Consider the following 72,089-nt stretch of genomic DNA (forward strand, 5'->3'; position numbering starts at 1 on the left):
GTTTTATTTGGCCCAGATCAGTCTTGATTTGGATATAGCTGCCATATAGGCCGATCTGTCGATTTGGGGTTTCAGGCCCATCTATTGTTCGAGTTCGCTGAAATTTGGGATAGCGAGTTGTGTTAGTCCTCTCGACATCCCAGTTCAATACGGCCTAGATCAGTCCAGATTGGAATATAGCTGCCATATAGACCGATCTCTACATTTAAGGTCTTGGGTCCATAGAAGACGCATTTATTGTCCGATTTCGCCAAAATTTGGGATAAAGAGTTATGTTAGGCCTTTCGACATTCTTATGTATTTTGGCCTAAATCGATCCAGATTTTAATATAGGTGCCGACCGATCTCTTCATTTAAGGTCTTGGGCCTATAATAATTTTCCGATTTCGCCGAAATTTAGGATAGTAAGTTGGGCACCTCGGCATTCTTATATATTTTGGGCTAGATCGGTCCGCCGTACAGACCGCAGACGTAGACGGGCCACCGTAGCGCAGAGGTTAGCATGTTCGTATATGACGCTGAACGCCTGGGTTCGAATCCTGGGAGACCATCACAAAAAAATTTTCACCGGTGGTTTTCCCCTCCTAATGCTGGCAACATTTGTGAGGTACTATGCCATGTAAAACTTCTCTCCAAAGAGGTGTCGCACTGCGGCACGCCGCTCAGACTGGGCTATAAAAACGAAGCTTCATATCCTTGAGCTTAAACTTGAATCGGACAGCATTCATTAATATGTGAGAAGTAAGCCCCTGTTCCTTAGTGGAATGTTCATGGGCAAAATTTGCATTGCCATAAGGACCGCTGGGCCCATAATATGGGCATTTATGGTCCGATTTCTCAGAAATTTATTAGGTTCTTCGTCATTTGTGTTCAATACGATTGAGATCGATCTATATTTAGATAAAACCATCACATGCATATACCGATCTCCCATTCCATTTCCGACCCTCTAAAGTATTGGGATGCCCAAAAAGTAATTGCGGATTTTTTAAAAGAAAGTAAATGCATTTTTAATAAAACTTAGAATGAACTTTAATCAAATATACCTTTTTTACACTATTTTTCTAAAGCAAGCTAAAAGTAACAGCTGATAACTGAAAGAAGAAAGAATGCAATTACAGAGTCACAAGCTGTGAAAAAATTTGTCAACGCCGACTATATGAAAAATTCGCAATTACTTTTTGGGCAACCCAAAATATATATTCTTGGTCAGCGTGAAAATCCAAAACGATCTTGCCATATCCGTCCATCTGTCTGTTGAAATCACGATACAGTCTTTAAAAATAAAAATATCGAGCTGAATCTTTGGATAGATTCTTTTTTCGTACATAAGCAGGTTAAGTTCGAAGATGGGCTATATGGGATTATATCTTTATATAACCCGATCCGCCGATTTAGGGACTTAGGTCAGTAAAAGCCACATTTATTATCCGATTTTGCTGAAATTTGGGACAGTGAGTTGTGTTAGCACCTTCGACAGTCTTCATCAAGTTGGCCCAGATCGGCTCAGATTTGGATATAGCTACCATATAGACCGATCCGCCGATTTAGGGTCTTAGGCCCATAAAAGATATATTTATAGGCCGATTTTGCTGAAATTTGGGACAGTGAGTTGTCTTAGGCCCTTCGACGTCCTGGCCCGGATCGGTTCAGATTTGATTATAGCTGCCATATAGACCGATCCTCCGATTTAGGGTCTTAGGCCCATAAAATTTGGGACAGTCAGTTATGTTGGGCCCTTCGATATCCTCCGTTAATTTTGCTCAGATCGGTCCAGATATGGACATTTATTATCCGATTTTGCTGAAATTGGGGACAGTGAGTTGTCTTAGGCCCTTCGACAACTTTCTTCAATTTCGCCCTGATCGGTCCAGATTTGGATATAGCTGCCATTAGACCGATATCTCGATTTAAGGTTTTGGGCCCATTGAAGGCGCATTTATTGTCCGATGTCGCCGAAATTTGGGACAGTGAGTTAAGTTAAGCCCCTTGACATACTTCTGCAATATGGCACAGCTCAGTCCAGATTTGGAGATAGCTGCCACATAGACCGATATCTCGGTTTAAGGTTTTGGGGCCATAAAAACTCATTAACTGTCCGATGTCGCTGAAATTTGAGACGGTGAATTGTGTTAGACCTTCCACATCCTTTTTCAATTTGGTCTAGATCGGACCAAATTTGAATATAGCTGTCATATAGACCGATCTCTCGATTTAAGGTTTTGGGCCCATAAAATGCGCATTTATTGCCCGCTGACGCCGAAATTTGTGACAGTGAACTGTGTTGGGCTCTTCGACATTTTTCTGTAACTTGGCCCAAATCGGTCCGGATTAGCTGCCATATAGGCCGATATCTTAATTTAAAGTTATGGTCCCATAAAAGGCGCCTTTATAATCCGATTTCACTAAAATTTGAAACAGTGACTTATTTTAGGCTTTTCGACATTCGTGTCGTATATAGTTCAGATCGGTTTATTTTTAGATATAGCTACTAAAAAGACCAATATTTTGTTTATACACAATTGAACAATGACTTGTACTTATTAGAATTTGGTACGAATCTGAACATATTTCGATATAGCAGCTTTCACCGGATTTTGACAAAAGGTGGCTAACATATATACCCGAGGTGGTGGGTATCCAAAGTTCGGCCCGGCCGGAACTTAACCCCTTTTTACTTGTTTTACCGATGAATTTGGTACAATGAGTTGAGTTAGACCCTAGCATATCCTTCCTGAATACAGTGGAGATCGGATTATATTAAGATATAGCTGCATTGGGATCATAAATGATGCAGTTTTCACCGTATTATGACGAAAGGTGGTGGGTATTCAAATTTCGGCCGCGCCCAACTTGCAAATGCAAATTTGCCCATGAACATTCCATTAAGGAATTGGGGCAAACTTCTCACATATCAATGAGTGCTGTCCGATTCAATTTTAAGCTCAATGATGAGGGACCTCCATTTGTATAGCAGAGTCCGAACGGCGTGCCGCAGAGCGATACCTCTTTGGGGAGAAGTTTTTACATGGCAGGACACCTCACAAATGTCGCCAGCATTAGGAGGGAATAACCACCGCTGAAAATTTTTCTCATGTTCCTTCCAGGATTCGAACCCAGGAGTTCGGCGTCATAGGCGGATATACTTACCTCTGCGCTACGGAGGTCTCCAGGCCCAACTAAGCGCGCTTTTACTAATTTTTTTTTATACTATTTTATTTTATTCTTGATACCCTACCCCACGACTGTGGTATAGGGTAATATAAGTTTGTGCATTTGTTTGCAACGCTAAGAAGGAGAAGTGCTAGACCCATTGATAAGAATCGACCGATCGACTAAGAATCACTTTCTGATTTTATTTAGCCATGTCCGTCTGTCCGTCTGTGAGTCCATGTATTCCAAACGTCGCGAAATTTTGCATATGTCAAATTTTTGCCCCATCGACGAACGCTATTGCTTTTGGTAAAAATCGGTCCAGATTTCGATATAGCTCCCGTATATATGTATCGTGTATAGGGTTGCCCAAAAAGTAAATGCGGACTTAGAATGAACTTTAATCAAATATACTTTTTTACACTTTTTTTCTAAAGCAAGCTAAAATTAACAGCTGATAACTGACAGAAGAAAGAATGCAATTACAGAGTCACAATCTGTGAAAAAATTTGTCAACGCCGACTATATGAAAAATCCGCAATTACTTTTTGGGCAACCCAATAGATGGTTCTGCTGGAATAGCAACAGCTACTAGCAGTTAGTAGACAGTCTCTTCTACTATCAACAGACTTTTTTCTATGAGTGTAGACGCAAAATGTTGCCAAACTTTAATTGAGTCATAAACCGTTAACAAAAGCGCTTTGTTGTCAAAATTACAATATGAATGACATACATGCACACCTAAATTTTGGTATTAAATCGCATGAAAATTGTCTCCTTTTTATTTTTCTAATGCTTCTTTACAACAACAAACAACAATTGACTATAGCGCGTACCTAATTGAGTTTTATTATTCTTTTTATTTCAGTTTTCTTCCTAAAAAAAGCAAACAAACAAAAAAATCAATCAATCGATATGCCAATGAAAACACAGACAAACTCTTTAAGCTCTAACTCTATGACTTTCCAACTCTAAATGTTTTTTTTTTATGTCAAGAATTCGTTGGGGGAGTATCGTAAAAATCCCATTAAATTAAGGACTTCTTCATGGCGCAAAGGTTATCAACATTTTCGATAGTCCTCACAGTAAAGTCATAAAACTGTTTTATGTTTCTTTGTAACAAAAAAAGCTTTGTAGTCATTGTTAAAATATACAAATTATAAACATGCCATGAAAGGTAGATTTGAATTTGTCAACATTAAACTAAAGTTGAAGATTTTAGCAGGGGGTGCTGTAAAATCAGCATATGATGTATGTATGTTAACATAAACATACAATCTCCTATTCGAGATTGTAAAGAGTAGCCGAACCGGGACCGCTCCGCTGCGCCTTGTTTAACTCTCTTATATCTGTTTAGGGTGGGTACACTTCGTCCTAAATGCGGATATCGAATACGTGCCATTGCAGCCTATGACGCTGAACGCGTTCGAATCCTGGCATCGGCAAAGCGGTGTTGATCTCCGACATTTGCGAGGTACAATGCCATGCATGGTCCTTTAAAATACTTTCCCCAAAGAGGTGTCGCACTGCGCCACGCCGTTCGGGACTCGGCTATAACAAAAAGGTCCCTTATCATTGAGTTATAACTTGAATCGGAAAGCTTTCATTGATGTGTGAGAATTTGTCCCCTTCTCTCTTCTTAATGGTAATGTTCTTCCTTAGGGTAATGTTCCCATTATGGGAGGGATGGCACCTCAGACATTTCGACTCAAATATGGTTATAAAATTCATGCTGCACTTCCAAATCCCTTTAATTTGAGCCCCATATTGCCATGGCTGGTAAATATGAACCGTTTGGAGGGTGTTTTAGGGCTGGGGTGGCCACCGGCACTTTGCATTATTATTCCCAACGGAAATGAAGTTCAGATTAGGGGGTGCTTTATGGCGTACCCCAAAACACTTGGCTCCAAAATTGGATATCAAATTCGTTTTCTATTCTCAAATACCCTTAATTTGAGTCCCATATTGTCATAATGGGTTCAATAAGCCATTTGATGTATCTTTAGGAGGAAAAGAACCACCTAGATTTGAACACAAATATTAATGTCATATTCTTAATCTAATACCTAATACCTTTCATTTGAGTCCCATATAGCCAGGGTCGGCTAATATGCCAATTTGGGGTGGGCGACCTCCCGTTAATTGGACCTAATTTTTTATGCCATATTTGTAATCTACTGCCTGACACTTTTCATTTGAGTCCCATATTGACATGATAGGCTAATATGCCCATATTGGGGTATTGGGGGGGTGGGACAACCTCCCGTTAATTGGACCTAATGTTTTATGCCATATTTGTAATCTACTGCCTAATACTTTTCATTCGAGTCCCATATTGACATGATAGGCTAATATGCCCATATTGGGGTATTTGGGGGTGGGACAACCTCCCCTTACTTGGACATAATTTTTTATCCCATATTTGTAATCTACTCCTGAATACTTTTCATTTGAGTCCCATATTGACATGAACTTCGAATATATGTATCTGTTTAGAGGAGTTTTGGTCTTGGGGGGGGATTGGCCCGCTGGGTACTTGGACCCAAATTTTAATACCATATTCGTTTTCTGGTCTCCAATACCTTTCATTTGAAACCCTTATTGTGCCCATCGCACCACTTTCGGATATGGGTGGCGTTTTTGGGGTAAGGGGGAGGGTCCGCCTCCAGCCGATATCTAAAAATTATATAGCCTATGTTTCCTTACAGACAAGCGTACACAATCTATGAAAATTGCAAGAAAATCGGTTCAGCCAAGTATCATATAGTCATAATGGGTCTAATGGCGTTATTGAGGGGTGGCGTGACACCCTATACTTCGAATTGATTTTGTCTACCAGATGCGAAATCTACTCCCGAATACCCTTCATTTGAGCCCCATATTGAAATGAACGTCCAATATGTCTGTTTGGGGGGGGGGGGTTTGGGGTTGGGACGGCCCTATGGGTACTTAGACTCAAATAATACCATATTCGTATTCTACTCTCCAATACCTTTCACTTGATACCTATATTGTCCCGATCGGTCCACTTTAGATTTTGGGTTGTGTTTTTGGTCTAAGGGGGAAGGTCCGTCCCCCTTCGATACCGAAAAATTATAAAGCCTATGTTTCCTTCCAGATCAACCTACATAATGCGCGAAAATTTCGAGAAAATCGGTTCTGCCGTTTTTCAGTCTATACGGAACAAACAAACCGAGTCCAATACATCCGTGATTGGCTAGTGTGCCAATTTTGGGCGTTTTTGTGGGGGTGGTGTGAACTTCTATACTTCGACATGAATTTGTATGCCAGATTCCTTATCTACTCCCGCATACTTTTCATTTCATACCCATATTGTCCTTATCGGTGCACTTTCGATTTTGGGTGGTGTTTTCAGGGTAACGGTGGAGGGTCCGCCCCCTTCTGTTGTCAATAAATTATAAAGCCTATTCCTGCTTCCTGACCATATTCGTTATCTACTCCCGTATGCCTTTCATTTGAGTCCCATATAGTCATGATCGTGATATAACCCTATTTCAAGGGGTTTTGGGGCTGGGGTATTTTGGGGAAGGGGTGGACCCCTAGAAACTTGGTCCCACATTTGGGTATCAAATTCGTATTCTACTCGTAAATGCCTTTCATTTAAGCCCCATATTGTCATGGTGGGTAAATATGTCCCATTTAGGGGTGTTTTGGGGCTTGGGATGGTCCCCCTAAAACTTGGTCCGACAATTGGATATCAGATACGTTTTCTTAACCTAAATACCTTTCATTTGAATCCCATATTGTCCCGATCGGTCCACTTTTATTTTTGAGTAGTACTTTTAGGGTAAAGGGAAGGGTCCGCCCCCCTCCCGATATCAAAGAATTATATAGCCTATGTTTCCTGCCAGACCAACCTACACAAACTGTGAAAATTTAAAGGTAATCGGTTCAGCTGTTTTTGAGTCTATAGCGAAATTTTGTATGCTCTCATATAGTACCCAAAAAATAAAAATTTGGTATCCAAATTTTGGATGGGGTACCTAGGGGCTCTGCCCCACCCTAAAACCCACCAAACATATATTTAGGCCAATCACGACAATATGGGACTCAAATGAAAGGTATTTAGGATAAGAAAACGTATATGATATCCAATTCTCGGACCAAGTGTTAGGGGGACCACCCCAAGCCCCAAAACAACCCTAAATCGGACATATTTACCCACTATGGCAATATGGGGTTTAAATGAAAGGTATTTACGAGTAGAATACGAATTTGATACCCAAATTTGGGACCAAGTTTCTGGGGGTCCACCCCTTCCCCAAAATACCCCCCAAACAGGACTTATTTATTGACCATAGCAATAAGGGGCTTAAATAAATGGTATTTTGGTATAGAATACGAATCTGATATCCAAAAGGGGGACCAAGTATTTGAGAGGCCGTCCCTCCCCAATAATATCCCCCACAGAAGACAAATTTACGACCATAGCAATATGGGGCTCCAATGAAAGGTCTTTTGGAGTAAAGCACGAATCTGATATCAATATTCAGAAAAAAGTGTCTATGCGGCCATCCCAGCACCATAACACCCCCCATATAGGAAGTATTTGCTGACCATTGCAATATGGGGCTCAAATAAGAGGTATTTTTAAAGTAGAACACGAATATGATATATACTCTCAAGCCTAAGTCAATGAGTGGCCGCCCCAACTCCCAAAACACCCCCAAACCAGTCATGTTTGCCGACTATGGAAAAATGGGGCTCAAATGAAAAGGCTTTTGAGAGTAAACCACGAATCTGACATCAATATTCGGGCATAACTGTCTAGGGGACATCCCGCCACCATAACAACTCCCAAATAAGACGTATTTGCTCACCAAGACATTTTGGGTCTTCAAAACAGGGGAGCTCGATATTGATAGTTTTTGGGGCCAAACCCCAAATTGCTGACTTTTGCAATAACGGGTTTAAATGAAAGGTATTTCGAGGTCAATGCCAATACTGGGTTCAAATAAATGATATATTCATGCATGCGAATAGAGCACGATGCTAATATTTTTCAGAGATTAGTGTTTGGGGGACCACCCCACTACTCAAAACACCCCTAAAACGGGCATATTTACCGACCAGTTCAATGTGAGGCTCATATGAAATTGATACCCACTTTTGGGACCATTTTTCTGGGGGTCTACCCCTTTCCCAAAATAGAACACAAACAGCAATTATTTACTGACCATCGCAATAGGGGCCTCAAATAAAGGTATTTGGGAGTTGAATAAGAATAGCCAACTGTGGGACCATGTATTTGGGGTACAGTTCTAAATATTCAAAGGATAATTTTGTTCCATAAAAAGTAAAAGAAGGCGCTGGGCAGTGGGCCCGGTTCAGGTAATTTTATATATAAGATAGTTCGATTCGGACCGCACTTGGTCAGTAGGTTAAAGACCATAATAGAAGTCATTGTGCGAAATTTCAGCCAAATCGGATAAAAATTGCTCCCAATTAATCTGATAGAGATTAAAAAAAGTTTATTGAAGGTCATCAGCGAAGTCGTTGTACAAAATTTCTGCCAAATCTGATGAGAATTGCGCGCTCTAGGGGCTCAAGAAGTAAAGACCCAAGATCGGTTTATAGGCAGCTATACCAGGATATGAACCGATTTGAACCATACTTAACACAGTTGTCGTAAGTGATATCAAACCACCACGTGCAAAATTGCAACCAAATTGGATAAGAATTGCGCCCTCTAGAGGCTCAAGAAGTCAAGATCCAAGATTGGTAAATATGGCAGCTATATCAAAACATGGACCGATTTTGCCCAAACTACCTACACTAAACGACCTAAAAAGTAGTTGTGCAAAACTTCGAGCTACTAGCTTTACTGCTTCGAATGATAGAGTGCCTTTGACAGGCGGACGGACGGACAAAATTTTGCAAATTTTGCCCATTAACATTCCACTAAGGAACAGCGGCAATCTTCTCACATATCAATGAGTGCAGTCCGATTCAAGTTTAAGCTCAAGCTATAAAACAGGAGGCCCCTCCTTTTTATAGCCGAGTCTAAACGGCATGCCACAGTGCGACACCTCTTTGGAGAGAAGTTTTACATGGCACAGTACCTCACAAATGTTGCCAGCATTAAGTGGGAAAAATCACCGCTGAAATTTTTTTTCTGATGGTTTCGCCAGGATTCGAACCCAGGCGTTCAGCGTCATAGGCGGACATGCTAACCTCTGCGCTACGGTGGCCTCCTCTAAAAAATTCCACATAATATAATATAATATAGGATAGGTATAGGGTATTATATATTGGGTTGCCCAAAAAGTAATTGCGGATTTTTTAAAAGAAAGTAAATGCATTTTTAATAAAACTTAGAATGAACTTTAATCAAATATACTTTTTTTACACTTTTTTTCTAAAGCAAGCTAAAAGTCACAGCTGATAACTGACAGAAGAAAGAATGCAATTACAGAGTCACAAGCTGTGAAAAAATTTGTCAACGCCGACTATATGAAAAATCCGCAATTAGTTTTTGGGCAACCCAATAGAAGGCACCGCCCGATTTTTTTTTACCTTACTTTTTACTTAATGATATATTCATTAAACATATTTCTTGAAAAGTTTCTTATTGACACAAGCTCTGTATTCCATCAAGAATTCTTATCGGCAAATTTTAATTACTGAAAGTGAAAAATGACAAGAGCATTTTCTATGCTTTTGCCTTTATTTATGGCGAGTCACAAGAGTAGTTTCAAGAAATGCTTTGAGTTTGTTAAAGACATTGCAATCACGATGAGTGTTCGAGGATGACTTTGTAATCATTATGAGTGTAAAAGAAAACTAAAGAGCTTTAAGGTACCAATTAATAAAGGAACTTTTGTGCAAGGACTTTGTTAAAGCATTGGAACAAGTGAAGTGGCTAGTAATCAGCGCATTTTGTCTTTGCCATAATGAATAGGGTGCACTATAACTATAATGAATGGGCAAAAGTCAAGCTAAGCCGACTAAATGACTGCCAATCGATATAAACCCTTAACGAAGTATGGGTAGAAAAATACATAAGAATAAACCTGTCTTAAAGAAAATCTAGCTCGAGTAAGGAAAAAGATATCCTAATATTTGGAGTGGCGTAAAGTGGTCAAATGAAACCATTTTAAAAAGAAGTTCCCTTCATATAGGTGACAAAATGGGACTCGGTGGATGGTTGCCGAACTGCAAAGGCACTCTGGCCTCCTATCGACTGTAAGAGTACGAGAGAATTGCTGGCGTTCGATAAGAGGTCGATGAGTATCTAACAGGGGTCATAATCGGGCACTACTGTGCCATAGGCCATGGCGGCGCGCATGGGTATACCGCACAATGACATCTGTAAGAGTTGCCTCGATGAGGAGGAGACTATCGAGCACTATCTGTGTTCATGTCCGGATGTGCAGGGATGTAGGCTCTCCTATCTGAAGAGCCGTTTCTTCTGCGATCTGGGTGAACTTGCAAACGTACTGCTGGTAGGTCTCCTGATATTTGTTGACGGAACAGGAAGGTTTCGACGGGGGGTGCCATAAGCTCCGGCATAGGTACATTGGTACTTGGGTGTTCTTCACCCCCACTCGGGTTCTCCATTCCTCCTGGTTTCTTTTTATTCGTGTATAACCTCTAGTCCGAGGCCTCACATCTTCTTTCTCTTCCCTTTCTTTCTAAGGGTACCACAATGGCTCAAACTGGCCTACGAGTGAACTCACCTATGGTGGGCAACCCGCTCAACCTAACCTTGGTCATGTTTTGGGGCAAAATTGGCTTGTCGAAAATCGGTATCTTTTTATGTCCACAAAATTGAAACAAAAAATCTTTTGTTTGTTTCTCTTTCGAGACAAGCCCAATGATCGCAGATGCAAATGGAAAAGGAAAGCCAACATTTTTAGGAGTGAGATGCCTGGATACCTTTTTAATGACTTTTAGCATTTGAGGGTTTCCATATTAAAAACAGTAAGTAAAGGCAAAAATCGGGCGGTGCCGACTGTATAATACCCCACACCAACCCTATAAATACAAAGTGGAAGCTATTGGGTTGCCCAAAAAGTAATTGCGGATTTTTCATAAAGTCGGCGTTGACAAATTTTTTCACAGCTTGTAACTATGTAATTGCATTCTTTCTTCTGTCAGTAATCAGCTGTTACTTTTAGCTTGCTTTAGAAAAAAAGTGTAAAAAAGTTATATTTGATTAAAGTTCACTCTAAGATTTATTAAAAATGCATTTACTTTCTTTTAAAAAATCCGCAATTACTTTTTGGGCAACCATATATGTAATTTTGAACCAATTTTGAATGACCTTTACGGATGTTTTCAGATGAGTTAGTAAACAATCCGTATTACATTTCGAGCAAATATGTTTCTTAGATCGCGATTTCGTTTCAAACCACCCAAACTCGTCGGTAGGATTTGTCAAAACTTCTCTAAAATTATGTAAATTTGAACCGATTTCTATGAAATTCACCAGCAATATTAAGACACAAGAAAATCCTTCCTGCCAAAGTTCACGATAATCGGTTAGGTTAGGTAGGGGTGGCAGTCCTTTACGGACTCACTTAGACAATTTTAGGTGCATTGTGTTACCACAGTAGCGACAGATCAAGGCGTCTGGAGGGAATCGAAGCCACGACCCCTGCACTGGCACGCTACCAACTTGGCTACCGGGGTGGTTAAAAAATGAGCACTTTATTGCAATATTTCTCAAAACCGGACGAACATATATATGGGAGCTATATCTCAATCTGAACCGATTTCGAGCAAACTCTATAAATATTGTGGTAGTCGTCGAGGAAAGTGTTATACAAAATTTTTGGAAGATTGGTGAATAAATGTGCTTGCACTGGCTCTAGGAATGAAAATCGGGCTATATATATATTGGGTTGCCCAAAAAGTAATTGCGGATTTTTTAAAAGAAAGTAAATGCATTTTTAATAAAACTTAGAAAGAACTTTAATCAAATATACTTTTTTTACACTTGTTTTCTAAAGCAAGCTAAAAGTAACAGCTGATAAATGACAGAAGAAAGAATACAATTACAGAGTCACAAACTGTGAAAAAATTTTTCAACGACGACTATATGAAAAATCCGCAATTACTTTTTGGGCAACTCAATATATATATACAAATTCACCAGTCCGTTTCGGACCATTATTGAATTGGATGTTGGAGACCATAGAAGAAGTCATTGTGTAAAATTTCAGCCAATTCGAATAAGAATTGCGCACTTTAGGGGCTCAAGAAGTAAAATAGGGAGATCTGTTTATATGGGAGCAGTATGAGGCTATAGAGCGATTCAAACCATATTTGACACGTATGTTAAAAGTCATGGGAGAAGCCGTTGCACAAAATTTCAGCCAAATCGGATAATAATTCCGCCCTCTAGAGGCTCAAGAAGTCAAGATCCCAAATCGGTTTATATGACAGCTTTATCAGGTTATGGACCGATTTCAACCATACTTAGCACAATTAATGGAAGTCATAACAAAACACGTTATGCCAAATCGGATAAGAATTGTGCCCTCTAGGGGCTCAAGAAGTCAAGATCCCAAATCGGTTTATATGGCAGCTATATCAGCTTACGCACCGATTTCAACCATACTCGTCACAGTTGTTGGAAGTCATAACAAAACATGTCATGTAAAATTTCAGCCAAATCGAATAGGAATTACGCCCTCTGGAGGCTCAAGAAGTCAAGACCCCAGATCGGTATATACAATATATCAGGTTATGGACCGATTTCAACCATATGTACCACAGTTAAAGGAAGTCATAACAAAACATGTCATGCAAAATTTCAGCCAAATCGGATAAGAATTGCGCCCTCTAGTGGCTCAAGAAGTCAAGATTCAAGATCGGTTAATATGGCAGCTATATCAGGTTATGAACCGATTTGAACAACACTTAGCACAGTTGTTCAAATTCATAACAAAGCACGCCATGCCAAATTTCAGCCAAATCGGATATGAATTGCGCCCTCTGGAGGCTCAAGAAGTAAAGATCCCATATCGGTTTATACAACATCTATATCAGGTTATGGACCGAGATCAATCATATTTAGCACAATTATTGGAAATCATAACAAAACATGTCACGCAAAATGTCAATTTGATCGCATAAGAATTGCGCCCTCTAGAGGCTCAAGAAGTCAAGATTCTAGATCGGTTTATATTGCAGCTATATCAGGTTATGGACTTATTGGGTTGCCCAAAAAGTAATTGCGGATTTTTCATATAATCGGCGTTGACAAATTTTTTCACAGCTTTCTTCTGTCAGTTATCAGCTGTTACTTTTAGCCTGCTTTAGAAAAAAATTGTAAAAAAGTATATCTGATCAAAGTTCATTCAAAGTTTTATTAAAAATGCATTTACTTTCTTTTAAAAAATTCGCAATTACTTTTTGGGCAACCCAATATTTAAACCATGACTGACGCAGTTGTTGAAAATCATAACAAAACACGTCATGCTAAATTTCAGCCATGTCCGTCCGTCTGATCGAAATCACCATAGCGGTCGAACGAGTAAATCTAGCCGCTTGATATTTTGCACAGATACTGAATATTGATGTAGGTCGTTGAGGATTGCAAACGGGTCATATCGGTTCGGATTTGGATATAGCGCCCATATAAACCGATCTCCCGATTTGACTTCATGAGCCCCTGGAAGCCGCAATTTTTATCCAATTTGGCTAAATTTCTGCACATAGTGTTCTGCTATGACTTCCAACAACTCTGCTAAGTATGGTCCAAATCGGTCTATAACCTGATATAGCTCCTATATAAACCGATCTCCTGATTTGACATCTATAGCCGCTGGGAAGCCGAAATTTTTGTCCGCTTTTACTTGTTTTTTTAAAAATTATATTAAATTTCATCAAAATCGGACAATGGAATCGAGGAGCTGGCATTAATGCGTTATAGTATAGATATGGGAGCTAAGAAGGCTATTTTAAAAGTAGCTTACCTGGCATATTGATGGCGGTAGTTGTAAGAAAAGAAATATATTCGCAACTTAAGTTCAAATTGTTTCAGCACGCACATTATTCTCCAGAATAAGGTCCCCCAGAATATTTTTTTTCCTCGGCTCGGCAGAAAAATACTTGCCTGTAATGAAGATATGGAAATTGCGGTTACTGACAATTTTTATGAGCTAAGCAGTTTTGACTACAAACAGTAATGGTAAAATAATCCACCCCTTAACGCTATGGACATACACCTAAACCAACAATCGGCTTATTGGAGCTCTCTAACCATAAAGAGAAACCTCGATAAAGACTATTTAATTCAGAAAATCGGTGCTACTAACACAATCACTAATGCTTTTTCCATATTACGACCCTAAGTCGATTCATGTCTGGTATTGTGTCCCAACTAAATGCCGGAGTCTGTTAGCCGCAAAAGCCAGGCAATGACATAGGAAATACTCCAATGTCTCATCATCTTCCCCCATGCTCTACACATGCTAACACATGCGGCACAGATTTTGCAAAGTGAGCTCATAGTCTTATTTGCCCCGTTATGGTACCAAAGATGATACTGATCTCCTACTTACTTCCTTTCAGTAATATCCCTAACTTTTCACGATCAGGATCTCCCCATAGGATTTTCGACGTTCTACCGGCGTTCGCCACCCAAGCCCTTAACTGCATTGATCCGAAAAGCTTCGGGTTAACCAAGGTTATGGACGACATTCCTCTGGCCTTCACTGACAAATCGTCTGCATTTTCATTCCCCCTTACTCCGCTATGGCCCGGCCCACCAATAATGTGCATCGTGCCTTCCTCAGAGAAGGCGGTAATCGCCATTTTACAGACTGTTCGTGACCTTCTAGTCCCGGTGGTTTGCGGTAAAATTGCCATCAGAGCAATGGTGTTACTCACGTTAACACCGAAGCACCACATGCATTGTGAGATCGCCGAACCTCAACCTGCAGACCCGTATTATGGTCAGGCAGTCGAAGACAGATCTCATTGCCTGGGTTCTCAATGTAGACCCCCATGCCCCCTCTATCCTCTAGCTTTGATCCCTCCGTGTAAAATGATCTTCCAGATGGCAATACCGGAGTTCCGTCAATTTAAGACTGTGTCGCTTGCAGCAGTGTCTCGCACTACCTCGAGTGTCGTCTCAGATATCTGATCGAAAACCGTTTCCATTCCTTCCAGGTTTCCTATCGTGGATTTAATCATGGTGTGACCTGTTTCTCTTCACTATCTATTCTACCATCGCCTCAAAACTCATAGTCGTAGTGGCTCCCTCACACTTAATCTGTATGTCAATGGGTCGGATATCTAGAAAAAACTCCAGTGGCCCAGTGGGCGTAATCCTCATCGCTCCGCCTATGCCAAGCCAACATGTTCTCTGAACCTCTTGTATGGTCCTTGTGTTGCACTTTTTCTCCATCGCAGTTCACCAAACTACTGAGGCGTAAGTAAGTATTGATCTAATCATGCATCTGTACAGCCAATATACTATCCTCGGCTTAAGGCCCCATTTAGAGCCCGTATACAAAGTAAGCAACATCTGGGTGCCTTCTCGTTACACTACCATATGACACTTCTAATTTAGTTTCCTGTCCAAGATCACCCTTAGTGTTTGACCTAATCAGATCCGTGAAATCCGTACTTAGGTACCCTGAAGCCTCCCCCAAGAAACAAATGGTACGACCAACAGTGTCGAAATGCTACTGAAGCCAAAAATGCAACATACAGAGCAACCAGATTACAGAGAGGTCTCGTGAGAAAAGAAAAGAGGAGAAACGGCTATTCCGCAGAAAGAAGAAGGAAATGGAAAGATGTGAGTGTGGGCGAATTGAGATGTACAAGAGTCAGAATGAAGTCCGGAAGTTCTACCAAAGATTCAAACATCAAACCGATGGCTTTGGTACAGGCATATCCTCCTACAGAGTCAAAATAGGAAATCTGGTAACTGATGCAGATAGTATGCTGAGGATATGGAAAGATAATTACACCAAGCTGCTAGTTGTTGTTATTGTAACCACATTTTCATGTGGAGGTGTCAATCCTCGTCAAGCTACTGTATGTGAGCAAGTTCGTTCCGGTCCGAAGGAACCATCGACGAGGCAACAGATTGGCCATTGGTAATTTAAAGGCGATGATAAACCGCCTTTTCATATCGAGCATCATAGGCACTCAGTATTTGTACAAGAGCCGGTGCCGCCCGGGCTCTCACTGAGACTCTCGGCTCAATACCGCTGGTTGTCCACCACTGCCGTTGCAGCAGCTCTGTACGAAACATTTCACTACCCGCAACCTGTGAAGGGGCCCGGTAGCTCGCAACTAAGCTTCTCGTGACAGCAACGAACACCACACAGAACGGACCTTAATGTTCCAGCCCGTGTGATCCTCACAGCTATCCCATGCCGGGCTTGTCGTGACAGCAACGAAAACCACACAGACAGGCCTCAATGTTCCAGTCTGTGTGATGGTCACAGCTATCCCATGCAGGGCTGCTAGTGTCCGAAGATGGCCGCGAAGAGGATACCGCAGAACCCATCCCTGATGATGGTATAGAATGTTTATCTCCTAGTCAGAATGAAGCACAAGCAACTGTGACCCGACTGAAAAACAACAAGGCAGCAGGAGCCGACGGGTTGCCCGCTGAGCTATTTACGACTGGAGCGGACACACTGATAAGCCAAATGCATCAGTTTGTCTTCCCGTTCTGGCTAGAAGAACGCATACCCGATGATTGGAACCTCAGCATACTATGTCCCGTACACAAGAAAGCAGACAAGACGGAATGTGCCAACTACAGAGGAATAAGTCTCCTCGCCATCGCATACAAAATATGCTCGTACTGTGTGAAAGATTAAATCCGTAGGCAAGCCCATGTTGTCAGAATGAATGAAGAAGCTCCAGCAAAGGAGTCTTTTGGAGGCAAACACGGTAGTACACGCAAACAGGGACGACCAAAAGCCCCATGGAAAGATCAAGTTTTGGGAGACACCTCGAGACTTGGTGTCAAAGATTATAAAGTAAGCGCAGAAGATCAAGGCGCTTGGAAAGCTACTCTATGTTCTGCTAGGGGAACAAATGTCTTATCATAGCCAATTAAAGTGAAGTAAAGTAATCCAACATCCAATAAAAAGCGGATCTATTACCTGATTTCGCTGAAACAGTCGAGGTAGATTTTTGTATTCAGAAATAAGTACGCCAGGGATTTAACGGCTGCCTGGCTGTCTGAAAAGACAATAATGCCAAAAGTCGTAATGGCATCGTAGCTTAGCCATTCCACCAATTATCCTTAATTGCAAGGATCTCCGATTGATACAATGGTTGGATAACCTTTTCGATATGATCAGTTCTAGATCTTTAGAGTACACCCCAAATCCCACCTGGTCGTCTAGTTTGGAACCATCCGTATAGAAGTCTATGTAACTTTTGTTACCAGGGATATCGTACATCCAATCGGTTCTATCAGGAATAGTGGTACAGTACTTTTTATCAAAAAGCGCTTCAGGTAGGGTGTAATCCCCACTGCCTGGAACACGAATGTCGAGTTTTATGCAGACACCTGCCATCACGGCCCAAACCTACGAGGCCCAAGGGTGAATACAATGCGTCTACCAACGCCCCCACATGTGGTAACCCACACATGAGTACCAATTTGATCCCACGTATTTGGACGTGTTCACCTCCTTGGTTAGGAGCGGAGCACTACCTAAAACTCCTTTCGATCTATGGGTCACGGCACCCGGTTGAAAACGCAACTCCACGCCGAGCTTATGCTCTACCCGCAACTTGGGTATTAACCACAGCCACCACGTTGCTCCCCACTGGGGTCTCACCATTGTCAGGCTGGAACCAAAGTTCCAGGGGCTCCTGACACCCGTGGTACCAGATTAAGGTCTCTGGTCAGACTACGTAGCCTTAAAAGACTACTACCAGTTGAACCCCAAACAGTTCCGGACTGGTCACAAAAGTATGCATCAAACATACAACCAGACGATATACACAAAAAGGACACGGCAGCCCTCACGGGCTACGTCACATAAATCAGCAACAACATGGGACTTTACAATCAACGCGGCCACCCTCACGGGTGACCGAACACAACCACAACAGCTACGGGAACCAACAATGGGCAAACGCCGCTGCATCAACATGGGCAAGGCAGGTACCAGGGCCCATGTCATGCGCAGCACCAAATCACACAGTCGCGCCAGCACAGCAACACCTCGTTATGGATAACTAGCGTGCATTCATGCCTCCACTAAGTCTAGTCCGCCTCCTAAGAAATACTTCCCGGGAAAAGGTGGCCAGCCTTGCAACAGTCGTCTCGTCCTCAAGGGCCCAACTGAAATCCCACACCGCCTCGCTAATCCCCATCGCGCCTAAATCTCTAATGTCTGCATAGTACGGGCATTCTGTCTGTACATGCCTCCAGTCCTCAGGTCTCCCACAATCGCACAATCAGTCCTCTGATGCAAAAATGCAGGGTGTCCGTAGCCGCCACATGACCAATGAGAAAGCTCCCTTAACCTCATGGCAGTGGTCGCTGCAATTTGTCTAGCCACAATATCCAGAGGCTTAAGATGTAGGATTAAATTCAGTGCATCAGATGATGTACAAACAAGCCATACTTTGAATCCGGTTAAGTATTGAGCAGTAAATGAACTTTTGAAGCGTCGTCCACCAGACCACAGCACCATATAGCATTATAGGTCTGACAGCTGCAGTATATACCCAATGCATGACACGCGATCTAAACACCCAACTTGTTCCAATGGCCCTCTTCAGTATACTACTCAACGTTTACATTGACTCTTTTGCAGGCAGGGTATCGAAACAATTGAAAATAGGGTTGCCCAAAAAGTAATTGCGGATTTTTCATATAGTCGGCTTTGACAAATTTTTTCACAGCTTGTGACTCTGTAATTGCATTCTTTCTTCCGTCAGTTATCAGCTGTTTCTTTTAGCTTGCTTTAGAAAAAGAGTGTAAAAAAAGTATATTTGATTAAAATTCATTCCAAGTTTTATTAAAAATGCATTTACTTTCTTTTAAAAAATCCGCAATTACTTTTTGGGCAACCCAATAGCTGTATAAATTTTGACAAATATTTTTCAAAAATGTTTTGTGATTTCTTTGTTATGTCGGCTAATTTCGAGAGCGACCTCTTTTATATGAATTGGGATCTTCCATTCATGCGACAAAAATGTGGTATGTGCAAAATTTCAGGATAATCGTATATCAAAACATACGAATAGACAGTTAGATGGACAGTCGTTCGATTTAGCTAACTATCTAGCTCTTCGCCTCTTCGACGTTGCAAAGAGCTGTTCCAGAAATTCTCCACCCTATGATATAAAACAAAAATTTCCTGCAAGCTACAGATCTCTATATATATCTCAGTTTCTATATCCTTGTCTATGTGAGGCTATAAGGGAATGCCACCACTCTAACCTATATATCCTTGCACGTGTGTGCATATGTTAACAGCAGGTGAATGCAAAATTAAACACAAATTCTCGTGAAATCCTAGAACGAAACTCCACAAAGAGTTTTCCATACTGTATATGCTCCACCTCAGTGAATTTTTTGCAAAATTAAAAATTTCCCTACATAACAAATGAACAACAACAAATGGAGCGAAAACCACAAAGTACTGAACAAAACAAACCACAATAAAAATTACGACAACATAATATTATATTTGTTTGGCGGGGGAGGTGGAGAACAACACCATTGTGGAATAACTCTTCAAACTTTTCTCATAAATTCCGAGATATGCTCGCTTATAAAATGTTCCAACATATGTACAGCATAACTAAAACCACAATGAGACTTTTGCGCAAACATATGTTTTTGCTTAACAAGTTCGTTAACAAACCATGAGAGAAATTAACTTTAAAATATGCACCAGAACTAGCTGTTTAAGGGCCTCTCATTTTCTTTGTATGAAAATGCTCCAGTTTAATTTATGGACTAAAAAATCTGAAGTTTCATGAAGGTTGAAACTTTGCAAGGCCCAACGGGAGGTAGTTAACCCACATTGAAAACATGTCAAAGAGAAAATGTTTCAATTATTTCTTTATTTATAGGTGACTCTCACTTGGCTTCTTTCGACTCTTTGAAATTCATCAGGAATGTGATTTGTTCTGAAACCGATAATGTTTGGTTAGAGCCACTGTAAAGGCTCATAGTACGCTTTAACATTTTTATAACCATCGCCATAGAATGGGGGGGGGGATACTAACTAAGTATTGAACTTATTGATCTGCTACCTTATAACATCTATGGGTTCTTCATAATCCTCTCGAACTAATGGAATTCTACCTTCTCGCGTTTATATGAAACCACAAACGCTGCCGTTTCAAGGAAACAAATTAAATACATCATTTACATAATTTTTATACCATGTCCTACATTTTTGTATCCTGTTTCAAAACTATATAAAATGTTCTCCCCTCACCATGACATCAACAAATCCTTTATTTCATATATGAGCTACCAACAGATGCCAATAGATTTGCATTAATTTTAATTGAGTTCCATGCTGTATAGTACAGAATGACAGTGAAACTGATATTGATGTAATTTCATTTGGATCATAACAAGCATGTATTGTTATTTTCTACCACAAATGCAAGTGCACACACACACATACACACACGCACAAAATATTTATGGCGAAACTAATAAAAATGTTTGTTTATGGTCCATTCAATATTATAATCCGCATTTTTGCACTTAGTATGCCAATGGCGTTTCATAAATGCCAAAATATGCGGTAAATATGCAGCCATTAGCACACAGTGGATGAATTGGAAATTAAACAAGTCCAAAGGCGTCAAGTTCGGCCGGGCCGAACTTTGGACACCCACCACCTCGGGTATATATGTAAACCACCTTTCGTCAAAATCCGGTGAAAATGCATACCCCATAGCAGCTGTATCGAAATATGTTCGATTACGTCGGACAATAAATGCGCTTTTTACGGGCCCAAAATCTTAAATCGAGAGATCGGTCTATATGGCAGCTATATGCAAATCGTAATCGTTCTAGGTCAAGTCCAGATATATTTCGAGTGGCTTAACTTGACTCACTATCCCAAATTTCGGCAACATCGGACAATAAATGCGCCTTTTATGGGCTCAAAACCTTAAATCGAGAGATCGGTCTATATGGCGGCTATATTCAAATCTGGACCGATCTGAGCCAAGTTTCAGAAAAATGTCGAAGAGGCTAACACAACTCACTGTCCCGAATTTTGGCAAAATCGGACAATAAATGGGCCTTTTATGGGCTCAAAACCTTAAATCGAGAGATCGGTCTATATGGCAGATATATCCAAATCTGGACCGATCTGAGCCAAGTTTCAGAAAAATGTCGAAGAGCTAACACAACTCACTGTCCCGAATTTTGGCAAAATCGGACAATAAATGCGCTTTTTATGGGCCCAAAACCTTAAAATCGAGAGATCGGTCTATATAGCAGCCATATGCAAATCGTGTTCGATCTAGGCCAAGTCCACAAATATGTCGAGGGACTTAACTAAACTCACTATCCCAAATTTCGGCGAGATCGGACAATAAATGCGCCTTTTATGGGCCCAAAACCTTAAATCGAGAGATCGGTCTATATGGCAGCTATATCCAAATCTGGACCAATCTGGGCCATATTGCAGAACTATGTCGGAGGGTCTAAAACAACTCACTGTCCCAAATTTTAGTAAAATCGGATAATAAATGCGGCTTTTATGGGCATAAGACACTAAATCGGCAGATCGGTCTAAATGGCAGCTATATCCAAATCTGGACCGATTTGGGTCAAATTGAAGAACTATATCGAAGGGTCTAACACAACTCACTGTCCCAAATTTTGGCAAAATCGGAGAATAAATGCGCCTTATATGGACTCAAAACCTTAGATCGAGAGATTGGTCTATATGGCAGCTATATCCAAATCTGAACCGATCTGGGCCAAATTGAAAACAGATGTCGGAGGATCTAAAACAACTTACTGTCCTATATTTCAGTAAAATCGGATAATTAATGCGGCTTTTATGGGCATAAGACCCTAAATCGGCGGATCGGTCTATATGACAGCTATATCCAAATCTGAACCGATCTGGGCCAAATTGAAAACAGATATCGGAGGGTCTAAAACAACTCACTGTCACAAATTTCAGTAAAATCGGATAATAAATGCGGCTTTTATGGGCCAAGGATCCTAAATCGGTAGATCGGTCTATATCGCAGCTATATCAAAATCTGGATTGATCTAGGCCAAATTGAAAAAAGATGTCGAAGGCCTACACAACTCTCTGTTCCAAATTTCAGCAAAATCGGACAATAAATGTGGGTTTTATGGGCCTAAGACCCTAAATCGGCGGATCGGTCTATATAGGAGCTATATCAGGATATAGTCCGATATAACCCATATTCGTTCTTAGTATGCTTATAGACAAAAAAGAATCTGTGCAAAATTTCAGCTCAATATCTCCATTTTTAAAGACTATATAGTGATTTCAACAGATAGTCGGGCAGACGGACGGACATGGCTATATCGTGTTAGATTTTTATGCTGATCAAAAATATATATACTTTATAGGGTCGGAAATGGATATTTCGATGTGTTGCAAACGGAATGACAAAATGAATATATCCCCCTCCTTCGTAGTGGGTATAAAAAGACCAGCCAGTCCAATGCCCCAAGTACGACCCAACTTACGAGCGCAGATAATGGTGACAGCAGCCGAGGGTAATGCGATTCGCTGCTCCGATCGTAGTGTCCCCAAAATTAGGGAACTGAATCCCTAAACTCCGAACATAAGCGGAATTTAGGGAGATAGAATTTTAGGCGCCGGTATTGGCAAGCTCTTTTTCACTTTTGAATGCATGCACAAATGATGACAGGATCTCTGTAAGTTTTGGCAACGAAACACTGTCTGATCCGCCCAGTTATTCAACCCTCAATTTAAAGGATGATTTTTTAAGAGCTATAGGAAAGTTTTTCAAAAAAACACAAAATTCAGGAAAATACATGAAACCTTTATTCGAATCGATAGTAGGGTCCATATAATTTATTGTTTGAAGATTATTTCTTCCAAATGTTGACTGTGACTGCGCCTTAAATGGTTCATCGGCATAATCCAAAATTTTGGGATACTCTTTCTAACATATCGGCCCAATGTGTCCATTGAAGCGTGCTTGTCTGTATAGACATGAGTTTTAACATAGCTACACAAAAAATAGTCTAAAGGCGTTAAATCGCACGATTTAGGCGGCCAGTTGAACGGTTCCGAACGTGAAATAAAATGTTCACTGAACTCGATTCTCAATAAGTCCATAGTTATGCGTGCTGTGTGGCATGTCTTGTTGAAACCACATATAATACACGTCAAACCCTTGCATATTGGGCAAAAAAAGTTGGATATCGTCTCACTATAGCTCTCACCATTCACAGTTACGTTACGATTCGCATCATCTTTGAAGAAGTACGGTCCAATGATGCCACCAACCCATAAACCGCACCAAACTGTGACTTTTTCTGGATGCATGATAGCTCTTGGAGTACTTCTGGCTTTTACATGCTTAACACCCCAAGTCGGCAGACCGGTCCATTTGGCAGCTATACCGAAGTTTGATCAAATGTGGACCTTACTCGGTTCGGATATCGAGTGGCCCAATCCAACTCACTGCACCAAATCGATATCGAGTTATAAATGCGGCTTTTAGGAGCTTAAGACCCGGCATCCGCAGATCGGTCTATATGGCAGCTATATTTAAATATGATTCGATCTCAACCACACTTCGTTCGGATATCGGGTGACCTATTGCATCTCTCTGTTCTGAATTTCACTCAAATCGGGTAATAAAAGCGCCTTGGTGGCTAACGTAGCGCGGAGAATGGCAGGTCCGCCTATGATGCTAAGCTCCTGGGTTCGAAACCTGCCGGGAACATCATAAACATTTTCAGCGGTAACTATCCCCTCATAATGCTGGCGACATTTGTGAGGTACTATGCGATGTAAAAACTTCTCCCCAAATAGAAGTCGCAATGCGGCATGACGTTCGTAGTCGCCTATAAAAAGGAGGCCCCTGATCATTGAGTTTAAACTTGAATCGGGCAGCACTCATTGATATGTGAGAAGTTGGCCTCTGTTCCGTAATGGAATGTTCAGGGGTAGAGATGGGTTTCTACCGGGTAAATACCCAACGCTTGGGTATTTATTGGGTAAATACCCATTAAATACCCTTTTTTGGGTATTCGTAATTTTGCAGATATTTTGGGTAAAAAAAATTTTTCCAAACAATTTTTTAAGATTTCGTATTCTTTGTATGTAAATCTGATCTCCTGATCTCAAAAAGTCGGATCATTATATACAGCTGCTATGTAGTCCGATCTCCAAACTTAAAGTCTTGAGGCGATAAATTGTTAATTTTTCATCAGATTTCGATTAAATTTGACACAGTGAGTTCTGGTGAATCCCTATTCATTTCTGTGAAGTGCAGTTCAGATCGGACTATATTTGAATACAGCTGCTCTTATACCGACACCCGATCTCCCGATATAGGGTATGGAGGCCATAAAAGATCTAATCACCCGAATTCGATGAAATTTGGCACAATGTGTTCTGGTAGACTCCTACCCATTCCGGTCAAATGTGGTCCAGATCGGACCATATTTGGATATATATTGATCTCCCGATATTGTATAATGAGCCTATACAAGGAGCATTTTTGATCCTATTTAAATAAAATTTGGCACAGCGAGTTCCGGTACCCCTCTAAACCTTTTTGTTGAATATCGTCCAGATGGGACAATATTTGGATATAGCTGCCATATAGACCGATCTCACGATATAGAGTATTAAGCCCATATGAATAGCTTTGGGGGGGGGGATTCCAAATATATGATGTAAAGCGAAAGTCGTAGATGAGTGGACTGTATGTAGCAGCTTGTTATTCCTCAGAGTTGGGGAATAACAAGCAAAGAAATAGAATACCCACAGCAACACCGCAAAGGAGTAAAAAACAAAACACAAGTTTGGTTTCAGTAAAACGTTATAATGTGTAAGTTTATTTAAATAGGGTTAGTGGGTTAGGTAGGTGTTACGCTAGGGAAAGAGATGAAAAGAGGAGTTAGAATGTACAAACTTTACCGATCGAACGCTGATGACCAAGTGTTTGATGGTAAGTTTCTAAAAAGGGCATGTAGTCAGGAATGTTCTAATTCCATATCATTCCTTTAGTACAAACTGACATCCCTTTTAGCATTCTATTACAATCAGAGTTGGGAAGTACAATTTAACAATTTAATTCAATTATAATTCAATGGTACAATTAAATTCAAGTATTCAAAACAAAACAAAATATAAAATCAAATGTTAAGGACAGGATTGTCCATGCCGCCGGCCTTGCATCTACGCAACATCTTCGCAGATAACTGTTGCCGCACATTTCAGCGCCTCAGCGAGCAGCTGTTTCTGCAGCAGCTCAGACGGCTTGATTTCTGGTCGTTGGCTTCTTGTCCTCAACTTCTTGCGTCTGGGGGTGGCTTCAGTCGTCGCTTTCTTCGTGTAGCGGTTGGCAACTTTGGGGCTTACATATGCTGGTGTGAGGGCGGTAGGAGGCACCGGAATTTGTGGGTGCAGCATCGTATGGTGCTGGTAGCCGCATTTTCGACAGGTGGCGGCTGAGTGGCAGTCCTCCACCTCGTGACTCCGGGCCAGGCAGTTCATACAATATTTGTGGTTACGGACGGTCACCCTCCTATCTACCACCGTCATGCCGCAGAAGATTCGGCAGTAGCGGAGCGAGTGCCTCTCCAAACAGATGGCGCACTCATAAATTTTGTTGAGATTCATTTGCTTTGAGCCCATTTTTTTTTCTGGAAATGAAGAAGGTAAGTAAGGTTTTTACGGATTAGAAGAAGCCAATGAAATGAGGTGAAATGTGGGGTTAGATGAGGGTTAGATGTGGATTTAAGCGGTGATGTTAGTGTTATTTAAGGCGAGTATGAATGGGAGGAAGATTATGATAGTGATGAGTCTAATGGATCTTGGTCCAAGAGAGGTAAATAACAAAGTTTGACTATGGGACGAGTTATTGTACCAGACGATATCCGTATATCCGCGACTCGAGTATTGTCGTCGGATCCTGGATGAGTCCGGATTATTCTCCCTAAACGCCAGTCGTTAGGAGGTAGCAGGTCATCCATGACCACGACCAAATCGCCTATCTTCAAGTTCCGATCCGAACCCTTCCACTTATATCTCTTATGGAGTGCCTTAAGATAATCTTCCCTCCACCTTATAGCGAATTGGTGATGAAGGGCTTTGAGTTTTGTCCATCTGTTGACCAGGGACAACCTCTGTGAATCCTGCTCAGGAAATGCCATGATAGGGGACCCCTTAATAAAGTGGCCGGGTGTCAAAGCCGTCAAATCACTCGGATCAGCAGAAATCGCTGATATGGGTCTGGAGTTGAGAATTCCCTCAATACGGGCAAGAAGAGTAGCAAACTGCTCGAAAGTGAATCGGTGAGCCCCAGTAATTCTCTTAAAATGGTGCTTAAAGCTCTTCACTGCGGATTCCCACAATCCGCCCATATGCGGTGCGTAGGGAGGAATAAACTGCCATTCGAAGCCATGACTGGAGTACTTCTCGGCTATATCGTCTGCTGAAGTCTTCACGAAAGTCATGAATTCTCTTAGCATTTTTCGGCTGGCGCCGACGAAATTTCTACCATTATCGGAAACTACCCTCTGGGGTAGCCCCCGCCTTCCGACGAATCGTGTGAATGCAGCCTCAAATGCTGCAGAAGAGAGCTCGGAACATGGCTCTAAGTGTATTGCTTTCGTCGCGAAACAGACGAAAACGGAAGCATATCCCTTTACCATGGGGGAGCGGCGTAAAGTAGAGCTTTTAAGCTCGAAAGGCCCTGCAAAATCGACTCCAGTAATGTGAAAAGGAGGAGTCAGAGCGCATCTCGAAGGAGGTAGTGGAGCCATGATCTGAGCACATGGTCTATGCTTAAAAATGATGCACGTCCTGCATCTGTGTATGACGCCCTTTACCCTAGGCTTGAGTCTAGAAATATAAAACTCCGTTTGGACCATTCTGCACATAAGTGTGCAATCGGCATGAGCCAGGAAATGATGTAAATGGAGTAGGTACAAGTGGCATAATCGGGAATTTCCGGGTAAGATCACGGGATGTCTCTCATTATATGGAAGAGAAGAATCAGCCAGTCGTCCATCAACTCGCATGACCCCTTCGCGATCCAGAAATGGATTCAACACCTTTAGTGAACTTCTCTCGCTTATTGCCTCGGACTTGCCTAACAGGTCGTATTCATCATGATAAAATTTCCTTTGAGACAGTGAAATTAGGCGAATCTTAGCAAATTTCACTTCCTTATGCGAAAGATATAAAGAAGTATTCTTCTCGGTAGAGCGATATCTACTAAGACAGTTGCCGTAGAATCGAAAAATATAAGAGACCACCCTTAGAGACCGAGTATAAGAAGAAAACCTCTGCAATATGTCGGATTCTTCATTCGTCTCGTGAAATGTCTGTACCTTCGAACGCCTTCCCAACTCCGGCGACTCCAAGGGATTGTTCCTTGGCCATGACGAACTTGGTTGAGTCAGCCAACATGGGCCATTGAACCATAGAGGGTTCATATTCAAATACTGAGGTGTACATCCCCTCGTGCCAAGATCGGCAGGATTATCATGCGTCGGGACGTGACGCCAAACACCATTAGGGACAAGATCGTGAATCTTTGAGGTTCGATTAGCAACATATGTCTCCCAAGACCAAGGCGGCTTTGAAAGCCAGCCGAGTACTATCGAAGAGTCCGTCCATAGAGTTATGCTGCTGATCTCGTAGTCGCATGTAGATAAAACATAATCGACCAACTTGGCAAGAAGGTATGCACCATTCAGCTCCAGCCGTGGGAGACAAACAGGCTTAAGAGGCGCAACCTTGCTTTTGGCGACCAGAAGATTAGAGAAAACCACAGACTTCTCGTTCTGACATCGCATATAAACGCAAGCGCAGTATGCAGCTTGTGAAGCGTCTGAAAATCCATGGATTTCTATGACGTCGTCAGGGACAAATCTAATCCATCTGGGTATAGAAAGGCTCTCCACGTGATATAGATCGGAGACAATTGCATCCCACGCAAGCTGAGAATCCCTGCCGAGAAAGTCGTCCCATTCAAGTCCTTCTAACCACAGTTGTTGCATAAGAATCTTGGCCCTAATAATAATAGGTGTGATCCAACCAGCGGGATCAAATAGCTGGGCAATTGCAGAGAGAATTTTGCGTTTCGTCATTTCATGACTTGACTCAACGGGTTTGACGGAATAACCAAAAGTGTCAGTTAAAGCGTTCCATTTGATTCCCAGCGTCTTAGCTGAACTTGACTCCTGGAAGCGTAAAAATTCAGAATCGTAAAGATCCTCAGGTGAGAGATGAGCCAGTAGCTGATTATCGTTGGCAATAAACTTCCTAAGGGGAAATCCTGCTTGTTTCAAAACCACAAGCAGGTCCTTCTGGGCTTGGACCGCTTCGTCCACAGAGAAGCCTCCGGACAATATATCGTCGACATAGGTTTCTCGTCTGAGAATACCTGCGACATGAGGATAATCGTGTTCTGAATCTGACGCCAGTTGTAACAGTGTACGTATAGCGAGAAACGGAGCGCAATTTACGCCAAAAGTGACGGTCCTAAGTTGATAGTCCTTAACCGGACCATTCGCTTCGGGTTTAAACAATATCCGCTGGTATGGTCTGTCGTGGGGATGAACAAGAATTTGTCTGTACATTTTCTGGATGTCTCCACAGAAAACGTATCGGTACTTCCTCCAATTGAGAAGCACAGAAGTCAAATCAGACTGCAATGTGGGTCCTACGTGAAGTACATCATTCAATGAGTAGCCAGACTTTGTCCTTCGAGAAGCGTTGAAAACAACTCGGACTTTCGTCGACTTGTGCTCAGGGCGTACAACGGCGTGATGGGGTAAATAAAAAGAGTTAAATTTACCCTCCATGGATATCTCACGAGAAGACGTTTCTTCCATGTGATTAAGAGTCAGATATTCGCCTAAAACAGCGTTGTATTGAGATTCTAATTCGGGTTCTTTCGAAAGATTTTGCTCCATACGATTATACTGAGCAAGAGCCAAGAATCTAGACGATCCTAAATACAAAGAGTATGAGAATTCGTCTTTGAACGGTAACCTCACCATATAACGACCGTCCGATATTCGAGTTGTAGTTTTCCTGTAGAATTCTTCACAGAACGCATCAGAATCTGAGACGAGAGGAGACGAGGGTATTTCTTCCTGTTCCCAAAACTTCCTGAGAAGATCGCTTATTGCGGGTTCTTCTGGTTTGAGAACGTTCACAGAGAAAGAGAATACAGTTTCAGCTCGCATTGGGCCACTGAGCACCCAACCGAATATAGTATTGTATGCTGAAGTGTCACCACAAATATTCTTCTTGATTCCTTCAATATTGATGAAACGTTCGGAATCATTGCCAAGAACTAAATCAATTTGGGCTGATTTATTAAAATGGGGATCCGCCAGATCGAGATCTTCTAAATCTGAAGGATGTGGTATTTTGAATGAGTAAGACGGTAAACGTCTGGTTAATTTTGGCAGCACAATTGCTGAAATAGTGAAACGTACATCGTGTTTTTCGGATACCACCACTAATTGACATTCTTTGTCAGAGATCTGAGTTTGTTCTCCAATACCGAAAATTTCGAATTGGGCTTTAGTAGTGGGAATTTGTAATAAATTCTGAATTCGTTTTGAGATAAATGTTCGTTGAGAACCCGGGTCTATTAGGGCTCTAACAGTGAATAATTCTCCCTGATGTTCAATTTGGACTAAAGCTGTCCTTAGAAGAATCATATCGTTGTTTGAGGCAAAATTTGCTTGAACACCGGAAGGACGATTTTGTCTTGATGTAGAAGGAATATCGTCTTGTGACTGATAATTTGGTTCTGCGTCACTTGACTTCGTCTCGGAAGTTTGTGGTTGAGAGACATTATTGTTGTTATCAGTGGTTTTCCTAAGATGGAGAAGACTGTGATGTGCTTTGTGACAAATAATGCATGTATTTTTGCTTTTACAACTTGCTTTTAGATGGTTTGAAGCCAAACAATTATTGCAAATTTTATTCTTGTAGACAAAGTCTATACGCTGTTGTGCTGTAAATTTGCGAAAATCTGGGCAAGTCCTAATTGAATGTTTGGAAACACAAACAGGACATGACGAATTTAGTTTCTCTTGGGAGTGATACGTTTGAATTTTGGCAGATGAGTTATTTGGTGACTGAGTCTTGGCAGAATTTTGAGACGGGATGTTATTCTGTTGTTTCGTAGACTTAATGCTGGTGATGCGTTCTACAACCTCGAATCTGTTTATGAGGAACTCGTCAAGTTGGTTCCATGTCGGTAAATCTCGGTGGGATTTCAAAGATTGTTCCCAAAGAGAAAGAGTTTCATCTGGTAATTTCGTCGATACCAGATATATCAAAATCGGATCCCAACTTTCGACGTCAACGTCAAGTGTCTTGAGAGTACACAGACAATCATTTACTGCCGATTGGATTCTCTGAATGGAATCACTATTCTCTACTGTTGCTGTAGGAATATTAAAAAGCATCTTCAGTTGATTGTCAACAAGCACACGCTTGTTTTCGTAGCGGGATTTCAGAGCACTCCATGCTATGTCGAAATTCTCGTCACATAAGGTGTACCTTTTGACGATTGCACCAGCGGCACCTCTGGTTTTATTCCGCAAATGGTAAAGTTTCTGAGCTTTCGTTAACTTGGGGTGGTTAACATAGACTGCCGTGAACATATCACGGAATGACGGCCATTCCTCGTAGCCTCCTTTGAAAATCTCAGTGTCACAAGGCGGTACCTTAATGCAGCTGTTTGAGACTCCCAGAGACGTGTTTTGAGGAATATATTGCTGTTGTGGTATATAACTGGGGATAAGACTGTGTCTCGTAGACTGTCTAGTATTCCCGCTAGCTATTCTGAGAATATCCAGAATTTGAGATCTGGCTGTGTAATACGCCTCAGAACTGGCGTTGAAATTTATCTTCGCATTTTCCCTGAAGTCCCTGGTGTTCGAAGACCTTGGAGACAGCATAACACCTTCATAAGTTGCCTGTAGCCTTTGCCAACGGCTCTCCAAGTCCTCTAGTTTCACCTCCAAAACCGAGTCGGTTTGGTCAGAAATGTCACTTTGTTCAAATTGTGTACAAAATGAGATCAAGTGATCACAATCGAACAAAAATTTATCGTTGTTGAGGGAAGTCTCCATAGATGCACCACCTGTAATTCCGGTGGAATTACTGTGGTCAGTAGACCCCGATGTCGGATTGGTATCCATACATCCAGTGTCCCCTGTGCCGGTCTTAGCACCTTTAGTCGTCAGACTCATCTCGAAAAAAGGGAAGAACAGAACTGTACGACAATGACAAATATGATATGGATGGAGTCAGCTAGAAGAAGAATCGATATCTCGTAGGTTCACCAAAAAAAGATCTTCGCGCGAATCTGTATGGCTTTTGAACCCCAAGCGTGATGTGATCCGTTGAATGAGAAACTGTTATTTTAATTGTAAGTGCAATCAAAATGTAGAGCGATCAGGAAATGTAAGCTGCAGAGCGGGAATGCAACGAATTGCCAAAAAAATACAACTTACAAATGCCAACAATCAATGTAAAAATAGTCTCACTCAAAGCAGAATGCAAAGTCGAAGAATGTGGGCCGATCGGGGTGATGCAATGGATTGCGAAAATTCTGTGAGGTACAGAATTACCAGGAGCAAATGGAAGAACAGATCCCTTCTTCTATGCAAAGGTTTGATCCTGAAAATTGTAAGTGACTAGCGGGAATGCAACGAATTGCCAAATATGTACCTTACAATTTCAAAACCACAAGAGTTGTCGAGATTTGAAAACGTTAGGCCTTCGTAGAATCTCTCCATCAAAAGTGGAAGAATCGAAATCCCAGTCACTGAGAATTCCTGAGATAAAAAATTCATAAAAGGCAGCCAAACCCTCCGCTGCAAGAACTCTCGTGGAAATCCAATAAAGGGCTATAAACTCCTATCGAGCAAGAATTCTTGGGAAAGGTACGATAAAAAGTAGTGAAATTCTGCTGGAGTAAGAATTATCGTAGTAAAATGCAGTGAAATAGCAGAATTTCGTTCGAGTAAGAATTTCTCTGAAAAAGTCCCAATAAACGACAAAAAAAAATTCTTATTGAGTACGAATTTTTGTAGAAATCCAGTCAAACGAAGAGAAATTTCCTCGAAAAATCATGTGACTTCCGATTGGGAATGAAGTTTCCAATAGAGCAAGAGATCGACGGGAAAAGAAATCGACGCGAATATCCAAATCGAATCGAAAAACGTCAAAGGGTCCCAAGTCGAAATATTCTTGTCTGCAGATAAATTAGAGATTCCCAAAAAAATGTATTTCCATTTGATAGCAAATTGTATCAAATGCGGACCAATGTTTTGTGTTAGTTCAGAAATGTGTGTTGTTAGTTTTAAAATGATGAAAATAAAGATGTGTTTTATGGTGTTTGTTATTTTATGAAGTTGTAATTTTCATTTATAATAGTTTTATTTTATTTATTTGTTTGATGATGGGAACAATTGTGCTTACGTTTCACAATTTTCCTTATAACGCTAAAATATTTAAATTTATTTTTCGTAGAATGGAATCGTTGTGTTGCTTCTTCACAATATTCCAACAGCTCGCTTTCGTTGAATAAATTTTGTTTATTGTCGTAGAACGGAAGAATTGTGTTTTAATTTCCACAATTTTCCAATAAAAAACGCTTTATATTAAAACATATTTCAATCTCTAATCATCAAAACACTTGTTTGTGAAAAGAGGGGTTCCGTTGGGCTCGTTGTAAAGATACACTGTTGACAATATGTTGGCTTTTTTTCCCTTAACTTTTATTTTTCTCAAATGAATTGTTTTGGTCTTAATATGTTGGCCTGGTGCTGTACCATATGATTTCTAAATTCTTTCTTCATGTAAATATATTTGACTATGAAAGGGCATTGACCTTATGCAGTTTGCTGTTTCTCTATTCGCAAATGATCACCGCTGTTGCCAACGACCGTCGCTGCTCATGCGAGTGGGGGAATGATATGCTGTTACGATGACTGCGTGTACAAATGGATGTATATACACACGTACCTATGTTGACGAATTTGCTTTGACTATTTTTTCCCTTTCGTTGGGCGACTCCTGCATATATACGTACATATGTTGATGAAGTAGGTTTGGATATTTTCGTTTTGTTAGGGACACCGGTACACGTGAAAAATAATACGAGTCGAGTTTAATGATTATATTATCGAACACAAAATTTTTTATTTTACATTAAAATTTAATAAGAGCTGTTGGAGTTATTGAGAAACAATAGCTATTCTATAATTTCGGCGAAACTATGAAAATGTTAAGTCCGACAAAAAATCAATTTTAATTGATTAGGGATTTTATGCAAAAGTTGACAATTTTAATTGTTTTTTGTTAAGAGCGATGAAAATGTATTTTATGTTGACAAAGTCTAAATGTTCGGCATAAACTTTCACTGTTCGAGCATTATTCTCAAGAAAAGTTGTTGTAAAATTTTACTTTTTTTTTAAACTTTCCGGAAAAAATTATATTGAAATCAATAAAGCGATGCGAAAAGAAAGCCAGCACAATATTAAAAAACAAACCAAATAATTTTGTATCAAGAGAAGGGTTTTCAATTCATTTGAGAAAATTATCAATGCTTTTCTTTCTTATTCATGGGCATATGATTTGCATATCATATCTAGGTGTGTTTTACTGTAGATGCAAACATCAATAGTTGATTCTCTATGTAGCCACAACGTTGTTATTTAAAATTTCGAACGATATAACGATTTATATATCTGATTCTAACTCTTTGTCTGTTCAATTTCGATGTTTTCTTTTATTATTAACGATGAATAAATGTATGTGGTTTTGTATGTTTGTGATGGAGATGTTAAAACAAATCAATTTTAAACATAAAAATTTTCCAATATTATACGTTGTACTTTTTCTTTAAAAAAAAATTACCAACAATTTTTTCCAGTGTACTGTGATCATACGTATGTTCATAGGCTGTATTTCCAGCCTCGCTTATTGCTATTGCCGTGTGTTCTTTGTCTCTGCCAGTGGATAAGGCTGCGAGCTTTGACTGAGTGTCGATGAGTATTTATGTATACACACACGCGTGTATAACCATATATGCTTCTACTTCGTTTTGTTTTCTTTTCGTTGCTTCTAGGGCCAGGCAGTGGCCGTCGATGAACATTCAAGTATACACACACACGTGTATATTTACATACAAGAACTCTGCTTTATTTTTTTTTTTTTTTTCGTTGCTGTTAGCGGCCAGACATTGGCTTTCGTTGTACACCGATGACTTTATGTATGTACGTTCGTTTGTATATTCAAATAGGCATACATTGCTTTGGCCCTTTTTCATCACAATTGATGTTGGTTGGAATTGATTTTCTTTTTCTTATTAGGTGATCATGTACACTCGAAAAAAAATGCTTTTTGATACAATGCAATTTGATGGGTAGTTTAGTTAATTGAAAAATTTAAGCGATATGTTTATGGGAAATGATTTTAAATTGTAGTGTATGTTGTTGTATTGATTTGTTTTAATATTTTAGTGGAAATATAATTTTATGGGAAAATAATGATAATGTTTGTGTGCAATATGATAAATGAGTAAAGTGCAATAAACTGAAAATGATTAAGGGGCAGTGCAATTTTAATGATGATAGTGCAATAATTCAGGAAAATTTTTGTAAATTACGATTTTAAATTAATTTATTTTATTTCAACAACTGATGACAAAAGGAAAATGTGGGATGATTTATGATGAGGATGAAATGAATATGATGAGATGAATTTGAGGAAAAATAATTTTTTCTTTTTTTTTTTTTTTTTAAATACCTTTTTGTTGTATTATATTAGCCTCCATGCACAACGAAAAAAAAATTTTATTTTCTCCTTTTTTTTTTTCGAATTTCTTTTTAAACAAAAACGGTTCTTTTTTTTTTTTTTTTTTTACATGGGCTTATCTTCTTCTATCTATTTGGATTACAGACTGGGTTTCTTCTTCTTTATCGCCTTTCCTGTACATAAGTGCACCTTATGTATTCGTATCTATGTATGTATATAAGACGATTCTTTCGGATTTTTGGACACGTGTTCGACCGTTATTTTCACCGTTTTTTTTTTTCCGTTATAGCAAAAATTATGGATTTTTCAAACACCCTTTCAACTGAAAAAATTTTGCACTTTGCACTTTTTCTTGAATTTTCTTCAGATTTTTTTTTGTTGAGTGTATAATTTTATTGGCACACAAACGAACATTTGCAAACAAACGAATTTTGATTGGTTTTTGGCAGTTATTATGTCAATTTTTTGGTAATTAAAGTAATTATAGCAAACGCTTTGTTTTATTTAGGTTTCAAATTTGACCATTTTCAACTTTCAAACTAACGAAAATTAACAATTTTTAATGTCGAAACGACGAAAATAACAACTTTGCACTACAAACTGACCTCTTTTTTTTTTTTTTTTTTGTTTTTTTTTTCTTTTTTGTTATCTTTTGGCCTTTTAACACTTTTTATCACAGAGAATTTTCGATTTTATGGAGTTTTTGAAACTTTGAGCACTTTTTATAATAATTAGTTCGATTTGTCTGTTTTCTGTATGATTTTTTTTCGCGGTTGTTTGCAAATGTTTTTTTTCTTCAAGATAACAAAAAATGGTTTTGCACTTACCGGTGCTTCACACAACTAACATGGGAACTTTGGGATGTTGGTTTGGTTTTACCTTCTGTTGTGTGTGTGTGTTTTTCTTGCAGTTTCCAGTGAACGGCTGCGGAGGACCATGAATAGCTTTGGGGGGGGGGGATTCCAAATATATGATGTAAAGCGAAAGTCGTAGATGAGTGGACTGTATGTAGCAGCTTGTTATTCCTCAGAGTTGGGGAATAACAAGCAAAGAAATAGAATACCCACAGCAACACCGCAAAGGAGTAAAAAACAAAACACAAGTTTGGTTTCAGTAAAACGTTATAATGTGTAAGTTTATTTAAATAGGGTTAGTGGGTTAGGTAGGTGTTACGCTAGGGAAAGAGATGAAAAGAGGAGTTAGAATGTACAAACTTTACCGATCGAACGCTGATGACCAAGTGTTTGATGGTAAGTTTCTAAAAAGGGCATGTAGTCAGGAATGTTCTAATTCCATATCATTCCTTTAGTACAAACTGACATCCCTTTTAGCATTCTATTACAATCAGAGTTGGGAAGTACAATTTAACAATTTAATTCAATTATAATTCAATGGTACAATTAAATTCAAGTATTCAAAACAAAACAAAATATAAAATCAAATGTTAAGGACAGGATTGTCCACCATAAAAGAGGCATTTTTCATCCGATTTTGATGAAATTTGAAACAGTGAGTTTTGATAGACCTCTACACCTGTTTGTTGAATACCGTCCAGATTGGACCATATTTGGATATAGCTGTCATATAGACCGATCTCCCGATATAGAGTATTGAGCCCATAAAAGGAAAATTTTTCATCCGACTTTGATAAAATTTGAAACAGTGAGTTTTGATATACATCTACACCTGTTTGTTTGAATACCGTCCAGATCGGACCATGTTCGGATATAGCTGCCGTATAGACCGATCTCCCGAAATAGAGTTTTTAGACGATATATCGTATCAAATTTCCTCTAGGGGCCGTAGAAGATTTATCGGGAAATTGTTTTATATGGGTAATGTATAAGTTTACACACCGATTTAAAGTATGTTTGACACGGTCGTAACAGAACACTACGTTAAAAAATCCCGTCCAATCGGGAGAATATTACGTCTTGGAGGGATTGAAAGTGTCAAATCTTTAAATCGGTTTATATTACGATAATTGGAACAGTCACATCCAGGGATCGGTTTATATGAGACATATATCAGAACAGGATCCAGTGTGTACGTTGGAGGTTATAAACGTAGTTTCTAAAATTCACACAAATCGAACAAAAATTTAGGTTTTAAGAGGCACAAAAAGTCAAATCCGGGAATCGGTTAACATGGGAGCAATATTAGTTTATAAACCGATTCGGATTATACCTGACAAGGATGTTAAGAGTCTAATTAAACACAAATCGGATAAAAATTGAGGCTTCTAGTGTCTCAAGAATTTAAAACCGGCCGTGGGTTTATATGGGGGCTATATTCATATCTGACCCGATATGACCCATTTAGATTACCAACCAACTTATACTAATAAGAAGAATTTTTTGCAAAATTCCAAGCTCCTAGCTTTGTTACTTCGAAAATTAGTGTGCTTTTGACCACCATCCTATGGTGGAGGGTATACAAATTTTTAGCTGTGGTTATCCCCTCCTAATGCAGACGACATTTGTATGGCACTATGGCTTGTAAAAACTTCTCCTCAAAGAGGACCGACCAAGTTAGAATTCGGAAGTCCCCTATCATTGAGCTTAATCTGGCTTCCATTCAAAACAGGCCTTCGACTCGATTCGATTTGGCTGAAATTTTGCACGTAGTATTCTGTTAAAACTCCCAACAATTATACCAAGTTTGGTAAAATTCAATATGATAATGTAATATATTGGGTTGCCCAAAAAGTAATTGCGGATTTTTCATATAGTCTGCGTTGACAAATTTTTTCACAGCTTGTGACTCTGTAATTGCATTCTTTCTTCTGTCAGTTATCAGCTGTTACTTTTAGCTTGCTTTAGAAAAAAAGTGTAAAAAAAGTATATTTGATTAAAGTTCATTCTAAGTTTTATTTAAAATGCATTTACTTTCTTTAAAAAAATCCGCAATTACTTTTTGGGCAACCCAATAGCTTCCATATAAATCGATATTCTGATTTGAGGTCTTGAGCAGCTGGAACCCGAAATTGTTATCCGGTTTGGCTGATATACATACATAGTGTTTTGTTATGGCTTCCATAATCCATAAACCCCCAATTGTCAGTATTGTTCAAATCGGTCTATAACCTGATATAGCGACTATATAAACAATCTTCCGGTTCGAAGAAGTTTTAATTATTGCCTGTGTTGATGCACTCACCAACCACTTTTTTGGGACAGCCCAATTGGAACCAAATATTCCCTGGCACTTTGGTGATGTGGTATTTCAAAACTCCCGTCTCTGGCCACACGGAAGAAATTGCCACCAAAGCTGCTGCTGTTGCTGTTAGAGTCAAACTCGCACCAATTGCCTACACAAGAAACAAATATGCAATTCTTGTTGTTGTTGTCGTTTGAGCCACGGCCACCTGCAGCCAGACGACAAGCAAATTGTTGTTGTGCCGAACCAAACGATCACAGCCCGTAGAGGCAAAGAAATGGGGATGATTTTAAATAAAAACCAAAACAAAGCACAAAAGCTTTTCCACAAAACACTTCACTTTGTCTCTTTTTTCCGAGAAATAATAACAACACTATCTTTGGCTTATATTCAAATAATATTGGGTTGCCCAAAAAGTAATTGCTGATTTTTCATATAGTTGGCGTTGACAAATTTTTTCACAGCTTGTGACTCTGTAATTTATTCTTTCTTCTGTCAGTTATCAGCTGTTACTTTTAGCTTGCTTTAGAAAAAAAGTGTAAAAAAAAGTATATTTGATTAAAGTTCATTCTAAGTTTTATTAAAAATGCATTTACTTTCTTTTAAAAAATCCGCAATTACTTTTTGGGCAACCCAATATTTTATTTGGCTCTTTAATTTGCATGCGCACTCGTTGACAAACAAAAACTTCTAACTTTACTTGTCTCTGCCACTGAACCACTAGATTACAAGAAATGTAACGAGTGGAGAGACAATAACAAAAGAAACGTTCAAGCAGAACAGGGATGAGTTGATTGACCTCTGGTACTATTTATGTGCCCATAGTGATGAGCATCTTTGCAAATTAGTAATAGGTCGATTCCTGCTTGAACAGCGTGATTTGGCGGACATTTGGTAAAGTAGTACACAAGTGGCCTACAAATAAGTTAATGGGGGTAAATTTTCAGCAGATACCATGGTAGTGAGTTTTCAAGATTTGGGCCAGCCAAATTTAGCACTATTTTTAGTGGCAACTTTTTTTTAAGTAAAATAATTTCGCCATATTGAGTTCATAAAAGGCATTTTGAATTAGCGATCTATTCCACATTGTATTCCACTGTGCATAATGCGCTATTTAAGAAATCAATGGCATTGCTAAAGGCTTCAATTGCAAATATTGTTTGGCTATGCACAAAAATATTGTAATTATGGCTATTGAGAATTTTTGTTGCGAATTCAGTCAATTCCAATGATAGCAGTGTGTGGCCACAATAACGCACTCATAACTACCACTCCAGTATTGTTGTTATTTTAAACAAATATTTCAACATTTTATGAGAGATAGGTATCGAGCATTACAATAGACTACTTAGTATAGCGCTATTTTAGTACATTGTTGTTATGTTAGCATTTACGCATTGCCATTTATTTGTATTGTAATTATGGACTAATAAAGTGAATGGATTAGGTATGTATGGTAATGGTAATTTGAGTAATAGTTCCGCAAATGATTGGCAGCAAAGGAAAGAGTTTGTGAAATAATTAAATAAAAATTCATTAAATTAGCATTTTTGAGAATTTCTACAAAAAAAAGATCAACTAGAAGGACAAAAACAAATATGTGAAAATAACTAATAATTAAATTTCAATACAACTAAAAGCGTGCTAAGTTTGGCCAAGACGAATCTTATATACCCTCCACCATGTATTGCATTTGTCAAGATCTTTGGCAAGTATCTCTTTTAAGGCAAACAATGGATAAGAATTGCTTTGCAATTAAAACTATAATATATACTGGAATCTGTAGCAGAAGTCATTGCTCCAAATCGGTTCAAATTGTATAAGAATAGCGCACCCCCTTGAACCTCACTCGCTTCTTACTTACTCAGACATTGTGGTTGTTGGGGACTTCTACTCTAACGTTTTACAGGACATGGGCTTGACGTTTGAAGTTTCTTCCTTGGGGCTTTTGCCTGTCAATTCAACAATTCCCACGCATTTTTCCGCATCCTCCAGCACACTTCTCTATCTGTTCTATGTTAGTGACACTTCTAAAGTCCTCCTATACGACCAACTGTCAGCCTCATGTTTTTCGAACCATGACTTGATATTTTTATACCCTCCACCATAGAATGGGGGGTATACTAATTTCGTCATTCTGTTTGTAACTAATCGAAATATTCGTCCCCATAAAGTATATATTGGGTTGCCCAAAAAGTAATTGCGGATTTTTCATATAGTCGGCGTTGACAAACTTTTTCACAGCTTGTAACTCTGTAATGGCATTCTTTCTTCTTTCAGTTACCAGCTGTTACTTTTAGCTTGCTTTAGAAAAAAAGTGTAAAAAAAGTAAATTTAATTAAAGTTCATTCTAAGTTTTTTAAAAATGCATTTACTTTCTTTTAAAAAATCCGCAATTACTTTTTGGGCAACCCAATATATTGTTGATCGTCGCGACATTTTATGTCGATCTAGCCATGTCCGTCCGTCTGTCTGTCGAAAGCACGCTAACTTCCGAAGGAGTAAAGCTAGCCGCTTGAAATTTTCCACAAATACTTTTTATTAGCGTAGGTCAGTTGGGATGGCAGATCTTGGGTCTTGACTTCTGGAGCCTCTCAGGCGATTTGACTGAAATTTTGCATGTAATGTTTCGGTATCACTTCCAATAACTGTGTTAAGTATGACACAAATCGGTTAATAATCTCGTATAGCTGTCATATAAACCGATCTTGGATCTTCTGTCCGTCCGTCCGACTGTCTGTCGAAAGCACGCTAACTTTCGAAGGAGTTAAGCTAGCCGCTTGAAATTTTCCACAAATACTTTTTATTAGTGTATGTCGGTTGGTATTGTAAATGGGCCATATTGGTACATGTTTTGATATAGCTGCCATATAAACCGATCTTGGGTCTTGACTTCTTGAGCCTCTAGAGTGCGCAATTCTTATCCGATTGGAATGAAATTTTGCACGACGTCTTTTGTTATGATATCCAACAACTGTGCCAAGTATGGTTTAAATCGGTTCATAACCGTATACAGCTGCCATATAAACCGATCTTGGGTCTTGACTTCTTGAGCCTCTAGAGTGCTCAATTCTTATCCGATTGGAATGAAATCTTGCACGACGTGTTTTGTTATGATATCCAACAACTGTGCCGAGTATGGTTTAAATCGGTCCATAACCTGATATAGCTGCTATATAAACCGATCTCGGGTCTTGACTTCTTGAGCCTCCAGAGTGCGCAATTCTTATCCGATTGGGATGAAATTTTGCACGACATGTTTTGTTATGATATCCAACAACTGTGCCAAGTATGGTCTAAATCGGTTCATAACCTCATATATGTGTTATATAAACAGATCTGGGGACTTGACTTCTTGAGCTTCTAGAGTGCGCAATTCTTATCCGATTGGAATGAAATTTTGCACGACGTCTTTTGTTATGATATCCAACAACTGTGCCAAGTATGGTCTAAATCGGTTCATAACCTCATATATGTGTTATATAAACAGATCTGGGGACTTGACTTCTTGAGCTTCTAGAGTGCGCAATTCTTATCCGATTGGAATGAAATTTTGCACGACGTCTTTTGTTATGATATCCAACAACTGTGCCAAGTATGGTTAAAATCGGCCAATAACCTGATATATCTGTTATATAAACAGATCTGGGGACTTGACTTCTTGAGCTTCTAGAGGGCGCAATTCCTATCCGATTTGGTTGAAATTTGCAAGACGTATTTTATTCTTACTTTCAACAACTGTGTCAAATAAGGTTCAAATCGGTTCTTAACCTGATATAGCTGTCATATAAACCGATTTGGGATCTTGACTTCTTGAGCCTTTAGAGTGCGCAATTATTATCCGATTTGCCTGAAATTTTGTACGACGGATTCTCTCATAACCATCAACATACGTGTTTATAATGGTCTGAATCGGTCTATAGCCCGATGCAGCTCCTCTATAAATCGATCTCTCTATTTTACTTCTTGAGCCCCCAAAGGGTGCAATTCTTATTCGAATTGGCTGACATTTTACACAGGTCTCCAACTTATAATTTAATTGTGGTCCAAACCGGACCATATCTTGATATCGCTCTAAAAGCAGAGCAAATCTTTTCTTATATCCTTTTTGCCTAAGAAGAGATGCCGGGAAAAGAACTCGACAAATGCGATCCATGGTGGAGGGTATATAAGATTCGGCCCGGCCGAACTTAGCACGCTTATGTTGTGAATTTGAGCTCACCAGGACTAGGGAAACTTATTCCTATAGAGATTTTGCCAGTCTCGACCATGATTTTTTGCTTTCGAATGCTGTGCTTATCGACTGGGATCTGATATTTCGTATGGAAAGTATCAATGAACAAACTGACATTCTACAGAGGAATATCCGTGACCTACAGGAACTTACGGTTCCACTCAAGACTTGAGAATGTACTTCAGATCGAAACCGTGGTTCTTCCGGAATATTCTTTCGGCTATTCACGAGAGGAATATGTCTCAACGCAGGTGGAGACATTTCAGGACGCCTGAGTAACATGATGCCTTTCGCTCGTTGATTAAGAAAGCCAAGAAGGGCTACTATTACAACCGCTTTACTTTTGCAATAGGCTCCAAGAGCTCTTGGAAGGTTATTCGAGACATGGCAATTGGGAAAGATACTAATAGATGTTCAACAAACTTGGACATCAATGGTCTCGATGATTAAGATAGCCAAGAAAGACTTCTATTACAGACGCTTTACTTCTGCAATAGGCTCCAAGAGCTCTTGGAAGGTTTTCCAAGACATAGCAATTGGGAAAGATACTAATAGATGTTCAACAAACTTGGACATCAATGAGCTTAATGATGCCTTTGTTAATGTCCCACTTCAATATCTCCCCCTCTCTCGATGACGACTCTGGTTTTGGCTTCAGCTGTATTGATTCCGCCAATGTTCTTGAGTGTATGGCGACTGTAAAATCTAACGCTGTCGGATGGCATTGATCCTAGATTTGTAAGACTCTTACACCCCCTTATTATTCGTCATGTAACTTATGTTTTCAATAGGATTTTGACCACGAGTTATTTGCCATTAGCGTGGAAGCATGCCAAGGTCATCCCACTGCCTAACAATTCCAAGGAATATAGACCAATTGCGATTCTTTGTTACTTGTCAAAGGTCTTTAAGAAATTGCTTGCAAATGACGTCTTTTGTCAACGAGAACTCTTTGTTATATGTAAGACAGTGCGGGTTTCGTCCTAACCACAGCTGCGTAACGGCCTTAGCAGAACTCACTGAGAGGATCAGGGTCAATTTGGAGAATGAAAAGATAAATTTCTTTGTTCTTCTTCACCATTCTAGGGAATTTGACACTGTGGATCATTCCTTGTTATGTGATAAGATGAGAAATCTTTACAATTGTATACCCTCCACCACAGGATGGGGCTATACTAATTTCGACATTCTGTTTGTAACTCCTCGAAATATGCGTCTGAGACCCCATAAAGTACATATATTCTTGATCGTCATGTCATTTTAAGTCGATCTAGCCATGTCCGTCCGTCTGTCTGTCGAAAGCACGCTAACTTCCGAAGGAGTAAAGCTAGCCGCTTGAAATTTTGCACAAATATTTCCTATTAGTGTAGGTCGGTTGGGATTGTAAATGGGCACAATCGGTCTATGTTTTTATATAGCTGCCATATAAACCGATCTTGGGTCTTGACTACTTGAGCCTCTAGAGGCCCAAAAACTGCGCTAAGTGTGGTTGAAATCGGTTCATGTTTTGATATAGCTGGCATATAAACCGATCTTGGGTCTTGATATCTTGAGCCTCTAGAGATCGCAATTCTCGTCCGATTTGATTGCAATTTTGCATGAGATGTTTTGTTGTGACTTTCAATAATTGCGCTAAATATGGAGCCAATCGGTATATAACCTGATATAGCTGCCATATAAACCGATCTGGGATCTTGATTTCTTGAGCCTTTATAGGGTGCAATTCTCATCGGATTTGGCTTAAATTTTATACAACGGCTTCTCTCATGACCTCCAACATGCGTGTCTAAAATAGTCTGAATCGATCAATAACTTGATACAGCTCCCATATAAATCAATCTCTGATTTTGCTTCTTGAGCCCCTACAAGACGCAATTCTTATCCGACTGAACTGAAATACTACACAATGACTTCTATAATGTTCAGCACTCATTTATGGTCCGAATCGGACTATAACGTGATATAGCTCCAAAAGCGTAACAGTTCTTATTCAATACTTTTTGTTTGCCTATAAAGAGATACCACGCAAAGAACTCGACAAATACGATCCATGGTGGAGGGTATATAAGATTCGGCCCGGCCGAACTTAGTTTCTTCTACGTCCGTTCGTCTTATTTTGTCGTACCTTTCACACCGCGCTCAGTACGTCAGTTATAAGTCTTCTTGTATCGTCGCCTCTGCTTGTTTTAAAAGGTGTTCCTCAGGGATCAATTCTGGGTCCTCTTCCCTTTTCATTGTACAGTAATGACTTGGCGAGTCAATTGTCTTATTGTGAGGTACATATATACGCTGACGATGTACAGGTGTATATCGGCAGTCCGAGGGATGAGATTGCTGAAACCATATGTCTGCTTAATCATGATCTGTCAAAAGTCAGCAGGTGGGCGAAAGCCAAATGCCTGTGTTTCAAACCTGTAAAGTCCAAGTGTGTTGTTATCAGAAATAGGCTGTCTTGTTTTTCATGTGATGTCGGTGTATATTCATTGGCGACTCTAGATTGGAAATCGTTCCTCATGCAAAGCTTTGCTACTTCGAAAGTTAGACGAAAGACGGCTTGATAGGATCTTAGACAGATATATTGAAGTGTAACAAATGGAATGAGGAAATTAGTATTCCACCATTCTATTGGGTTGCCCAAAAAGTAATTGCGGATTTTTTAAAAGAAAGTAAATGCATTTTTAATAAAACTTAGAATGAACTTTAATCAAATATACTTTTTTTACACTTTTTTTCTAAAGCAAGCTAAAAGTAACAGCTGATAGCTGACAGAAGAAAGAATGCAATTACAGAGCCACAAGTTGTGAAAAAATTTGTCAACGCCGACTATATGAAAAATTCGCAATTACTTTTTGGGCAATCCAATATGATGAAGGGTATACCAAGATAAAATCCTCACAACTGATTTTACTTAATTCTGATTTATAATTTCTGTATTTATAGTTTGGGTGTAAGTAAGTAACTATTAAAAGTTACTTTTATACAAATTGTTTATTTCCATTAAAAACTTTTATCTAAATGTTTACTTTTGCCTGCTTGGTTTACTTGCTGTCCATTTGTTGTTTTATGAAAACAACTGGCAAAATTTAAAAGCCAAACATATTGGATTTCCTGTCAAACTTTGGGAGCAGTCAATGTGGTTTAGTAGTTTATTTTACCAGAATAATTAAAATGTTTGCAATGGACAAAAAACACACATTTTAACTTAGAAAATTCAGTAAACCTCAACATGTGAATGCATAAACACAACTCTTGAGTAAAAACTAAAACTGTAATGCCCCGAAACTTCTACATGGCTTAAGTGAATATTGTGTATCAAAAATTACGAGTTAAAAACACCTAATGCACTATAACTCCCAAAGGAGACTAGACATCAATGCATAAGGGCACTTAAGTTGAAAATTATAGTAAACTAGCTGGCCCGGTGAGCTTTCCTACACCCTAAAATAACCAGCCTGTGCTGCATAGGTTAGTATGCCCATCTATCGCATCCGAACGCCCGGATTCAAATGTCGCTGGGGAGAACACCTTAATACATTGTTCAACGGTGGTTGTCCCCTCACCATATGCTGGGAACATTTGTGAGCATGTACAACTTCTCAGTAATTATCTTATTATCTTATTTTACTTTAATTGGCTTTCGCGAAACATTTTTTCCACTAGCCGAACGTAGAATAAAGTTCCAAGCGCCTCGATCTTCTGTGCTCATTCCAAAATCTCTGACACCAAGTTGCGAAGTGTCTCCCACCAATTGGTATTTCCTTCGGGCTTTTGGTTGTAACGGTTTGCGTGTACCACCGTGTTTGCCTTCAAAAAACTTCTTTGCTGGAGCTTCTTCATTCATTCTGACAACATGACCTTCCCAACGCAGCCGTTGCATTGTGTATAACTATGCAATCGTCGTCATACCTGTATTCTCCATTAACGCAAACTGTTCCATATATTTTACGAAGAATCTTTCTCTCAAATACTCCAAGCACTGCCTCATCTGCTTTCACAAGTACCTATGCTTCAGAACCATATAACAACACTGGTTAATGTCAGTGTCTTGCATAGTGTAATCTTTGTCTGTCGAGAGGTGGCCTTGTTTCTAAACTGCTTACTTAATCCAAAGTAGCATCTGTTTGTCAGTACTATTCTTCGCTTTATCTCAAAACTGGTGTCATAGGCGAGTAGTATAGGTTATCTTTTGAGTAGTAAGCCATATCTATTCATATCTGCATCTCGTAAAACCTTCTCCAGCAGGATATTAAGGAGAACACACGATAAGCTGTCTCCTTGTCTGAAACCTCGTTTGGTTTCAATGGTTCCGAGAGATTTTTTTTCTATTCTTACTGAGGAACGCGTATCAGCAAGTGTCATCCTACGCCTTATCAGCGTGACGCCTCCGGTTATTAATAGTTCAGCGGCTAAGCCTTCGGCTCCTACTGCCTTGTTGTTCTTCACTGCTGCAAATACAATTTTTTTGGCATGGACATTCCACTAAGGAATAGGGGCAATCTTCTCACATATCAATGAGTGGAGTGTGATTCAAGTTTAAGCTCAATGATAAGGGGCCTCCTCTTGTTAGTCGAATACGAACAGCGAGCCGCAGTGCGACACCTCTTTGGAGAGAAGTTTTCCATCGCATAATACCTCACAAATGTCGCCAGCATTAGGAAGAGAAAACCATCGCTGAAATTGTTTTCTGATGGTCTCGACAGAATTCGAACCCAGGCGTTCAGCATCATAGGCGGACATACAAATCTCTGTGCTACGGTGGCCTCCTTTTTCACTGGTACTTGGACCTTATTCTGACTTGGAGGTAAACATTCCATACCATTATCAGGGATTGGTTCTGCGGTATCCTCTTCGCCGCCAACATCGGACACTAGCAGTTCGATAAAATGTTCTTTCCATATCCTCAGCATATTATCTGTGTCACTTACCAAATTTCCTTCTTATCTCTGCAGGAAGATGTGCCTGCACAAAAGCCATCGGTTTGATGTTTTATTCTTTGGTAGAATTTCTGGACTTCATTCTGACTCCTGTACATCTCAATTCGCTTACACTCACGTCTTTCCAATTCCATTTTCTTCCTGCGGAATAGACGTTTCTCCTCTCTCCTTTTCTCCCAATACCTCTCCATTATCTGGCGAGTTGCTACTGATTTTCGGGTTGCTCTATATGCCACATTCTTGGCTTCAGTGAACCTTTGCTGCAATAAGGTAATGATCCGAATCTATATTCGCTCCACGGATCGATTGTACATCTAACACGCTGGATGGATGCCTTCCATCTATCACAACGTGATCGATTTGGTTCCTCGTGTTTTAATCAGGTGACAGCCATGCGGCTTTGTGAATATTTTTATGTTGAAATCTGTTGCTACTAACTACCATGTTTTATGCCGCGGCGAAATCTATACGCCTCAATCCATTATGGGAAGTTCCTTCGTGTAGGCTAAACTTTACGGCAGTTGGACCAAAGATATATTCCTTCCCTATCTTCGCATTTAAATCTCCCAGCACGATTTTAATACAATGGGCGGCGCGGCGGTCATATTCCCTCTTTAGGCGCTCGTAGAAAATATCCTTGTACTGCATTTCCTTGTCTTTCGTCGGGGCATGGACACAAGTAAGGCTGATGGTGAAGAATTTGGCTTTTATGCGGATTGTGGCTAGCCTCTCATCCACCGGATTAAAGCTTGAGATAAGGTGGTTCAGACTAACCACGAATCCATAGCCAAAATCATGCCTCGTGTTATGACAGCTATAGTATAGTTCATCACAGTTTGGTGGTGTTTTGATGCCATTCCCAGTCCATCGCACTTCCTGTAATATCTGCCTTTTACTTCTCTAATACATCCGCCATCGCGTATACTGCATCTTCTCTATAGAGAGTGCGAACATTTCATGCGCAGATCAGCAAATCATTGCCTTTTTTTCGTTTGAGTGGAACGTCAACGTTAAGGGGGTCCGTTTTTACTATTCCTTTGTTTCTCATTGTGATTCTCAAAGTTTTCCGGGGGCAGGTTACTGGTCCAGTGCCCCAAGCGTTTGGGTTTTGTGGGAGCGCATAAGTATCCCTCGTCGCTATCCGCTTACTCCAAGATCCGACGCTCGCCTCGCCTGGGTTTGCCAGACCCTTTGCCCCGAACATGGAATCATACTCTACTCCCAAATAACTTTTATTTGAGCCCCATATTGATATAGTCGGTATTAATGTCTGGTTTAGTGGGTGAGGAGATTGGGATAAGCGTCCCCTAAACACTTGGATCTAAAATGGATGTCAGATTCGTGCTCTAATTTCAAATACTTATCTTTGAGCCCTATTACCGAAGACTTTTTATTGAAACCCCATATTGCTACGGTCAGTAAATATAACCAATTTGAGTGGATTTTTGGGATAAGGCGGCCCCAGACATTTTGATCAAAAATTTGATATTAGATTCGTTTTCTACCCTGAAAAATCTTTCATTTGAGTACCATATTGCCATGATTGGTTAAAGCCAAGTATATGCCAAGTGTGGTCTAAATCGGTTTATGCCCTGATACAACTCCCATATAAACAGATCGTCTTGAGCCTCTGGAGGGCGCACTTCTTACCCGATTTGGCTTAAACTTTCTACACAGACTTCTCCTGTGTCTTTCAACGTACGTATCAAACATGGTCTGAATAGATCCATAACCTCATGTAGCTCCCATATGAACAAATCTAACGAATTTACTTCTACGTTTGCCTTTTATATTTCGGGATTAGAGAGCAACAAGTGAATAGGCGTTAAGTTCAGTCAGGCCGAACTTTGGATACTTAACATCTCGGGTATATATGTAAACCACCTTTCGTCAAAATCCGGTGAAAAGGCATACCTTATGGCCCATAGCAGTTATATCGAAATATGTTCCGATTTGGACCAAATACTAATAAGTACTAGTCATTGTTCATGTTATGGCCCCAAAACCTTAAATCGAGAGATCGGTCCATATTGCAGCTACTAGCCGAACCGGGCCCGCTCCGCTGCGCCTTTTTAAACTCATTAATATCTTTTTAGGGTGGGGACACTTCGCCCTAAATGCGGATATCGAATTCGTGCCATTGTAGCCTATGATGCTGAACGCTTTTGAATCTTGGCCAGAACATCGGACAAAGCGGATACTTGGACCTAAATTTTCATACCATATTAGTTTTCTTGTCTCCAATACCTTTCATTTGATACCCTTATTGTGCCCATCGAACCACATTCGGACATGGGTGGCGTTTTTGGAGTAAGGGTAAGGGTCGGCCTCCACACAATATCTAAAAATTATATAGCCTATGTTTCCTTCCAGAAAAACGTCCACAATCTCTGAAAATTTTAAGAAAATCGGTTCAGCCAAGTATCATATAGTCATAATGGGTCTAATTGTGTTTTTTAGGGTTGGCGTGACCCCCTATACTTCGATCTGATTTTGTATGTCAGATTCAAAATCTTCTACCGAATACCTTTCATTTGAGCCCCATATTGAAATCAACGTCCAATATGTCTGTTTGGGGGAGTTTTGAAGTTGGGGCGGCCCGATGGGTACTTGGACTCAAATTTTAATACCATATTCGTATTCTACTCTCCAATACCTTTCAGTTGATACCTATATTGTCCCGATCGGTTCAATGTTGATTTTGGGTTGTGTTTTTGGCATAAGGGGAGGGTCCGTCCCCCTTTCGATACCGAAAAATTATATAGCCTAGTTTCCTTCCAGATCAACCTACACAATAAGCGAAAAATTCGAGAAAATCGGTTCTGTCGTTTTTCACTCTATACGGAACAAACAAATCGAGACCCATATATCCGTGATTGGGTAATGTGCCCATTTTGGGGGTTTTTGTGGGGGTTGGGTGTCCCCCTATACTTCGACATAAATTGGCATGCCAGATTCGTTACCTACTCCCGTACTACTTTTCATTTGATACCCATATTATCCTAATCGGTCCACTTTAGATTTTGGGTGGTGTTTTTGGAGTAACGGAGGAGGGTTCGCCCCCTTCCATTATCAAAAAATTTTAAAGCCTATTCCTTATTCCTGACCATAGTCCTGGTCTAATCCAGAATATCTTTCATTTGAGTCCCATATTGTCATGATCGTCTAATAAACCTATTTTAAGGGGTTTTTGGAGCTGGGGCGGCCCCCCAAGCACTTGGACCCAATTTTTATTGTGAAATTCGTACCTTACTCTTGAATACCCTTCATTTGAATTCCATATTGTCCCGATCGCACCACTTTTATTTTTGGGTAGTATGTCAAAATAAACCTATTTTAAGGGGTTTTTGGAGCTGGGGCGGCCCCCCAAGCACTTGGACCCAATTTTTATTATGAAATTCGTACCTTACTCTTGAATACCCTTCATTTGAATTCCAAATTGTCCCGATCGCACCACTTTTATTTTTGGGTAGTACCTTTGGGGTAAGGGGAAGGGTCCGCCCCCCTCCCGATATCAAAAAATTATATAGCCTATGTTTCCTTCCAGACCAACCTACATAATCTGTGAAAATTTGAAGGTAATCGGTGCAGCCGTTTTTGAGTCTATACGGAAAAAACAAACAAACCGACAAACAAATAAACACAAATTGATTTTTATATATAAGATGTTCAAATCCAGACCGATCTAGAACAAATTGAAGAAAGATGTCGAACGGCCTAACACAACTCACCGTACCCAATTTCGGCGACATCGAATAATAAATGCGCCCTTTATGGCCCCAAAACCTTGAATCGGTCCTTATGGCAGCTATTGCGTTGCCCAAAAAGTAATTGCGGATTTTTTAAAAGAAAGTAAATGCATTTTTAGTAAAACTTTGAATGAACTTTAATCAAATATACTTTTCTTAACACTTTTTTTCTAAAGCAAGCTAAAAGTAACAGCTGATAACTGACAGAATAAAGAATGCAATTACAGAGTCACAAGCTGTGAAAAAATTGCCAACGCCGACTATATGAAACATCCGCAATTACTTTTTGGGCAACCCAATATATACAGCCCAGGACCGATCTGAGTCAAATTAAAGCAATATTCTAATATGGACCGATCTAGACCAAATTAAGGAAGTATGTTGAAGGGCCTAATAAAACTCACTGTCCCAAAAGTTGGCAAAATTGGACAATAAATGTGCCTTTTATGGGCCCAAGACCTTGAATCGAGAGATGGTGGCTATATCAAGATATAGTTCGATATGGCCCATCTTCGAACTTAACCTGCTTATGGGCAAAAAAAAGAATCTGTGCAAAGTTTCAGCTCAATATCTCTATTTTCAAATACTGTAGCGTGATTTCAACAGACAGACGGATGGGTATGGCTAGTTCGTCTTAGATTTGTACGCTGATCAAGAATGTATATACTTTTTGGAGTCTTAGACGAATATTTCGATGTGTTGCAAACGGAATGACATAATGAATATACCCCCATCCTTCTCCTTCTATGGTGGGTTTAAAAAAGGAAACCAAATGAAAGTATTTTTTCTCTTCACAAATGAGTTTGTATAGACATAGATGAAATATTTCCATGCTTCATATTCCATCTACACATGCTTATCACAAGCATATATGATTTTCTTTCACATTTATACAGCAGGATGAGTTTTATCCCCAGGCAATTTCATTTCAACGTCCAACATTATGAGTATTTATTGCTTTTCATTTTTTGGGTGTGGGACTTAAAGTGGAGCTGCAGCAGGATTTACTATGAATTTTGAATATTCTTGGTTTCAAGAGTATTTTCTTCCCTTTTTGGGATTATGAAGCTACATACACCCTAACTAGAAGTATGTTTTTCCATAATCTTTCCCTATTCCATAATCTGGGTGTGATGATTGAACAGCATTGCATAATGTACAAAATAATTTATTTCTCTGCTCTATGTGAAAGGAAATCATATTTCATCATCAACACCCTTGCTATCTCTATTATGATGAGTGCTCTTTCAACTCAATGTCAGGATTTGAAGAACATTACAAAATTAGATAACATTTTCTTTGCTTGGCTTTCGGGCGGGGGAAGAAGGGCAAATGTTATGAAAAACAAATTCTCTGGAATAATAAATTTGTTTTGCATAACGAACACAAAGGTTAGAGATATGGGGTAATGTTATGCTTAAAGCTATTTTTCCATGGTGATGATTGTGTTGAGCAACAAAAACACCTAAATTTTAATGAAATTTTATTGAAAGTTAAATATTGATGTTATTTACAATAAACCATACAAGAGAATAAATGAAATTATAATAAAGCATCCATTAAAAACATTGAAAAATATCAACTAAAAACAAAGCACGTCGATAAAATAGGGCCCGAACCCACAGTAATGAATTCAGGCCGATTATCTCTGTATTCCCATAACGCCGTATAAGAGATGGGTGTTCTGCATACTCACAAATGCACTCAGTCCTCGCACATGAAGCCGCAGAAACGAATTAGGTTCAAATCAACAACTTCATCGAATCCGCAGTAACGAATTCCGTTTCTGATTCGCTTAGCTGACAAATTGATGGAGCCGTCAGGAATTCCATGACAGCAGGATGTACGCAACGGATTGACCCGATTGAGTCCTTCATCGGCAAGGGCTGCCACTTCAGGGAACTTTCTTTTTTCGTCATGGAAGAGGCACATCCCACAATGCTTTCCCCGCATGCTTCTGGCCCGTGTCGGGATTGAAAAGAATCCCGGACCCTGGTTCTGTGTGGTTTGCAGAACAGCCTCCATTATAGACCGCTGTCGGTGAGATATTACCGGTGCATGGAGTGGGTACATTTCCGATCTTGCTCTGGCCTTAGGTCACTACGGGAATATAGTCACACTGAATGAGTTGCAAGGTGTTGTGCGAACATAGACAGCAGTGGGTCACAAGCGTCGCCGTCGTTGCCTTCTGCGTCCTTGTCATCGGACTATGTGACTCTTCCGATCTCTCGCGTGCGGCAATATACGCAACAGCAGCAACCCAGCCCAATATAATCAGGCCAATCCCGGGAACTGTAATTTTCTTATAATTGAATTGCTATGGTCTGGGGGGCTAGATCGACGAGATAGTAGATTTTATGAGACGGTACAACTTAATGGTTGCAGTGATCCAGGAGCCAAGGCGGACCAACACCTCCAGCCTGCATAGTTGTCACGAATACAATGTGCTACGTAAGAATCGCTTAAGGAGTGGAGGTGGGGGATTGTCCTTCGCGATACACCATTTCGTGTAGTATAGACCCATCTTGCCTGCGCCTGCCGCTAGGGACTCCTACATGGATTACATGGGGATAGCAGTAAGGTCGGTACTACCAAGATAGAGCTACGTCTACATACCCCCGGTTGGTAGTGGTGACCCAGCTAATGGCCAAACTTACAAGCCCGACATAAATGGGCTACTATCTGGCCACAATCCTCAGATTCTAGGAGACTTCAATTCGCATCACGCTTCCTAGGCTTTCTCCCCTAGGTATCAATCAGCGTCGCATAGCTTTGGCAGAGCAGGTTAATGGCTCCAAGTTTTGCACACTGCATGAGGATGCCCCCACTAGAAGTAGGAGGAGGTACTGCAGCTCGCCAGACATTTCCATTGCATCCCCTGATCTCCTGAGTGACCTTTCCAGGCAAGCCGTCATTTCTTTGGGATCAAACCACCTCCCCATAATACCCACCATCGACCGACCACCACAGCAGAACATTCTATTGGGTTGCCCAAAAAGTAATTGCGGATAACTGGCAGAAGAAAGAATGCAATAACAGAGTCACAAGCTGTGAAAAAATTTGTCAACGCCGACTACATGAAAATCCGCAATTACTTTTTGGGCAACCTAATAGTTCAAATATCAGCAAAATCGGATAATAATTGCGACTTTTATGGGCTTAAGATCCTAAATCAGCAAATCGGTCTACATGACTGCTTTATCTTAATATGGTTCTATCTTAACCATATTTGTGTCGGATGTGACAGGCTTAAAACAACTCACTTAGTCCAATTTCATCGAAATCGGATAACATGTGGGCCTGCTATGGGCTTAATGCCCTAAACCGGCATATCGGTCTATATAGAAGCTATAAGTAAATATGGTCCGATATGGGCCATATGCGCTTTGAATATCGGGGACCTTGGTTCAAATTCTTGTTCCAAATTTCAGCAAAATCGGATTATAAATGCATCTTTTATGTATCCAAGACTTTAAATCTATATGGCAGCTATATCCAAATATTGACCGATCTGAATCATATACGACACGGATGTCGAAAAGTCTGACATAAGTCACTGTGTCAAATTTCGGCGAAATCGGAAAATAAATGCGCCTTTTATAAGCCCAAGACCTTAAATCGAGTGATCGGACTATAAGGCAGCTATATCCAAATCTGGACCGATCATTGCCGAAATGAAGAAGGATGTTGAGTGGCCTAATACAATTCACAGTCCCAAATTTCAGCAAAATCGGACAATAAATGTGGCTTTAATGGGCCTAAGACCTTATATCAGCGGATCGGTCTATGTGGGGGCTATATCAAGATATAATCCGATATAGTCCATGATCCAACTTAACCTGCCTATGGACATAAAAAAGAATTTGAGTATCTCTATCTTTCTAAGACTGTAGTGTGATTTCAACAGACAGAGGGACGGACGGACATGGCTAGATCGTCTTAGATTTTTGCGGGAGGCCACCGTACCCCAGAGGTTAGCATGTCCGCCTATGACATTGAACGACTTGGTTCGAGTCCTGGCGAAACCATTAGAAAAAATTTTCAACGGTGTTTTTACCCTCCTAATGCTGGCAACATTTGTGAGCTACTTTGTCATGTAAAACTTCTCTCCAAAGAGGTGTCGCACTGTGACACGCCGTTCGGACTTGGCTATAAAAAGGAGGCCTCTATCATTGAGCTTAAACTTGAATAGGACTGCACTCATTGATATGTGAGAAGTTTGCCGCAGCTCCTTGGTGGAATGTTCATGGGCTAAATTTGCAATTTGCAATAGTATGCAATGGCACAGGAAAGTCTACATACCCCACTCAAAAAAAAAAATATTTAGCAAAACCAAATTTTCGGTCAAATATTTTTTTACTCAAATATTGAATTTCGCTTAAATTTTTCACCATGGATAGCAATTTTATAGTCAGGTACAATTTATTGGGCAAAATTGTATCCCCATGACGCAACTGTCGGTTTACTTAGCTGCTATTTACGGGAAGGTGTGTGGATATATCTTTATTGGGCCAGAAATGGATAGTTCGATATGTTGCAAACGGAATGACAAAACGAATATATCCCCATCTTCGCTGGTGGGTTCAAAAACATGTGTACAAAGTTTCAGCTCAATATCTCTGTTTTTATACCATCTACCATAGGATGGGGGTATTTCGTAATTTCGTCCTTCCGTTTGCAACACCTCGAAATATTCGTCTTAGACTCATGACATTTTAAGTTGGCGTAGCCATGTTCGTGCGTCCGTCCGTCCGTCTGTATGTCCATCCGTCTGTCTGTCGAAAGCACACTAACTTTTGAAGCAGTAAAGCTGGGCGCTTGAAATTGACTTCTTGAGCCACTCTTGACTTCTTGAGCCACTCTTGACTTCTTAAGCCACTCTTGACTTCTTGAGCCACTAGAGGGCGCAATTCCAAACCGACTTGGCTGAAACTTTGCGTGAGGAGTTTTTTTTATGACTCCAAACAAGTTTGGTCGAAATCGGCTATTATGGCTACCATATAGAGCGATCTCGGATTTTGACTTCTTGAGCCACTAGAGGGCGCAATTGTTACCCGTTTTGGCTGAAACTTAGCACTAAGTGTTTTGTTATGACTTCCACTAACTGTGTCATGTATGGTCTAAATTGGCTCATAACCTGATGTCGCTGCCATATAAACCGATTGCGCCCTCTATAGGCTGAAGTAGTATACTCGGACTTCAGCCTATAGAGGGCGCAATACATATACGATTTCTCAGTAATTTCGCACAATGATTTCCACTTTGGCATCTAATAGCCAAACCAAGTATGGCCCAAATCGGTTTATAACTTGGTGTAGCTCCAATAGCATAGAAATTATTATCCATAATCCTTTGTTTGCCTATAACGAGATATTGGGCAAAGAACTTGACAAATGGGACTCACGGTGGAGAGTGTATAAGATTTGGCTCGGATGAACTAATTGTTCCAATTTTTTTTCTTTTTTTTTTTTTTTTTTGATGAAAATTTTTCTGAAAACTAAATTTTAAATGAATTTTCTTTAAAGAAACATTTTTAAAGAAATTTTATAAAAACAAAATTTCAATATAATTTCCAATAAGCAAAAATTGTAAAAAATTTTTCTAAAGAACAAAAATTCTATGAAAATATAAAACCGAATTTTCATGAAATCTCCTTTAATGCTACATTGATTATATTTATTTTTATTTTCAAAACAAAAAAATATATGATAAATAAGTTTCTAAAATACACTTCTGTTACTTCTTTTTTTGCCTTAAAATAAATTATAATGCCTTTAATGCTACTTGCCATGGTTGCACAGCAAAGAAACGAGTATTAAGTTTCATAATTCCATAACGGTGCGCTTAAGTTCATTATATATTTACTTTGTATGTTTGTGAAGCATAAATCTTGCAGCTATTAATCACTTTTTTATTCTGCCCTGTTTTACTCCACTCCAGGTGTGGTGTGGCACGTAAATAATAACAGCTAACGTCAACTTCCGTTTCCTGTTTGAAGGCAGACACGCAAATGAAGGGATTTCAATGCACGGACGACAGAAAAGCGAGAGAAAATACATCTCGAGTGGAAAGTAAAAAAAAAAAAAAACAAAAACAAGTAAAAGCGTGCTAAGTTCGGCCGGACCGAATCCTATATACCCTCCACCATGGATCGCATTTGTCGAGTTCTTTTCCCGGCATCTCTTCTTAGGCAAAAAAAGGATATAAGAAATGATTTGCTCTGCTATTAGAGCGATATCTATATATCCTCCGGTTTGGACCACAATTAAATTATATGTTGGAGACCTGTGTAAAATATCAGCCAATTCGAATAAGAATTGCGCCCTTTGTGGGCTCAAGAAGTAAAATAGAGAGATCGATTTATATGGGAGCTGTATCGGGCTATATACCGATTCAGACCATAATAAACACGTATGTTAATAGTCATGAGAGAATCCGTCGTACAAAATTTCAGGCAAATCGGATAATAATTGCGACCTCTAGAGGCTCAAGAAGTCAAGATCCCAGATCGGTTTATATGGCAGCTATATCAGGTTATGAACCGATTTGAACCATATTTGGCACAGTTGTTGGATATCATAACAAAACACGTCGTGCAAAATTTCATTCCAATCGGATAAGAATTGCGCCCTCTAGAGGCTCAAGAAGTCAAGACCCAAGATCGGTTTATATGGCAGCTATATCAGGTTATAAACCGATTTGAACCATAATTGGCACAGTTGTTGGATATCGTAACAAAACACGTCGTGCAAAATTTCATTCCAATCGGATAAGAATTGCGCACTCTAGAGGCTCAAGAAGTCAAAACCCCAGATCGGTGTATATGGCAGCTATATCAGGTTATGGACCGATTTGAACCATACTTGGCACAGTTGTTGGATATCATAACAAAACACGTCGTGCAAAATTTCATTCCAATCGGATAAGAATTGCGCCCTCTAGAGGCTCAAGAAGTCAAGACCCAAGATCGGTTTATATGGCAGCTATATCAGGTTATAAACCGATTTGAACCATAATTGGCACAGTTGTTGGATGTCATAACAAAACACGTCGTGCAAAATTTCATTCCAATCGGATAAGAATTGCGCACTCTAGAGGCTCAAGAAGTCAAGACCCAAGATCGGTTTATATGGCAGCTATATCAAAACATGAACTGATATGGCCCATTTACAATACCAACCGACCTACACTAATAAGAAGTATTTGTGCAAAATTTCAAGCGGCTAGCTTTACTCCTTCGGAAGTTAGCGTGCTTTCGACAGACAGACGGTCGAACGGACGGACGGACAGACGGACGGACATGGCTAGATCGACATAAAATTTCACGACGATCAAGAATATATATACTTTATGGGGTCTCAGACGAATATTTCGAGTAGTTACAATCAGAATGACGAAATTAGTATACCCCCCATCTTATGGTGGAGGGTATAAAAATGAAACGATACAATGTGACTACAAAGATGTACGTGTTTGTATGTATGTTTGTGCCTTAAACCCGAGATTTCATGCATTATTTAAAATGGGTACTAACGTTACAAAAAATGTAAATACGGAAAAACACTGAGATTTAAATTGTATGTTAAAAACTTTATTTATCTGTGCCAATGATATTATGTGACGCAACATTTGAAAGGTCTCTGGAACCCCAGACCCCCAATTAAAGGAACAGAAACAAAGGTCAACAAGGCATAAACGAGAATATAACAACATAATTCAAGCAAAATAAACAAAGTAGAGTATAATGTCATCATAAACATCATATTTTGCCAAATATTAAACGACTTTGGCCTCTTGTCAACGCCCTTTCCAAAACAATGGATAAGAAGCCTGGCAGAAAAATGAAAGCCTTCATGAAATTCTGTAGCTAATCGGCGGGAAGTAATGATGACAAATTGATGCAAAACAAGTTTCCATTACGAAGGTAAATCTTTTCTGAGAAAAAATCACACACTCAAATGATTAGGCTCCCATAAATATTCTTTATATTTGTGTAATTCAATTTACCTTGAATTAGATATTGAGTTTGTTAGGTTTTCTGACGAAATTCCTAAGCTTAATGAAATCTAGGCTGAGAAAAAAGGAAGAGATAAAGAATTTTGCTATGCGGGATTTTTGATATTTTGTAGGGACGGAAAACTCAATACAGCCTAACGACAAGGGACCCGACAATGCAACCATCACCAATATTCTCAAGATTTGGAAGAGAAGAATATGCGGAGATCCTTATATTGAAATATGAAGTAGTGCTGTGATGGGAAACACAATGCACCCTAAAGAACAATGCACCCTAAAGAACATCGGAGCCGTAACGGCTGATGAGGCAAGCAAAACAGAGAGAAAATGAGGTTATAATAGGATGCGTACTAACCTTCACCACATCTCGTGGTGTAGGACCAAATCTAATGAGCGTTGACAAGCCCTGGCAGAGTTCTTGAATATTAACGTCCTAATAACACTTTATATTGAGAAATGAGTTACTCGTAGGGTGCGAAGAGAACTCTCACCACATTTCGTGGGGTAGTAAACTGCAAATTTGCCCATGAGCGTGCGTGAACGTAAGTCGACATAAAAATGTACTGCGCGTGCATGCGAGATTGAAATTTTTCTCGTGAGCGTGGGTGGAAAATTCCTTCACGTGTGCATCTTTAGTATAAAACGTTTTAGTCACCAGGACTTAATGAAATATTTCCAGCGTTACTACCGCAGGCGGCCAATTATCTGGCGCCCCATCTGGCCTCTATTTGCACAGCGTACCTCGCACTTGCATATACTCCGAAAGCTTGGCAGGAGTCAAGGGTGGTATTTATACCCATGTACCGGCAAGGCAAGGCGCCTACAGATTTATAAGCCTTATGTCCATTAAGGAACAAGGGCAAACTTCTCACATATCAATGGGTGCAGCCCGTTTCAAGTTTAAGCTCAATGATAAGGGGCCTCCTTTTTATAGCCGAGTCCAAACGGTGTGCCGCAGTGCGACACCTCTTTTAGGGAGAAATTTTTACATGACATAGTATCTCACAAATGTCGCCAGCATTAGGAGGGGATAACCACCGCTGAAAATTTTATTATGGTCTCGCCAGGATTCGAACCCAGGCATTCAGCGTGGTAAAGTACTCCGTCTCTGACCATCGCTAGGTATAGAACAGCAAGGCCGGTGACGAATCTTATAATTTCGTAATAAATTAAAAATAATCTGGATAGAATTCGAAAGACTACTCAGAAGAAGACTGGGGCATGATAATGTAGAGTGTCCAAGCATAGAAAACATTGACTACAATGTCACCAGGATTACAACTGCAACAGTGGGGTCCTTCGAAGCTGTTGTCCTTTCCGAGAAAGGAAATCAGCCTAAGAAAAACCCTGGATGACCGGGGAGATTTGTAACTATGAAAAAAAAGGTCAGCAGACTTTATAACAGAGCCCGTTGTAAAAAAGCGGAAGTTTACTTGGGATGTTTATTAAACATGGCTTAAGGAATAAGATTATCAGAGCGATAAAAAGAGCCTCTTGAAAGCTTTTCTATGAACAGGTCGATAGCCTTAAAGATGCCGCCAAGATGAAACAACTAAAAGCGTGTTAAGTTCGGACGGGCCGAATCTTATATACCCTCCACCATGGATCAGAATTGTTATGCTATTGGAGCTATACCAAGTTATGGTCCGATTCGGACCATAAATCAATTGAATGTTGAAGACCATGGTAGAAGACATTGGGTAATATTTCAGACCATTCGGGTAAGAATTGCGCCTTGTAGAGGCTAATGAAGCATAATCGGGAGATCGGTTTTAACAGAGCTATAGATCGATCCAAACCATAGTAAACACGTATGTTGAAGGTCATGGGAGAAGTGGTTGTAAAAAATTTCCGCCAAATCGGATGAGAATTGCGCCCTCTAGTGGCTCAAGAAGTCAAAAACACAGATCGGTTTACATGGCAGCTATATCCGATTATGTATCGATTTAAACCATACCTAGCAGAGATGTTGGAAGTCGTATTAAAACACCTCATGCTAAATTTCAGCCAAATCGGATGAAAATTGCGCCCTCTAGCGGCTCAAGAAGTCAAGATCCAAGAACGGTTTGTATGGCAGCTATATTTGGGTATCAACCGATTTTAACCATACTTAGCAGAGCTTTTCGAATTCGTAACAAAACTCCACATGCACGATTTCAGCCAAATTGGATGAAAATTGCGCCCTCTAGCGGCTCAAGAAGTCAAGATCCAAGATCGGTTTGTATGGCAGCTTTATCAGATTATCCACAGAATTGAACCATACTTAGCACAGTTCTTGGAAGTCATAACAAAACACGTCCTGCTAAATTTCAGCCAAATAAGAATCGCGCCCTCTAGTGGCTCAAGAAGTCAAGATCCAAAATAGGTTTATATAGTAGCTATATCAGGTTATGAACTGATTTGAACCATATTTAGCACAGTTGTTAAAAGTTACAACCAAACATTTTATTCCAAACTTCAGCCAAATCAGATAAGAATTGCGCCCTCTAGAGGCTAAAGAATTCATGAGCCAAGACCGGTTTATATGGCATCAATTTAAAAACATGGACCGATATGGCCTATTAACAAAATCAACCGACCTACACTGAGAAGAAATATTTTGCAAAATTTCTAGCACCTAGCTTTACTCCTTCGAAAGTTAGCGTGCTTTCGACAGACGGACGGACAGACAGACGGGCGGTCTTGGCAAGATCAAATGAAAATTATTAGATAATTATTTCGAGGTGTTACAAACAGAATGACGAAATTAGTATCCCCCATCCTATGGTGGAGGGTATGAAAAATGCTCCGAAAAACGAAAGTTCAGGCTGAAACATTATTTGATGGCATGGGAGTGAAAGCAGAGACAACGGAAGACATGTTGAACCTTTTGATGAAAACGCATTTTCCACAAGATACGAAAGGACTCACGGAGACACCGGATTCTTGGAATAATGAGGTTGATCGAAGGTTTATCATTACAGAATTTATGGTAAACGAAACCTTGAGGAGCTTCAAACTAAAGGTGTGCACGTGAGTCGTGAGTTTTCGTATCAAGCTTGAGTCGCGTGATTCGCGAGTCGTGTGACTCGTGAGTGAAATACAAATTCAATCACGTGATCATGCGCGAACGGGATTGAATTAAAATTCTTCAACCGTGAGGGTGAGTGAAATCGTGCCCACGTTACTAATCACGGCTCACGAAAAAATCACGACTCACGAGACACTCACGTTATTCGTTTTTTTTTTTTTTAACTTTAGCCGTGATTTTCTCGTGAATGCCGCATGCGTCGTGATTGTCTCGTCCGTCGGGAGTGTTTCGTGAGTGTCTCGTGCGTGAGTAAAATTTTCATCTCCTGAGCGTGCGTGAACGTAAGTCGACATAAAAATGTACTGCGCGTGCGTGCGAGATTAAAATTTTTCTCGTGAGCGTGCGTGGAAAATTCTTTCACGCGTGCATCTCTAGTATAAACCATTTTAATCACCAGGACCTGATGAAATATTTCCAGCGTTACTACCGCAGGAGGCCAATTATCTGGCGCCCCATCTGGCCTCTATTTGCACAGCGTAACTCGCACTTGCATATACTCTGAAAGCCTGGCAGGAGGCAAGGGTGGTATTTATACCCATGCACCGGCAAGGCAAGGCGACACCAAACGCCTACAGATTTATAAGCCTTATGTCCTTTCTACTCGTAAACCATGGAACATTTCGTGGATACCATGATAACGAGCAGGAGTAGAGTAGCGAACTGCTCAAATATAAATAGCATGACTATGTCAAGGAAGGTCGGTGGGGACTGACCTGCACTAAGAGTTCTTCGATGTGTACACATTGCAGGTATTCATTGACATCGAGGGGCTTTTAGTAATGTGCGGGTCGACACACTGATCCAATCCCCAAACCACTACCAGGTCCTTAACTATTGGGTTGCCCAAAAAGTAATTGCGGATTTTTCATATAGTCGGCGTTGACAAATTTTTTCACAGCTTGTGACTCTGTAATTGCATTCTTTCTTCTGTCAGTTATCAGCTGTTACTTTTAGCTTGCTTTAGAAAAAAAGTGTAAAAAAAAGTATATTTGATTAAAGTTCATTCTAAGTTTTATTAAAAATGCATTTACTTTCTTTTAAAAAATCCGCAATTACTTTCTGGGCAACCCAATATATGCTAAGGAACTGGTGGATAAATTGTGGCTCTCATGAGATAGGGGACAAAGTGGCATTTTATCACCACTCTTATGGGTGACCACCATAAATCCCGGCAAGGGGTAACTGTGCCCACCACATAGGCTGAACCATTGAGGTCTGATCTGTGTGGTGTTCATTGCTGTCTCGAAAAGCTAAGCTACGAGCTACCGGGCGCGTCCACAGGTTGCGGATAGTGGAATGTTCCACGCGGAGTAGCTGCAACGGCTGTCACGGACAATCAGCGGTATCGAGCGGAGAGTCTCAGGAAGAAGCCGGGCGGCACCGCCTCTTGCACAATTACTGAGTGCCTACACAATACCATAGATAACCTATAACGAATGCTGACTGTGGAGGGATCTGAATCCGTCTGCTATGCAGACCATGTTTTGATACTTGTAAGAGGTAAGAATCTGAATCAGTTATTCAGAAGGGCCGAAAGCGTCTTGTCGAAGACACACGACTAAGCTAGGAAAATGAGTCTCAATGTAAACGCACAGAAGGCAGAAATCTGCCTGCTCACGAGGAAGACAAAGGTGGGCTAATTTGACGCACCACGTTTCCTCAAGAACGGTTTCGAAATCTGACAAGGTCAAATACTTAGGAGTTATCTTGGACAGAAAACTGAATTGGAGGTGTCACATTCAGGAGCGTACTGGTAAGGCTCACTATGTAGACGGGCCACTGGTTTTACAGGAGCGTGATTAGACCAATATTTACTAACGCCTCAATAGTTTGGTGGACTGCGATGGAGAAAATGTTCAACATAGGGTTAATACAACAGGTTCAGCGAACATGTCGTTTTGGCATAGGCGGAGTGATGAGCACCACGCCCACTAGGGCTCTTGAGACTATTCTAGATATCCGACCCATTGACATACAGATTAAGTGTGAGGCAGCCACTGCGGCTATGAGACTTAAGGTGATGGGAGCATGGATAGGTGATAGCTGCAGTTCATACCTTGCGGTATATTTGAGGCGACGATAGGGAACTTGAATGGAATAAAAGAGGTTTCTGATCGGATAGTTAAGATGACATTTGGGGTCGAGTGCGAGAGACTGCTGCTGAAAGATGGCAATGGATCCAAGCTTGAGGACAGAGTGGGTCTGGTGGTCTACATTGAGAACCCATGACCTGACATCTGTTTTCAACTACCTGACCATAATACGTGGATATCCGGGCTACCACGGAATGCGTGAGGTGGTAAGGTTTTCACTCGAGGACGTCGATTGTGAACATCTTTACGGATAGTAAAATGGCCATAAGGGCAATAACAACCACGACGATGAGGTCAGGAATAGTCTTGGGGAGTAAGAAGGAGATTAACGCCTTCTCTGAGGATGGCATAATCCGCATGGTTTGGGTGCCGGGACCTAGTGGAGTAAGGGGGAATGAAAAAGCAGATGATTTGAAAGTGACGACCAGAGACTGCCCTCAGTAAACTTGGTTAACCCGAACTCTTTCGGGCCTAGGCACTCCAAGTTAAGGGCGTGGGTTACGCAACGGTCGATAGTATGGCTAAAATCTTAGTGGGAGATCCGGATTGTGGAAAGACGATGCTATTACTGAATGGAAGCAAGCAAGAGGTCAAAAAAGCTTTCGATATCATAACAGGACATATAGGACTACGAGCTCATTTATGCAGAATCGGTGCGGCAAATTATAGCACGTGTAGGGCATGCGGGGAAGATGATGAGACGTTGGAGCATTTCCTATGTCATTACTTGGGTTTCGCTGCTAATTCAATCCAGACATAAACCTATTAAGGTGCTTGGCATGGAGAGCAATTAGTGATTTTGAAAGCAGCTCGGAATTCCTGTCTTAGATTTTTTTTAAGTTACTTTTTAGTATTTAGAGCGCACAAAAAGCCGATTACTGGCTTAGGTGTTGTCCATAGCGACATAGGAGGGATTGATATCCGCACCCTCTTTTCAACCTAATTGAACCTAGCCTATATCGCTTATTGGCATCAAAAGGAACAAAAATGAAGGGTATGCGACTCTCTATTTAAAAAAAAAAATGTTTCTCCTAAAGGATGGGACGGTCTAGGGCACATGTTAGATTTATTTTCGTTTAGAGCGAATTTTAATCTCATCAGAACGATTTATGGATAAGGAGAATGAAGGCACTAATGATAATTGTACGTCTTCAGACAGCCACTTAACCTTACTTAACTTACATTGTTTGGTGTATGGCAGAAACTTTAAAACTCAAAATATAAAAGTTTTAAAGTTAACATAAAACTCTTCAATTTTGATTAATTTAATGCAAACAACTACAAAATGCATTATTTTATTGAATATTTTAATAATGAACAGGCGACTGTCCAGGGATTTAATAAGCCAACCACATTATTGTCACGAAATCTCATAAAAAGCAGATAGTGGCAGTGGTTGAAACAATAAAACAACCAATCCCCATCGTAATAAATTTTAAAAAATTATTGCAATAATTATGCAGGAAAACCATAAAATCCATAATCAGATAGAAATGGGAAGACCACAGCAAAAAAAAATTTATATATATAAAATAAAAAAAAAAAAAACAAGTAATAAGTTAAAGCGTGTTAAGTTCGGCCGGGTTGAATCTTATATACCCTCCACCATGGATCGCATTTGCCGAGTTCTTTTCCCACCATCTCTTCTTAAACAAAAAAAGGATAAAAGAAAGAATTTGCTCTGCTATTAGAGCGATATCAAGATATGGTCCGGTACGGACCACAATTAAAATATATGTTGGAGACCTGTGTAAAATGTCAGCCAATTCGAATAAGAATTGCGCCGTTTGGGGGCTCAAGGAGTTAAATAGATAGATCTATATATATGGGAGCTGTATCAGGCTTTAGACCGATTCAGACCATATTGCTCACGTATGTTGATGGTCATCAGAGGATCCGTCGTACAAAATTGCAGGCAAAGCGGATAATATTTGCGACCTCTAGAGGCTCAAGAAGTCAAGACCCAAGATCGGTTTATATGGCAGCTATATCAAGTTATGAGCCGATTTGAACCTTATTTAGCACAGTTGTTGGAAGTCATAGCAAAACACGTCGTGCAAAATTTCATTCCAATCCGATAAGAATTGGGCCCTCTAGAGGCTCAAAAAGGCAAGATCCAAGATCGGTTTATATGCCAGCTATATCAGGTTATGGACCGCTTTACACCATACTTAGCACAGTTGTTGGAAGTGATATCAAAACACTATGTGCAAAATTTCAGTCAAATCGGACGAGAATTGCGCCCTCTAGAGGCTCAAGAAGTCAAGACCCAAGATCGGTTTATATGGCAGCTATATCAGGTTATGAACCGATTTACACCATACTTTGCACAGTTGTTGGAAGTCATAATAAAACACGTCGTGCAAATTTCCATTCCAATCGGAATGGCTGCCATATTTATATGGCAGCTATATCAGGTTATGAACCGATTTACACCTTACTTTGCACAGTTGTTGGAAATCATAACAAAAAACGTCGTGCAAAATTTCATTTCGGATAATAATTGGGACCTCTAGAGGCTCAAGAAGTCAAGACCCAAGATCGATTTATATGACAGCTATATCAGGTTATGGGCCGATTTGAACTATGCTTGGCATAGTTCTTGTATATCATAACAAAACGCGTCATTCCAATCGGAGAAGAATTGCATCCTCTAGAGGCTCAAAAAGTCAAGACCAAAGATCGGTTCATATGGCAGCTATATCAAAACATGGACCGATATGGCCCATTTACAATCCCAACCGACCTACACTAATAAGAAGTATTTGTGCAAAATTTCAAGCGATTTCATTTAATTTCCTTCGGAAGTTAGCGTGCTTTCGACAGACAGACGGACGGACATGCCTAGTTCGACTTAAAATATCATGACGATCAAAAATATATATACGTCATGGGGTCTTAGATGCATATTTCGAGGTGTTACAAACAGAATGACGAAATTAGTATACCCCCATCCTATACTGTAGGGTATAATTAAGAAAACTGCATGCACTCTTTATTTGAATCGATAGTACAGCCCATATAATTAAATGTTTAAAGATTATTTCATGCAAATGTTGACCGTGACTGCGACTCAAATGGTTCATCGAATTTTGGCATACTCATTTCAATCGTTTCGGCCGGTATCTCATGAATAAATGCTTCAATGTTGTCTTTCAATGCGACAATTGAAGCGGGGTTATCTGTATAGAAATGAGCTTTAACATAGCCCCACAAAAAATAGTCTAAAGGCGTTAAATCGCACGATCTAGGCGGCCAATTCACCGGTCCCAAACGTGAAATAAAATGTTCACCGAAATCTTCTCTTAACAAGTCCATTGTTAGGGTGAAAGGGTGAAAGCACATGTCATGCAAGTCAAGCTCTTGCATTTTGGTAAAAAAAAACTTGGATATCATCTCACGATAAAGCTCACCATTCACAGTTACGTTACATTTTGCATAATCTTTGAAGAAGTACGGTCCAATGATGCCACCAGCCCATAAACCGCACCAAACTGTGACTTTTCTGGAATCATTCGTGGCTCTTGCAATGCTCCTGGCTGATCTTCACTCCAAAACCGACAATTCTGCTTATTTACGTACCCAATGAGCCAAAAATTAGCTTCGTCGATGGAATGGAAGAAGCGCGTAATGAACCTTCTTAACGGAGCACGCATTTTGATAATAAAATTCAATAATTTGCAAGCGTTGATCGTTTGTAAGATGATTCATGATTAAATTATAGAACAAACTGAAGATGTTTGACAGTGAAACAAAACACGAAACGTGCGTGAGTTGTTTAAGCCAGTGTTGCCAAAAAGATAATAGCTAAAAAATCACCCTTTAGCTGTCTTGTATCTTTCTTCGGTGTATGTTTATTATTTTTCCTTCATCTTCTCTTCTAGGTTGACACAATGGAACTAAGGCCTGGAGTAACCCAGGTTGCTAGTCGCCGATTCGAACCATACTAGGATAGGATGTTGCAGACCATAGTAGAAGTCATTGCGAAAAATGTCAACTAAATCAGATAAGAATTGCGCCCTATAGGGGCTCAAGAATTATAATAGGAAGATCGGTTTATATGGAAGCCTTATATGAGGTCATAGAGCGATTTAGACCATATATGTCATGTCTGTTGAAGGTCTTAGGAGAAGTCCTTACACAAAATCTCGGCCAAATCGGATGAGAATTGCGCCCTCTAGAGGCTCAAGAAATCAAGACCCACTCTGTCCTAGAGGCTCAAAAAATCAAGACCCACTCTGTCCTCTAGCTTTGATCCATCCGTGTAACATGATCTTCCGGAAGGCAATACCAGGGTTCCGTCAATCCAAGACTGTGCCGATGGCAGCAGGGCCTCGCACTTGACTTCCAGGTTCATCTCAGGTACCCGATTGGAAACTCCTTCCCTTCCTTCTAGGTTTCCGATCGTCGTCTCGATTATACCGCGATGGTATGAGCTCCTCCCATCCTCAATCCATTCTCCCATCGCCTTAAGTCTCATAGCCGCAGTGGCTGCCTCACACTTAATTTGTATGTCAATGGGTCGGATATCTGGAATAATCTCCAGTGCCCTAGTGGGTGTGGTCCTCATCGCTCCGTGTATGCCAAGACAACATGTTCTCTGAACCTGTTGTATGGTCCTTTTGTAGCACTCTTTCTCCACAGCAGTCCACCAAACTACTGAGGCGTAAGTAAGTATTGATCTAATCACGCTCCTATAGAGCCACTGGACTATCCTAGGATTCAGGCCCCATTTCGAGCCTAAGGTCCGTCTACATAGTGCCCAACATCTGTGAGCCTTCTCAGTAAGCTCCTGAATGTGGCACTTCCAATTCAGTTTCCTGTCCAAGATCACACCTAAATATTTGACCTTGTCAAATATCGAAATTGTCTTATTGAGGAAATGTGTAGTTTCAAATTGGCACACCTTCGTCTTCCTCGTGAACAGGCATATTTCAGTCTTCTCTGGGCTAACATTGAGACCTCTGGGTCTAGCCCAGTTATATGCCATATTCAAGACCCTTTCGGCCCTTCTGCATAGCTGGTTCGGATCCTTACCCCTTAGAAGTATTATAACGTCGTCTGCGTCGACGGGTTCAAATCCGTCCTAAGTTGGCATCCGGTCAAACATAGGAGTGACTATAAAATGCCCCCCTGTGGTGTGCCCTGTGCCATTTTCTCCCTTATATTTATGTCATGCGACACATAATTTATCCACCTGTTCCTTAGCATATGGTTTATCCAGTCTCTAAGGACCGGGTCCACCCGGTACTGTTTTAAGTACTGGATCAGTGTATCGCTCCGCACATTGTTAAAAGCCCCCTCGATGACAATGCATACCGCCAGTGTGTACGTTTTGGCATCGAAGGATTTTTCTATTTTATGCACAACCTCGTGCAGGGCAGCCTCCACCGATTTTTCCACGACATAGGCATGCTGTTTGTATTTGAGCAGTTCGTGGTGTCCACAGTACGTTCCATGGTTTTGAGTAGAAAGAATGAAGGGCTTTTGGGTCTGTAGGACTTTGGTGTCGCATAACTTGCCTTGCCGGGCTTGGGTATAAACACCACCCTTGCCTCCTGCCAGGCTTTCGGAGTATATGAAAATCCTATGAACGCAGTTAAAATTTTGGCCAAATAAGGCGCCAGATAGTCTGCTTCTTTCTGTAGTAATGCCGGAAATATTCCATCAGGTCCGGATGACTTAAATGGTTTGAAGCTCCTCAAGGATTCCTTCACCATAAATTCCGTTATTATTAACCTTCGATCAACGTCGTTATTCCAAGATTCCGGTAACTCCGTGAGTATCGTCGTATCCTGTAGAAAATGGATTTTCATCAAAAGCCTCAACACGTCCTCAGTTGTCTCTGCTTTCACTCCCATGTCGTCTACTATAGTTTCAGATTGGACATGGGTTATTGAGAGAAACTTTTTTAGCTTGGCGGCGTTATTAACGCTATCGACCTGTTCGCAGAAAAGCTTCCAGGAGGCACGTTTTGCCGCTCTGTTAATCTTATTGTATTCCTTGAGCCGCGTGTAATACACATCCCAATAAACTTCTGACCTTTTCACGACGTGCTCTGTTAAAAAGTCTGTGGACCTCTATCCCAATATTGCGAATCTCCCCGGTCATCCAGGGTTTTTCTTGGGCTGATTTCCTTTCCCTAAGAGAACAATTGTCTTCGAAGGACCCCACCAGTGCAGTCGTAATGCTGTTGACATTTTCGTCAATGTCTTCTATGCTTGGACAATCTAAATTATCTTGCCCAAGTCTTCTTCTGAGTAGCTTTTTGTTTTGTCCTTACTAAATATTCCCATATACATAAATCTTTATTTTAAAGACGTTTTTTATGAACAATGTTGAAAATGTCTACCATACCATCATTAATTACAATTTAATTGTTATGCATTGCAAAATTAAATTGTCTACTCAAACTCGAAATCATTATCATTTTAAATGAGATTTGTATGCAAAACATTCCATCGCTTTCCAGATGTGGTTGTAATTTTATTATGTGAACACATCGCAAATTATAATTAGCAATAATCGAAAAATTCCAAAGTTAATATTTGCCAAATAAACATGTTATGTATGTATGCATGGTATTATAAATACGCAAAACATTTTAAAATACAATGAGGGTAAATACATATTTGCGTAGTAGAAAGTATGCTACAATACATTGTAATTAAAAAGTCATTGGAATGCAACAACTAACATTTTTTAGGGCGATATTAAAAATCGTGTGATACCATTAAATTCCTAAACAAATTGTAAACAAGTAAAAGCGAGCAAAGTTCGGCCTGGCCGAACCTTATAAACCCTCCACCATGGGTAGCATTTGTCAAGTTTTTGCCCGGTATTCCTCTATAGGTAAACAAAGGATAATGGTTAAGAATTGCTATGCTATTGCAATTTTTAATATGGGAGCTATATCTAAATATGAACAATTTACAATCCCAACCATTTACTTCCTATTGGTATTTGTGCAAAATTTCAAGAGGGGTCTTACATCAATATTTTGAGGTGTTACAAACGGAATAGCGAAGCTAGTATTCCCCCATCCTATAGTGGAGGGTATACAAACGGAATAGCGAAGCTAGTATACCCTCATCCTATGGTGAAGGGTATAAAACGGAGGCTTAGGGCGTCGGCTTGGTAGCCCATCACCCGAAAAACTTAAAGCGATTGCTTTGAAAAATCGAAAGCACATTAAAAACGGATCCTCCCTGTGTAAAAAACCATGATTTGCTAATCTGCACCCAGAATGTCCGCATTCTTTACAGACATTACCTCCATATAGGATGTGCCATGGCTAGAGCAAGGCTCCACAACAACACCGAGAGAGGCCGCCCTATATCATAACTGCCATGAAACGAGATATGATCGCGGATTAACCTTACTTTTGCTATACGAGACTTAGGAGATATGGCCATTTTAAGTTTTCCAACTGAAAATTTCGAATTTTTCGAAGTGATCACGAATTAATCTTAGTTTTGCTGTAGGACGCTTAGCTTAGGAGATATGGCCATTTTAAGTTTTCCAACTGAAAATTTCGAATATTTCGAAGTGATCACGAATTAACCTTAGTTTTGCTGTAGGACGCTTAGTTCAGGAGATATGGCCATTTGAAGTTTTCGAAGTGATCACGAATGAACCTTAGTTTTGCTGTAGGACGCTTAGTTTAGGAGATATGGCCATTTTA

At 40.1% G+C, this 72,089-nt stretch overlaps 1 protein-coding gene across 1 annotated transcript; it reads right to left on the reverse strand.

Moving 5' to 3' along the window:
• Positions 1 to 25,523: 25,523 nt before the first annotated feature.
• LOC131997023 (uncharacterized) lies at positions 25,524 to 31,576 on the reverse strand. The gene is made up of 2 exons (XM_059367267.1): positions 28,393 to 31,576; positions 25,524 to 25,990 (listed from the first exon to the last, which is right to left on the reverse strand). Exons 1-2 carry the CDS (start codon positions 31,574 to 31,576, stop codon positions 25,524 to 25,526), a joined length of 3,651 nt encoding a protein of 1,216 aa, XP_059223250.1.
• Between the last annotated feature and the right edge of the window lie 40,513 nt (positions 31,577 to 72,089).

This window comes from Stomoxys calcitrans, chromosome 4 (assembly GCF_963082655.1).
Source record: "Stomoxys calcitrans chromosome 4, idStoCalc2.1, whole genome shotgun sequence".
NCBI classification, from domain to species: domain Eukaryota; kingdom Metazoa; phylum Arthropoda; class Insecta; order Diptera; family Muscidae; genus Stomoxys; species Stomoxys calcitrans.

Bases quoted from the DNA above. Each gene is read 5' to 3' on its own strand.
- LOC131997023 (XM_059367267.1), bottom strand. From the start codon at position 31,576: ATGAGTCTGACGACTAAAGGTGCTAAGACCGGCACAGGGGACACTGGA. The intron at 25,991-28,392 runs GTTGGATCACAC...CTTCATTTCCAG, and splicing joins CCAGCTATTTGATCCCGCTG to AAAAAAAAATGGGCTCAAAG.